The sequence below is a fragment of the Eucalyptus grandis genome, chromosome 6 (genome assembly GCF_016545825.1).
Source record: "Eucalyptus grandis isolate ANBG69807.140 chromosome 6, ASM1654582v1, whole genome shotgun sequence".
Taxonomy (NCBI): Eukaryota; Viridiplantae; Streptophyta; class Magnoliopsida; order Myrtales; family Myrtaceae; genus Eucalyptus; species Eucalyptus grandis.
The window spans coordinates 51,032,321-51,095,064 of NC_052617.1; the positions used below are offsets into that span (position 1 = coordinate 51,032,321).

The 62,744-nt window shown below is 38.4% G+C and overlaps 5 protein-coding genes and 1 pseudogene across 5 annotated transcripts; 3 read left to right on the forward strand and 3 right to left on the reverse strand.

The window, feature by feature from the left end:
• The first annotated feature begins 1,884 nt into the window (after positions 1 to 1,884).
• On the forward strand, positions 1,885 to 20,434 carry LOC120294805 (PX domain-containing protein EREX-like). The gene is given in 9 exon segments (XM_039315373.1): positions 1,885 to 1,944; positions 2,112 to 2,198; positions 2,546 to 2,654; positions 2,762 to 3,509; positions 4,056 to 4,220; positions 4,303 to 4,407; positions 4,409 to 4,546; positions 19,414 to 19,632; positions 19,989 to 20,434. Coding segments are annotated over 6 exon segments (1,215 nt in total). The 5' UTR covers positions 1,885 to 1,944; positions 2,112 to 2,198; positions 2,546 to 2,654; positions 2,762 to 3,188; the 3' UTR covers positions 20,256 to 20,434.
• A 3,686-nt stretch (positions 20,435 to 24,120) lies between these two features.
• LOC104450579 (TMV resistance protein N-like) lies at positions 24,121 to 29,448 on the reverse strand. The gene is made up of 3 exons (XM_039315372.1): positions 28,693 to 29,448; positions 26,133 to 27,282; positions 24,121 to 24,959 (listed from the first exon to the last, which is right to left on the reverse strand). The coding sequence occupies exons 1-3, from the start codon at positions 29,175 to 29,177 to the stop codon at positions 24,570 to 24,572; spliced, it is 2,025 nt and encodes a 674-aa protein (XP_039171306.1). The 5' UTR covers positions 29,178 to 29,448; the 3' UTR covers positions 24,121 to 24,569.
• Positions 29,449 to 31,476: 2,028 nt separating this feature from the next.
• Positions 31,477 to 33,075, forward strand: LOC104452217 (PX domain-containing protein EREX). Its single transcript, XM_039314664.1, has 4 exons — positions 31,477 to 31,518; positions 31,649 to 31,843; positions 32,094 to 32,312; positions 32,667 to 33,075. The coding sequence occupies exons 1-4, from the start codon at positions 31,477 to 31,479 to the stop codon at positions 32,940 to 32,942; spliced, it is 732 nt and encodes a 243-aa protein (XP_039170598.1). The 3' UTR covers positions 32,943 to 33,075.
• Positions 33,076 to 35,708: 2,633 nt separating this feature from the next.
• On the reverse strand, positions 35,709 to 41,177 carry LOC104452219 (TMV resistance protein N-like). The gene is made up of 5 exons (XM_039314665.1): positions 40,657 to 41,177; positions 38,827 to 39,964; positions 37,360 to 37,638; positions 37,079 to 37,253; positions 35,709 to 36,301 (listed from the first exon to the last, which is right to left on the reverse strand). Exons 1-5 carry the CDS (start codon positions 41,175 to 41,177, stop codon positions 35,709 to 35,711), a joined length of 2,706 nt encoding a protein of 901 aa, XP_039170599.1.
• Positions 41,178 to 48,859: 7,682 nt separating this feature from the next.
• Positions 48,860 to 54,312, forward strand: LOC104452220 (annotated as a pseudogene).
• A 5,686-nt stretch (positions 54,313 to 59,998) lies between these two features.
• Positions 59,999 to 60,337, reverse strand: LOC104452221 (toll/interleukin-1 receptor-like protein). The gene has a single exon (XM_010066722.2). The coding sequence runs from the start codon at positions 60,335 to 60,337 to the stop codon at positions 59,999 to 60,001; it is 339 nt and encodes a 112-aa protein (XP_010065024.2).
• Between the last annotated feature and the right edge of the window lie 2,407 nt (positions 60,338 to 62,744).

Consider the following 62,744-nt stretch of genomic DNA (forward strand, 5'->3'; position numbering starts at 1 on the left):
ATCCACATTTTGGGTGGAGATCCATATAGAAGTATTCTAGGACTTTCTTTTTTTTTTTTTTTTTTTGGGGAAAAAAGGATCATTCTTAAAAAAATTTAACCATAGCTTTAACTCACTATATTATGGCTAACATATTTTGGAAAGTTTATAAGAAAACTTCAAATTATTGTATGATTAGCAACTCCACATCACATTGATTGTAAAGACTTGCATATGATGTTTCAATTAGTCTGGTGTTTCGTTTAGTCATTCAATTAGATTGGGCAAACTTGTAGATGAGTTACAAATTAATACTTGGTTTTAATTCAACATTTCGATAAGATTTTGGATTGAGATGCTGTGAAAGAAATTAAGTTTTTGTTGAAAAATAATATGAGGACTATTTTTGTAACTAAAACAAAGTATAAGGACTAGAGTTGAACATTTCCTAAAGCAAGTGGACAGAAAGTGTAATTCTTTTAGAAACTTGTACATGTAGGCGCTGCAACTTAGCATACATTGTCCACATTTTGATAGAAAATTTAATTTTGTCATTCAATTTCGAAGATTAGTTGGGGACTAAAGTATAATGAAATATAGTATAACAATCAAAACTGAATTAGGTAAATAGTGTGGGACGATTTTTGTAATTTCTGCTAAATACTTTTATGAACATCAACATGATTTTAGATTCTTAACTTCGGATACACGGCTCAGCTAGTCCCTTTTCTGTTTCTTACATGAAATCAATGTTGCAGGATTGGGACCCTAAGCTGGGTTGTTTTGAGATCTTCAAGGGATGATCATGGATTGTTCCTACAGTTTTAAACATATTTAGGCAAAACTGTTAATTGTAACTACCTATTAAATAAAGTGCATTTTGAACTTTGTTTACACTCCCATGCATATCAAGTTTAAGAAGAATGAATAAATCTTGGAACCCTCCTATCAAGGTCAAGTGCTTCATATCTTAGTCCATTGTCCATGCAATTCTTGCCAAAACAAATTATAAAGAGTGAGATATAAAAGGAGAGTAAACTATTGTACAGAGAAAGCAAACCCAAAGAGAGAAAGGAAAGCAAAATAAAGATACAGTGTGGTATTGTGGAGTGCTCAAGCGCGGTGAAATGTTGGGCAGATTAAGCCGTGCTATGGTGATTGTACAGCAATGTCATGTTATTTTGAACAAAGGAAAATGTTGGTTCCAACTATCACAGAGGTATGAAGAAAAATATATGCAAAGAAAAAAGAAGAATAAAGACCCAATGGAGAACAATATTTTGTAGCGACTAGTGAAGTGGACATAAGAGTAGTCTCTATACCGACTGAAGAAGAGGGAGGATGGAATGGCATCTTCTCATTCCCAGAGCTCTGCCTCTACTTCATGTTTCTTTCTACTTTCAGGCTTCAGGAGTGTCAAAAGAAGCTTTTTATATAAATTTCTATGCCCTAGTAGGAAAGCATGGGTGCTTTCCATTAATTGCGATTGGCAAAGAGGACTAAGAGCTGAATTAAAACCATAGACATTTCTATATAGGTATAGTACCATTGCCACTTGTTTGTTAGACCATGGCCTTTTTTTTTTTTTCACTTCATGGTGCTGATCTCAATGTAGTAGTTCTCAAACGTTAATTTTTGGTCTTGAGTTTGTATATTATTGATCTTGATGGTGATATCACTCTGTCACTTTGTATTTCATGCTGGTGATCTGTTATTTTCTTTTTCTTTGTTATTCTCTGCTGTCCATGACGGGATTGGATGACTAGTTTGTATTCTGGAAGATGAATATGCTCATAACAATATCTAGTTACAGCGATTCGCCACCGATACTCAAAGTCATTTTCTGTTTTAACATTCATTTAGAACAGTTTTACAGGGTTCAAGTTGGCATACAATCGCCAGAAGGATCACAACAACACGAGGAATATTGCGAAGATTTCGTGATTTTTGAAGCTTTCAAAGGAGGTGAGTTGTCTGTTTGCCTCATGATTGCAAAGTTACTCTAGATGGGCATTTACAAATATATGAATGCATTATGCTCATAAGCTTCTAGATCCTCTTGCATAGTTAGATGGTTAATCATTAAATTAAACTATTCCAGTAACTGGATACCTTTCTACATGTTTTTGCAGCTGAAAGAGGATTTTCCAGTAAAAATGCTGCCTCCAGCTCCTCCAAAGAAAATTCTGAGATTGAAAAGCAGGATACTTTTGGATGAGGTATGCTCTTCCCCCTCCCGCACTTTCTCTCTCTCTGTGGCACGGCCTAGCATTCATTTTTGACACGCCTTTTATATTTACTATGCAGTTTCGCAATCAAGTAGATACTTCTATTTTAGGCAGATTTAAGAGTTCTTTTTTCACTGATCTTTTATATTTTCTTTTGGTGTTTATTCCTGATATAGCAATATGCTCAAACTTTACATTCTTCACATTAAGGGCTTATTTCTTTATTGTTCCAAGATCTACTGTTAAATAAATCTCTCTGTTTGCTACTATTTTCTTAATAATGGATTCATTCTCATGAATGGTTATAGTAATGTGCTCAAACATTTAGTTCACTGCAGAGAAGGTGTTCTCTGGAGGATTGGATGGATAAACTCTTATCTGATATTGATATATCACGATCTGCTGTGGTAGCAAACTTTCTTGAGCTTGAAGCTGCTGCGAGGTCATGTAGGTGCTTGTTTGATAAATCCTCATCAGTTTGTAATTTCTCTTCACTTGAACCAGGATTGTTGCATGAAATATATATAAGGGCAATGTTTTCCTATATTTTGCAGATTTTGATGAGGTACATGTGCAGAGCTCAGATGCAAATTCGATTGCCACTGATGCGGCTCCACTCTATCCACAACCTGTAGCTGATGTTTTCAATAGTGTTGTTGTAAGTCTATCTGTATTGTCAGATCAGGGCAATGATTCATCCTATGAGATATCTGAACTGGGATCACCAAGAGTTGGGCATAGTGATTCTGCTGATCTTGGCATTGACAACTCTGAACATGAGTTTACCCATGCGGATGCAAATTTGAAGTATGGACTTTTAATAGAAAGTTCATCTTGGACAATATAGAAAGATTTTCCTGGCTTAAAGTTCGCAATAGAGGTGTTAACAGCATTTTGAGTGGCAGAGGGGTTCCTTATGATAATGTTGCCATCGTAAAAGATCAGTATGACAAGGACTTTCCTTCTGAAACAGAAAGTCACATGGTTCATGCTCGAAGAATATCATCAGAAAGTGTTGGTAGCGACTTAAGCTCCGGAAAAGCGAGTGAAGGAGTTGCATTTAATCCCACTGCAAACAATACTATGTGCAATCCTGAATTTCCTGAAATGCAAAATTCTACCATCGCAAGGTTACAGTTTCCAAGGGACTTGGCTGTCGCTCTTCCATCAGAAGAGCGGCATAAGTTGAACAGAGTTCTTACAACTGTGCAACAAAGGTTATCGACAGCAAAGACCGACATGGAAGATCTCATCGCCAGATTGAATCAAGAGACTGCTGTGAGACAATTCTTAACAACAAAGGTACGTTCTGGCCTCTTGGAAAATTTGTTGAGTCTTTTGTCTGCTCATCATCTCCAGTCAAGAGAAATGGTTTTGCTGCCTCTCCACCATTTTGTCTTTTGAGATAATAGTTCTGATTCGTGTCATTAAAATTTTAGCTTGTATGCAGTAAATTATGGTTTTTCTTTGCTCAGCTGGTCACTCCGAACTTCTTTCTTTAGTTTGAATATATGCCTGTAGTCATATTGATAGTTTCCGCTGCATTCGACTCAATGGTTGAGAGGTGCTAACGATCTATTTGATGAATACATTACATGTTTAGCCCTTGAAAGCTTGCAGTATTCCAATCTGTTATATTTTTGTGTTGTTGAGCTTTATATGGACACTCAATCTGTTATGGATTATTCTGTTTGCAATATCCCCATCCTGAGACACCATCACATGGTTAAGAGGCTGTTATTACCTAGTTGCACGTCGACTTTTCTGAATGCTTCTATGTTCTTGTGTTTATTCACATGTCATTGTTTTGGATGATGCAACTAAATATATGAAGACTCTGTCTTGAAGGTCAAAGATCTGGAAGTGGAACTTGAAACCACGAGATATAATTGCAGAGAAAACGTGCAGCAAGCAACTTTAATTGAGAAAGAAAGGTTTACTCAAATGCAATGGGACATGGAGGAGCTTCGTAGCAAATGTTTGGAGGTGGAAATGAACTTGAAGGCCGAACAGGTTCCTATCACTATCTATTTTCTGTGACTTCTATTTTATTGCCTGTATCAATAGGCATTTTCAAATGTTGTAAAATTCTCAGGAAGAAAAGGCTCGTGTTGAATCAGCAAAAGTACTGGTGATTCAAGAGAGAGACTTGTTGCTTAATGAGTTGGATGTTGCTAGAGAACACCTCAGTAAACTGCACAAAGCGTAATGAGGAGTTGGAAGCAAAATCAAAAGCTGATGTGAAGCTTCTTGTTAAAGAGGTTAAATCTCTTCGTAGTTCTCAGTCAGAATTAAAGCAGGAGCTTGGCCGCCTCATGAAAGAGAAAATAGAAGTAGAGGTAATCCGCCCTTTTTTGTAATAATTTTTTTTCTCCATAAATTGAGAATATCTTTACGTGCACGAACAAGTGATGCACCATCACAAGCAGTTCCTGTTCTATATATTACATCCATGATCCATTTTTGAAGTCTGAAAACTGGCAATTTAGTTTAAGTCTACTGCAGTAATCACCTTTTGGTTGAGTTTTGGAGTCTCAAGGCTGCTCTCTGAGCCTTAACTTACTGTTGAATTTGTCTTGTTCAGCGAACTCTACAGAAAGAAAAAACAGAGGGCAGAGTCTGCAAGTGCTGCTAATTCAAAGCTGCTGCATGAATGTGAAATTCTAAGAAATCGGCTTCAAGAATGTAGCGTTAATTTCCTTAGTGAAGAAGAAGATATGTTGATTGTGGATACCTCTTCACCGTCTGATGCAATAGATCTACTGATGACCTCTGACAATCGAATTGGCCTTCTTCTTGCAGAGGTATCGTTTGCATATCAGAATTTTAACTTCTTATTTGCCTATATTCTATTTCAATCTTAATTTTGATATCTTTACAAATTGGCCTCAGCTCCTCCATATAGGCCTCTTCTTCTTGTTATAGATTCAAATATGCCATCCCTTGTATCACCTCTTGTAATTCATCTTTCTCCAATTTAATAAAAACCTGAACCTTATATAATCATTGGAGCGCTGTTTAACTTATGTTGTGAATTGGATGGGCGTTCTCTAATTCATGAAGTCAAGGATGTCAAGTACTTGAAGTTTTTCTGCATTATGTGGTCTTGTCTGCATCAGTTACCTGGCAGTCATCATGCTGACCTGTGTGCATTATCAGGCCCAACTCCTTGCTCAAGATGTAGAAAATGCCGTTGTAAAAATGGATGAGACTCGGAATGCTAATGATGGCAATGGGGAGGACCAGTGATGATGAATTGAGGAAGATGCTGACGGACATGTTCATTGACAATGCGACATTGAGGAAGCAAGCGAATTCAGTAATCCGTTGTGCTTTAAATATGTATGTCCAAGCCGAAGAAAAGGACGAAGAAGATGAAGAAGTCCCTTTGCGAAAAACAGTTTTAAGCAAATTTTTAGAGAGATGATGGGAATTATGGTGACTATTGATGGTGGGTCATTTATCCTAGTAGAATTAGCAGCAGCTGCTTGTACATTTGTGCTGGCAATAAATGAGATTGCCTCTGCTGCAGGATGGTTCCCTTTTCTCGCGTAAGGTGATCATAATTCACTGTATCTCTTCCCTTTCTAAATTTATTCTTTGATTAACATTTCCTCCAGAATTAGAACGGTTTGCTCATATCAAATAGCAACACTCCACAATTCAAGAAGTGGTTGTTTTGGATGTACATACTTCTAAGATGGTATATGATACATAGGAAATGAACTTTTGTTAATTGATTTTAACTTTATAATTTCCTTACGGTATAGTAATCCCTAAAGTGCATGATTATTTTCTTTTGCTGGAATAAGGAAGCTTAGAATGACATCACTGAGAATCTAGGATATGGACCATGGTTCTTTTTAGGTCTTAAAAAGGGCAATTGAAAACAAGAGCGCTCTGGTCTATATCGAGTCTTTAAGCTCCATATGCTCAATATCTTCCCTTATTGTCGTCTTTGCGACTCTTTTGTCCTGAGTTTTGATCTCTTGATTACACCTCTCATTGGATCATCCCGAAGCTTATATCCGACTTGAGCAATAGAAGCCTTTAGAAAATGCCAGAATTGCCAATTCCAGTGCAAGCTTATGGATGAAGATGCACATCAAAATGCGAAAATATTGCCTCTGTTGACATTTTAAAGAAAAAATAGAGAAGACGATCGTGTTGCTCTCTCTCGTACTTCTCGAATAATATTCTCGAATAATATCGACTCGCTTATACCTCTTAAGTCATATCAATGTCCTGTGCAATGACGGCATTATTTTGCCATTGAAGAGAAGAATTGTTTTCCTTTCGTAGAAATTCAAGAGAAGAAACTATAACAATCACATGCACAAACATGACTTCAAAATAACATTTTCGCTAGTCCTCACAAAGAGCATAAAAAAAGAGTACTATGCCAATTAAGATGGCCAATGGACCCCTGTCCTGGCTGGGTACCCTGAACTGCGATTATCCTGCGCAGGAGCTGCAAAATAGAATTCTCCAAGTCATATATACATACATACTCGACAAGTTCATGCAGAAGCAGCTCACATTAATCAACGGTGTTTCATTTTTCTTGATGCCTCATGACCTCAAAATTACGAGACCCGTTTCGAATTCGAGTGCTTTTTTGTATTCCACAATATCTCCTTTGCACAGATAAGAATGAAGAGGAAGCGAAAAGAACGGCAACAGATCAACATTGTGAACCAAGAGAGCGGACCTCAAACTTTGCGCAGGTTTTCGCTCTATATTTATGGCGATTACATAACACTATCACCTAATTATTGCAGTTAATCTATTTCAAGCATGCATATGGTGGAATCCGTATATATAAATCATATAGAGTCCGACAGGATCAAAATGAGGACGCGACTTGTTTATGTTTACCTCCTTGGTGGTGTCCCAAGTGCGGACGGAACATCTCGTACTTCTGATTGATACGAACCACTGCCATGCTACCACTGCACAATGAGCATATCCATGAGAAGTCATTCAACTTCACGCTGCCAAGATACAGAACAGTAAGTGAGCATATGCTGATGCTGGCTGCTGCAGGGAGTAGTCACTTGGCAAGGCGCGTTCCTTTCCTAATGCCTACTGCCTTGACTTTCCTATTGGAATTACCGCCCGAAATGGCCAGTTTAGTCAATTTTGTTATTATGTTTCAGGCCGGGCCAGAATTTCGAGCTTCACATGGTGAAAGATGTTAGTAGCGAAAGACATTTATTCTTCAACGAAATGATGTTGGGGTCAACGGGTCAAGTTCAAAAAAATTGCTCAAAGCATGTCAAAAAAGTGAATTTTATAAGGGAAAAAATGATCTCAAACGCCGTAGGAAATCGTATATGACGAAATACACCTTTCGATCAGATCTCTAGGACTGATGAAATAGAAGAATATCCAAACCTTTTAACTGGAAATCTTGTTTTGTAACACTAGTGAAAAAAGTATATGTACTATATTCGCTATCCAAAGGACAAGGATTGACTCTTGTTGTCATAGAAGAGCATTTCTTATCCAAGTGATAACCTGGTATCAAACTTTCTAAGATGAAATCTAGTTAAAATTGTGGCTAGATTGATTTTGATCATAGTAATTTTATCAGCTCGCAATCTTAACTTCACATTATAAGCATAGAACTCAGTCCGATCTATAAGAAAGGCGATAGTAAACTGTCACGTAAACTGTCATACTATCAAATGCGCTTCCATAGCGACTGATGGTATAACACACATCTCCGTAATGCTAAAAGAAGACAAAAGAACCCTATGATAACAGAAGCATACGATTTTCGATATGCTCGTACTTTTATCCGTGCAATCAAGTCCTCCAAGAGCACTCAGATGGTCTTCACTTTTCAAGTAAATTCGGCCTTCTGTTACCCATTTTGTCTATAGCAAACATGGAGTCCGTCCATGATTTTTTTTTTTTTTTAAATAAAGAATGTGAATAACCATCATTCCGTCCAACTGGTATTTCTATAGTCATCAATTCAGTTATGAACATCAATATAATACCCCAATAACGTAAATATTAATCACGAACTACGAATAAGACTTTTCTTTTCTTTTTCTTTCGATCTTCACTTATATTGCAATTAGCGATTGCTGCTTTAATTATTTTAAAACTTAAGGTGAACATGCATGCATGGCGTGTATTAATTCTAAGAGGAACAAATTGAAAATTGCTTGGGAGGAAAAAGAAAAATAAAAAATAGTGGAAGAAGGAACTAAGGAAATGTTACCAATCTCTTATCATTGACACGTGTTTGAAGAGGTAGATCGGGCAAATCTAGCGATGGACAACCATACAAGTCTAATCCCCGCAGCTTCTTTAATTCTGATAGACCAGAGAACCTTTTTAGGGATTTACAACTCACAATACGGATATACTCTAGCGATTCCAATTTCTCCACCCCTTGAATCTCCTTTAGGCTCGGGCAACGAGTCACTCCCAATTCTTTGAGCCCCTTTAATATCGGAAAACCCGATAGCCTCTCAGGCAATTTACCGGAGCTCCTAAACAAAATACCGAGATTCTCGCAATTCTGTCCAAGAGTTAATGCACTAAGATTGGATGGAAGCGCTATCGATGATTGGTGGTCAATCCAAGTCACTGTAAGACTTCGAAGCGGAGAAGGAATAGCCAAATCGATAAGCAAAGACGTGATGTTTCCCATGTCAAGCGTCAAATATTCCAGTTTTGATAATCGCTTGATCCACTTTGTATATGGAGCCCTGTCACCAAATTTTGACGGTTCTGACGGTTGAAGAGTGTCTTCGTCTATAATAAGTTTGACTAAATTAGTTAGGTATGAGAGGTCAATGGCCGTCCACAATAAATGAGATGGGAAATGTAAATATTCCAAACTCATGGGGAGATCCGGAATTTGTTCAAGTTTATCACACCCATATAAAATGAGTTTTTGGAGATGGGAAAGCCGATTCATAGTTGTCGGCAATCTCCTAATCTTGCTCGACCCTAGATTTATCATCCTTAAAAAGGATAGCGCCCCAATTTCATTTGGAATTTCCCCCTCCAGATTTATACACATGGAGGCATTCAATTTCCTAAGATTCTCCAACATCCCTATGGTCTCCGGTAGCTCTCTTATTGTACTCCCTTGTAGAGATAAACTCTCCAATTTTTTGAGATTACCAATACTGGTAGGTAATTCTGTGATATCCAAATCCTCCAAATCTAGCTCAATTAAGGACTCTAACCCTCCTATTGAGTTCGGTAGCTTTTTTATCAGAGTCCCACGAAGACTCAATTTTGTCAACTTTTTAAGATCTTCGATACAATGTGGCAATTCTGTGATTTCCGTTCCATGCAAGTTCAATTCAACCAATAGTTTCAATTTTCCAATGGAGTCTGGAACTTTTCTAAGCAAACAATTACCAAAAGACAAATGCTTCAAATGCATCATCTCTCCAATGGAATGATGAATTTCTTCAACATTCACACTTTCTATGTCTATCGTTGATAGGGATCTTAGACCATCAGACGTGGAAGGTAAGAAGTTGCATTGTTTGCTTTTGAACAAAAAAAAACCTTTGATTTCCAAGTGCTCCAGTTTAGAGAGAGAGCCATCAATCACCGGTATGGTTGAATTACATTGAAGAACCAATCTTTTCAAATTCTTGCATTTCGAGAGGTCGAGAGGCCTTTTGGGTTTCACGCCAAGAATGATGTGTATAACTTTCAAGTTATTGCTCACCTAAAAATAACAAACCAATGATCAGACAAGTCAAGAATGGTAAATGAGTAAGTTTGGTTAGAGCGACAAATGCCAAATAAAGTAAACCGCTTGCTGTAATGTTGTACCATGCATTGCTCCCATCCCATCCAATCTCCGAAGACAGTTGTTGAAAGCTCAAGCACGACTAGTTTCTCAGGACATAAGTTCTTTGCTTCTAATCTCGAGGGGCAATTTCTCCAAGAGAACCATGTTAATTTGGAGAGAAGATTCTTAAAGTCCCCTATCATGTTCCCGCCATGTAAATCCATGAATCTTAAGTTGGGTAGCTTTGAAAATTCTTCACTTGTGAAATTCTGTACTTTGAAGAGTCCTGTTGTTAGTCTGAGGGCTACGATTTTCTCTGATGCCTGATAATAGGAAAAGCATAAATGAACATTGAAGTAGATGACAACCAATGTATTATAAGTCTGAGGAGCTTGATTATGTTCAATAATGAAACATACATTATTGTTTCGTACACACCTAAATCCAGAAAATTTTGAAAACAGAGAGGATATAATCCCCCGTTAATCTGACTTATTCATACAATGGAGAAAAATTCTTTATATTGTATAAAGCATAATAATACTTTTAATCCATCAAATTTGAGAGAATTTCTGCCGCAAGATTATAATAGAATAATGTTAGTATTATGTGTAGAATCCTTTCATAGAAAATACTACCTACATATTTAATTATTACGAAAATAAAAACCAGCAATGGTTTTTCAATTAAGAAAAAAATTATCAGACCAATTTCTAACTTTCTTAAGGCAATTGCGGCTCTCTGGCTCGAAACCTGCTCGGTCTTGAGCGTGTGGTAGCCCGGGTTACCTAAAGGCGCCTCATTATTTGGTTTGCTGTGAGTTTTATCACGAGATGTGGACTTTTAGGAGTACTTCTGAATTCTACCGAATGTAGGATTTATGTTTAGAAAGATTTTTTCCATAACAGTAGAGAAAGAGTCAACCAAGTCTCCCATATATAGTTGGAAATGTTAGAGATGGACCGTCAATTACCAAATCCACATTTTATAGGAAGGGTCTACCGGACGATGAAAAGACAATTGCACGCCACAATTAATCACTAAATCAATTGCCAAATATTTTCGACCAAAAAAAAAAAAAATACCAAATTTCAAGTGAGTGGTGCTGATGATGTCTCATTGAACAGTAATGTTGCTAATGATTGCCAACTTAGCATAAAATAAACAAAGTCAGCCTTGAAGAACTTTGATGAGCAGTTTTCAATCTGGATCTGTTTTCATATACTTTGCTGAACAGTTTTCGTATTCAAACGTAGTCCTTGAAGTGTTTGTTGCTAGTTACTTTCACGTTGTGAGTATAATCTATGAAACACTTTTAGATATAATATGCAGTGATATTACTGTCAACGAAGTCATATAGAAACCTTTTCATTTTTCTTTGCCAGAAGAAAATTTGAACAAAAAAATTTAATTGCAAGAATTCAATTACACAACCGCGGTAAATGCATGTTGATTTTTTTCCCAATGAAAATAGCAAAGGTGACTATAGCTTACCTGTTTCCGCTGAACCACATTCAAGGCATCGTTGAGCATCCACAACCTGCTACGCTTTCCGGGATCATTGTCTTCAAGTCGAATAATTTCTCTTCCAAAATCTCTAAGTTGGTCATGCATCCATAGCGTATCATCTTCCTCTATCTTTATCAAAGACATACGAGAAAGCAAAAGTAGACCAATCTTTGGGAAATAGCCAGAAGCTTTCCACATATAGTATGGGAGGAGTTTTTTATGTCCAATGAAGTAGCACGTGATGTCAAGAAAGATCTCTTTTTGAGCATCTTCTAACATGTCATAACTAATCTTTAGTCTAACAAAGACTTCTTTCTCGGGCACTAAATCTAATTTCTTCAATGTCTCTTTCCAAATCACTCTACTTTTGCCAAAAAGTGAGGAACCAATAACCTCCAGAGCTAACGGAAGTCCACCTGTTTTGTCGGTAATTTTGCGTGAGATATATTCATAGTGAGGTGGTGGGAAATTCATCCCTAAAGCATGTTGGCTAAAAAGCTCAAGAGCATAAGAAGAATCCATTTCTTTCATTTGATAGATTTCAAATTCTTTAGAATGTGCTTGGAAACTACCCTCCTCCTCCTCCTCCTCCTCCTCCTCCTCCTCTTTGATTGGCAAAAAGTTGATGTCCCTTGTTGTAATGATGATTTTGCTTCCTACACCGAACCAATCACTCTTTCCTGCTAGTTTAGTGAGTTGGTCCCATTTATCCACGTCATCAATGACAATTAGAACTTTCTTACGACGAAATCTTTCTCTAATTATGTTAATCCCAACATCAATAGAATTGAGGATCTCCGGAGATTGGCCTTGGAGAATATCTGACAACAATTGCTTTTGCAAGTCAATAGTTTTACCATGCCGCATAGATTCGCGAACATTTGAGAGGAAGCTGTAGCCTTCAAATTGATTGGAGATTTGATTAAAGATGACACTTGCGAGAGTTGTCTTACCGATACCGCCCATTCCATGGATGACTAGGTAACGGATATCATGAGAACCTTCGTTTAACAAGTCCATGATAGCTTCCACTTGATCATGAATCCCAACTAGATAATCAGGTAGAGTTCTCCTTCTTTTCATTAGCTTGGTCATAACCTTGTTTACGATAGCGTTGATGATTTCGCCATGGCTGCCATATAGACTAAGAATTTTAGGATGAAACAAATGCTAATAAACTCTCCAGTTGATGAATATTGTAAACTCAAAACTAGTCAGATTTCTAAACGGACGAGGTTTCGCCAAAAAGAAGATCACTTTCTTAAGTAAAATGAAATCTTGACTTATGGAAGACAACACTATTTGGATGAGTGGTTTGGGAAAGGAATACAATAATTGCAAGGAGAAAAGAAATAAAAATAAAACTGGATTAATTAATATACAGTGCTTGGTAAGTAGTAAGTAAAAGAGGAAAAAATGGGAGAAAATTCTATTCCTTATAATCATCTCACTTTTGTAGAGATCTAGAAAAAAAATTAATCAGAAAGAATCCGAACGGATTAGTTCGGAAATTTTTTTTTTTTTTTTTTTTGTGGAGGAACCGCTTGCCGGGCCGACAGCCGCCCCGTAAACCCCGCGCGACGCTAGCGAGAAAACCACCACCCCGACGTCACGCTTTAGTCACCATGTAGTAGCTAGGACGACTCCCCTCGCTTCGCAGGATTCGAACCTTTGGCCTCCACCGGAGAGGTCCAAAGCCCTACCATCTATGCCACCTTGGTCGGTGGTGGAAAATTTTCTTCTCATCCTTGCTTTTCTCTCCATTAGAAAAAGTAACTAACTTATCTCTTTCGTTTCTCATTCCTTCTCTTTCAGTCTTTTCGATCCCACATCGAGAAAAGAAGGAAAAAAATTTTCTGAAAAAAGAGGCAGCCTAGCACTTTTTTAATTTTTTGGAGGAGTAAGCAGTATAATAATACACAAAGTAAAGCATGATGAGCACGTCTTATCATCTCAATCCACAATGTACTTCTCCGCTGAATTTATATAATCATGCTTTTAATTGCCCGGAAAAGAAGAGGAAGAAGAAGAAGCGGATTTCAAACCCACACGCTCACCCTTTGTTCTTCAAGTCCGATCCGCTTATCTTTGCGACCTCAGTCAGAGCCTCCTTCCACCGCGGAACATCGTGGCCGAACTTCTCCTCGTGCTTCCCAAGAGCATCGCGGTACAATTGAGTTCGGAGCTTCACATCCTCGGGATCCACATCATAGAAAATAGGTAGGATCATTTTATCTTTCGCTTTGCTCGAGCAATCCACCATGTGGGTGAGCTCGCGAAGACACCACCTACTGGATGCATAGTCCCTAGAGAAGATGGGCACGTATATTTTGGAGGATTTGATGGCATGCGAAAGCTCATCTCCAATCTTTTCACCTTGTCGGATGTCTTCATCATCTTTGAAAACACGAACCCCGGCTTTAACTAGGGCGTGATAGAGGCAATCGGTGAAGTTGAGGCGGGTGTCGGGGCCTCTGAAATTCAAGAACACCTCGAATTCGGCCCCTGAGGACGAATCACCGTCGTCGACAGAGGCAGACACCGTCGATGGGCCAGGTGAGTCCCACTTTCTCTTCATCCTCCTTTAGGAGCTCAAAGTCTTGACCGGATGTGATCTGAGCGAGATGTAGAGTCTTCTTTCTGAATCTGATCTGGGATTCCTCGAGAGGAAATAGCGAATCGCCAGAGGCAGGAGAATGGCAATGGGCTTTCGCCTGTAATTTCGCGGATATGTCCGCTTTTGTCTCGGCACAGAAAGGGAAAATGAAGAGCGACGACTTGGACGAGTCAAGCCAATGAAAGTCTTCCGGAATGGCGGGGCGCAGCTTTATCAACTCGAGCGGTGTGTTCGCTGTCGAGGTGTACGTGGAGAGGATTGGACGAAGCAGCTCTGATCCGGGGTTTATCTGTGTCGATCAGTAATTTGAAAGGAAAATAACATAAATAGTATCTGAACATTAGTTTGAACATTAGCTCTGAAATATTAGCAAGTGTTCTATGTAATCCCAAAATTATATGAAAACATTTAATGTTATATTATAATTAATTCAACTAGATGGAACATGTTGATATGACTTTTAATTCGTTAAGTTTGAATGATGGATAATGAAAAAAGTTAACTTGTGAATTCTCCAATTAAGATATTCATCTTAAATAAGGATATAACAATCAAACTCAGTCATCAAATAAGGATAAACATGTTAACACCTCATCTTTTTTCCTTTTTAAAGTAGGTAGATAAAAATTGTAGCTCATCATTTTTAAAAATCCAACTTAGTGTTCTATGTCATCAACTAATGTTTGCTTTGTCTCGAGCAAACATAAGGATTATATTGAATATTTAAATATAATTCAGGGATCGTATTGAAAATATTAACAATTCAGGGACAATGGGATCTATTGTATCATTCTCCCGAGTTTAAAATGAGGAAAGGATCATTAAAATTGTTATAAGTTTCTAAAGCTCATTTCATTGCCAAAACTTTTCAAGTGATCACTCTAATAATGTTTTGGTTAAAAAAAAAGAAATTATTTACATGCCATCGCCGATTTGGGATGTTAGAAATTCAACATGGCAATTAACATTCTTTAGATCGGTGTGCCTCGTTAGCAATTAAATGCCCAAAACAAGGTCGCGATATGAGTTTACCCCAAATCCAAATCCTAATTCGGACAAATTTAGCTACTTCCCAAGGCAATTGGGGCCAAAATTAAGAGCAGGAGCCTCGTATCAACAACGCCCGAAAGGTTGTCGATTGAAAACATGAGTAAAGCGAGGTTTTCATCACCGCACCATGCTGCTTAGCTCAATGCGATGCTTAACTACTATTGTCCTGAACGAAGAGTTGTTTGAATTCTCGGCATAAGCTCCAACAGACCAAACAACCACCGCACTGGACCGAGAAAATAATTAAAAGAATTTTAACCAATTGTAATTGTCCCGATCAAGTCCTAAATCATTTTTTTTTTTTGTCAATCAAGTCCTAAATCTTTTGTATTTGCACAAATTCAGTCCATTTGTTCAATTTTGACCGGTGACGTTAATGTAGATAATTTTTAATAATATTTTAAATTTTTAAATTTTTAAATTTTTTTCTTTCTCCTTTTTCTTCCTTCCCTTTATTTTGTGGCCGGTGATGTTGACCTCGTAGGCCATTGTTGAGGCCCCTTGCCCAGCCATGGCGAGGGCAAGCCTTGTCGTTGTTGGGTGAGGTTGAGCTTCACAAAGCAAATAAAGAAAAAAACAAATAAAAAATTGAAAAAAATTAAAATATTACTAAACATTGTTCACATTTGTGCTAATTGTGCCGTGTTGACACTTGCTGGCCAAAATTAGTTGGATAGACTAAATTGACACAAATCGAAAAATTTTGGACTCAAATGATAAAATAAAAGATTTGTGATTAATTTGATAATATTGTAATAGGTTGATGACTTTTTTGGTAATTCTTCCCATTGGAGGTAGTGACAGGACCATTGGAAATACTTCCTATGTCGACATTTATCATAAGAGGCTTTATCTCAAGTGACTGGCTTAAAAGGCTAAAACCATTTCAAAAATTGCCTATTTTAGTTCGCTACAAAGTCATGAATGGACATGTAGGCCATTGGAAATACTTCCTGTCGCGACCTAGTGTTTTCGGGTTCACCACCTAAAACTAGGTTAATAGACTACTAAGCTTTTAAACTTAGCTCGTGCTCTCCCAAGCCCATACTAATTCGCAACTTAAGATTCAAACATTTAACATTCAAGATGTTACTAATTAGAGTCGCAACTAATCGGTTTATGGTAGGTCGATTAGATACCTAAGTAAAATAAATGGAGATTTATTTTACTCCTACAAACCAGACTAAGGGTACTTTTACTCTGGCTACACTGAATTTTTCTAATGCCCTTTTGATACCATTTCTTCTTAATTTTTCAAAATGTTTTTGCAAGCGGTGATTTATTTTAACCTAAGTTACTATCATGCAAATGTGGTGACCACACTGGTGCTCATCAATTATTTAAAATATTCAAGTAAATAAACCGCATCACATAAAGCAAGCTGTCATTTTTTTGGATTTTCTCAAAAATTAGAATTCTTTTATAAAATGCATTTTAATACTAAATGACTTAATCTTATTAATGTGGAAATTCTAATTAAATGGGTCTATTATGCGAACTAGTTATTATGCACCTTATGACCTAACTTTACTAATAAATTCTAATTAAATGATCATATTATGCAACTAATTAACATGCACCTAAATTTTGTATTTTCGTATTTTTTATTGAAATTCAAAACTAATAAAAACTCTACTCAAGCTATCTAAAGTAATTTTCTAATCCATTTTTGGGATTAATTTGACTTAAACCCTATTCCGTCTTAAAAAACTATTTTTTTTAAACAAGAATATGAAAATGTGCCAATTATATCTAAGACTCTAAAAGGCTATTTAAGTCTAATCCTAACTTATTTCTTTTCAAATATCTAAAAATGCAGTCCTAAAAATATTATCTAAAATTGCAATCCTAGAAATATAATCCTAAAAATTTGATTAATTAAACTACGTATCTATTATATTAAACCCTAATGTCCTATATGCTTATGCAATTTTTAAATATTTTGATTTTCTTTAGTTTCTTTTAGTTTTTTTTTAGGTTGAATAATTATTAAATTAGGGTTAAATCTAAACAATTAATATAGCCACTAGATAAAGGATCAAAATAATGGAAAAAATAACCTGTCGTCTCACATGTTAAATTAACAATTATTTCAACCCTAATCATCACAACAACTCAAAATAATTAAATAATCTAGTCCGAAGTCTTACGAACCAAATTAAATAATTATTGTAATTTGACAATTAAAATTTCACCAAGAAGTCCAAAATTAATGTAATTAAAAAATGATCCGATGTCTCTCGGATCAAACTAATTATTACAAAAATCTTGGATAAAGCCTTAAGGATAATGTCTAAACAATACAAATAATTAACATACAATACTACAATTCAAATAATGAGACTTAAAAATAAGCTAACGTATCATGAAATAAATATAAAATAAACTACCTAAGGCCCTGCAACAGAAACAGGGGAGGCAACAGGTAGGTCGAGAGCACGGCAGCAGGCTCGGATTAGGAGCGGCGGCAGCAGGAGCTCGAGGCGGTGGCGTCGGGTGTCGCCCGGGAGGGCAGCACGGCGAGAAACCCGGCGGCTGGGTCGGAGGGCAGCACGGCAACCTGCAAAAGGGGCAGAGGCGTGCGGTAATGGGCACTGCAGATCACGGCAGGTCACAGTCGTCGGTCCGGAGGAGGGTGCAGCGTCGGGTCGTCGCGGCGATGGTGGCTCGGGATAGGGAGCAATGGCGGAGCTATCACCGGCGGCAGACGGAAAGCGGGGGAGGACGTCGGCGCTGCAGGCTGGCGTCACGGGAGGAGACTTGCGGCAGTGGTCGTTGCAGCAGGCGTCGGGACGAGCTCGCTGGTGCAGAGGTGCGGTTGTCGGGCGTCAGGCACCGGGTGGTCGCGGACGCAGCAACAGCGGAGGTGTGGGCCGGTTCGGAATCGGCAGTGTTGCGGGTTGCAGAAGCGCGGTGGTGTCGCTGGGCGTCGGCGCTTGGGTCGTCGTGAGTCGGCGCGACGATGGCTGGTGGAGACCGGCGATGCGAGCGCAGCGCGGGCGAAGAGAAACTCACGATTGGGCAGCAAATGTGGGGAAGAAGATGAACAGTAAATGTCCCATCACTTCTTCCCCTCTACTTTGGCTTTTTCCTTTCCTTTTCACTTTTTCCTTTTGCAGCCGCACACTCTCCTCTGCTTTCGTACTCTCTCTTTCTCCTCTTTTTTATTTTCTTCACTTTTCAATTTTTGACGAAAAGTAACCTTTGCTTTCCCCCGAAAGGTGAAGAAGAACCCCTCTATTTATAAAGCGAAAATTCGAGTTTGTTTCGCCGGTGGAGATTTTTGCTCAACCTCTCGCCGGTGGAGATTTTCGCTCAACTTCTCCAACAAAGAAATGGCTCCAAAATCCGGCTGTTAAATTATTTTGAATTCAAAATTTCTTTTCAAAATTTCCCTCTAATATTTTATTTTCTAAAAATAAATTAAATTTTAAAATAGGTGTCAACACTTCCTATGTTGAAGACTGTGTTTTGAATGATGCAACTAAATATATGAAGACTGTGTTTTGAAGGTCAAAGATCTGGAAGTGGAACTTGAAACCACGAGATATAATTGCAAAGAAAACATGCAGCAAGCAACTTTAATCGAGAAAGAAAGGTTTACTCATATGCAATGGGACATGGAGGAGCTTCGTAGCAAATGTTTGGAGGTGGAAATGAACTTGAAGGCCGAACAGGTTCCTATTACCGTCTATTTTCTGTGACTTCTATTTTATTGCCTGTACCAATAGGCATTTTCAATTGTTGTAAAATTCTCAGGAAGAAAAGGCCCGTGTTGAATTGGCAAAACTATTGGTGATTCAAGAGAGAGACTTGTTTCTGAATGAGTTGGATGTTGCTAGAGAACACCTCAGTAAACTGCACAAACGTAATGAGGAGTTGGAAGCAAAATCAAAAGCTGATGTGAAGCTTCTTGTTAAAGAGGTTAAATCTCTTCGTAGTTCTTAGTCAGAAATTAAAGCAGGAACTTGGCCGCCTCATGAAAGAGAAAATAGAAGTAGAGGTAATCCGCCTTTTTTACGTAATACTTTTTTTTTCTCTCCATAAATTGAGAATATCTTTACGTGCACGAACAAGTGATGCACCATCACAAGCAGTTCCTGTTCTATATATTACATCCGTGATCCATTTTTGAAGTCTGAAAAACTGGCAATTTAGTTTAAGTCTACTGCAGTAATCACCTTTTGGTTGAGTTTTGGAGTCTCAAGGCTGCTCTCTGAGCCTTAACTTACTGTTGAATTTGTCTTGTTCAGCGAACTCTACAGAAAGAAAAACAGAGGGCAGAGTCTGCAAGTGCTGCTAATTCAAAGCTGCTGCATGAATGTGAAATTCTAAGAAATCGGCTTCAAGAATGTAGCGTTAATTTCCTTAGTGAAGAAGAAGATATGTTGATTGTGGATACCTCTTCACCGTCTGATGCAATAGATCTACTGATGACCTCTGACAATCGAATTGGCCTTCTTCTTGCAGAGGTATCGTTTGCATATCAGAATTTTAACTTCTTATTTGCCTATATTCTATTTCAATCTTAATTTTTGATATCTTTACAAATTGGCCTCAGCTCCTCCATATAGGCCTCTTCTTCTTGTTATAGATTCAAATATGCCATCCCTTGTATCACCTCTTGTAATTCATCTTTCTCCAATTTAATAAAAACCTGAACCTTATATAATCATTGGAGCGCTGTTTAACTTATGTTGTGAATTGGATGGGCGTTCTCTAATTCATGAAGTCAAGGATGTCAAGTACTTGAAGTTTTTCTGCATTATGTGGTCTTGTCTGCATCAGTTACCTGGCAGTCATCATGCTGACCTGTGTGCATTATCAGGCCCAACTCCTTGCTCAAGATGTAGAAAATGCCGTTGTAAAAATGGATGAGACTCGGAATGCTAATGATGGCAATGGGAGGACCAGTGATGATGAATTGAGGAAGATGCTGACGGACATGTTCATTGACAATGCGACATTGAGGAAGCAAGCGAATTCAGTAATCCGTTGTGCTTTAAATATGTATGTCCAAGCCGAAGAAAAGGACGAAGAAGATGAAGAAGTCCCTTTGCGAAAAACAGTTTTAAGCAAATTTTTAGAGAGATGATGGGAATTATGGTGACTATTGATGGTGGGTCATTTATCCTAGTAGAATTAGCAGCAGCTGCTTGTACATTTGTGCTGGCAATAAATGAGATTGCCTCTGCTGCAGGATGGTTCCCTTTCTCGCGTAAGGTGATCATAATTCGCACTGTATCTCTTCCCTTTCTAAATTTATTCTTTGATCAACATTTCCTCCAGAATTAGAACGGTTTGCTCATATCAAATAGCAACACTCCACAATTCAAGAAGTGGTCGTTTTTGATGTACATACTTCTAAGATGGTATATGATACATAGGAAATGAACTTTTGTTAATTGATTTTTAACTTTATAATTTCCTTTTGGTATAGTAATCCCTAAATTGCATGATTATTTTCTTTTGCTGGAATAAGGAACCTTAGAATGACATCACTGAGAATCTAGGATATGGACCATGGTTCTTTTTAGGTCTTCAAAAGGGCAATTGAAAACAAGAGCGCTCTGGTCTATATCGAGTCTTTAAGCTCCATATGTTCAATATCTTCCCTTATTGTCGTCTTTGCGACTCTTTTGTCCTGAGTTTTGATCTCTTGATTATACCTCTCATTGGATCATCCCGAAGCTTATATCCGACTTGAGCAATAGAAGCCTTTAGAAAATGCCAGAATTGCCAATTCCAGTGCAAGCTTCTGGATGAAGATGCACATCAAAATGCGAAAATATCGCCTCTGTTGACATTTTAAAGAAAAAATAGAGAAGACGATCGTGTTGCTCTCTCTCGTACTTCTCGAATAATATCGACTCGCTTATACCTGTTAAGTCATATCAATGTCCTGTGCAATGACGGCACTATTTTGCCATTGAAGAGAAGAATTGTTTTCCTTTCGTAGAAATTCAAGAGAAGAATCTATAACAATCACATGCACGAACATGACTTCAAAATAACATTTTCGCTAGTCCTCACAAAGAGCATAAAAAAAGAGTACTATGCCAATTAAGATGGCCAATGGACCCCTGTCCTGGTTGGGTACCCTGAACTGCGATTATCCTGCGCAGGAGCTGCAAAATAGAATTCTCCAAGTCATATATACATACATACTGACAAGTTCATGCAGAAGCAGCTCACATTAATCAACGGTGTTTCATTTTTCTTGATGCCTCAAGACCTCAAAATTACGAGACCCGTTTCAATTCGAGTGCTTTTTTATTCCACAATATCTCCTTTGCACAGATAAGAATGAAGAGGAAGCGAAAAGAACAGCAACAGATCAACATTGTGAACCAAGAGAGCGGACCTCAAACTTTGCGCAGGTTTTCGCTCTATATTTATGGCGATTACATAACATTATCACCTAATTATTGCAGTTAATCTATTTCAAGCATGCATATGGTGGAATCCGTATATATAAATCATATAGAGTCCGACAGGATCAAAATGAGGACGCGACTTGTTTATGTTTACCTCCTTGGTGGTGTCCCAAGTGCGGACGGAACATCTCGTACTTCTGTTTGATACGAACCACTGCCATGCTACCTCTGCAATGAGCATATCCATGAGAAGTCATTCACCTCTGCCATCCATATTCACGCTGCCAAGATACAGAACAGTAAGTGAGCATATGCTGATGCTGGCTGCTGCAGGGAGTAGTCACTTGGCAAAGCGCGTTCCTTTCCTAATTCCTACCGCCTTGACTTTCCTATTGGAATTACCGCCCCAAATGGCCAGTTTAGTCAATTTTGTTACTATGTTTGAGGCCGGGCCAGAATTTCGAGCTTCACATGGTGAAAACTGTTAGTAGCGAAAGACATTTATTCTTCAATGAAATGATGTTGGGGTCAACGGGTCAAGCTCAAAAAAATTGCTCAAAGCATGTCAAAAAAGTGAATTTTATAAGGGAAAAAAATGATCTCAAACGCCGTAGGAAATCGTATATGACGAAATACACCTTTCGATCAGATCTCTAGGACTGATGAAATAGAAGAATATCCAAACCTTTAACTGGAAATCTTGTTTTGTAACACTAGTGAAAAAGTATATGTACTATATTCGCTATCCAAAGAACAAGGATTGACTCTTGTTGTCATAGAAGAGCATTTCTTATCCAAGTGATAACCTGGTATCAAACTTTCTAAGATGAAATCTAGTTAAAATTGTGGCTAGATTGATTCTGATCATAGTAATTTTATCAGCTCGCAATCTTAACTTCACATTATAAGCATAGAACTCAGTCCGATCTATAAGAAAGACGATAGTAAACTGTCACGTAAACTGTCATACTATCAAATGCACTTCCATAGCGACTGATGGTATAACACACATCTCTGTAATGCTAAAAGAAGACAAAAGAACCCTATGATCACAGAAGCACACGATTTTCGATATGCTCGTACTTTTATCTGCGCAATCAAGTCCTCCAAGAGCACTCAGATGGCCTTCATTTTTCAAGTAAATTCGGCCTTCTATTACCCATTTTTTCTATAGCAAACATGAAGTCGGTCTATGTATTTTTTTTTTTTAAAATAAAGAATGTGAATAACCATCATTCCATTCAATTGATATTTCTATAGTCAGCAATTCAGTTATAAACATCAATATAATACCCCCAATAACGTAGATATTAATCACGAATTACGAATAAGACTTTCCTTTCTTTGTCTTTCGATCTTCACGTATATTGCAATTAGCGATTGCTGCTTTAATTATTTTAAAACTTAAGGTGAACATGCATGCATGGCGTGTATTATTTCTAAGAGGAACAAATTGAAAATTGCTTGGGAGGAAAAAGAAAAAGAAAATATAGTGGAAGAAGAAACTAAAGGAAATGTTACCAATCCATTATTATCGGAACTTCTCTGAAGAGGAGGTAGATCGGGCAAATCTACCGATGGACAACAAAACAAGGTTAATCGCCGCAGCTTCTTTAATTCTGATAGACCAGAGAACCTTTTTAGGGAATTGCAGGCAAAGATATGTATATACTCTAGCGATTCCAATTTCTCCACGCCTTGAATCTCCTTTAGCCTCCTGCATTGAGACACTGTCAATTCTTTGAGCCCCTTTAATATCGGAAAACCCGATAGCCTCTCAAGCAATTCACTGTAGCTCACTTCCAAACTACGGAGTTTCTCCAACTGCTGTCCAAGCACATAGTCTAATTTCACCTCCGGTGACCTGAGATTGACTAGAGTTAATGCACTAAGATTGGACGGACACGCTATCAATGATTGGTGGTCAATCCAAGTCACTGAAAGACTTCGAAGCCGAGAAAGAGTAGCCAAATCGATAAGAAAAGACGTGACGTCTTCCATGTCAAGCGACAAATATTCCAGTTTTGATAATTCCTTGATCCACTCCGTATTTGGAGCCCCATAACCAGATTTTGACAGTTGAGGAGTGCCATTACTTATAGTAAGTTTGACTAAATTAGTTAGGTATGAGAGGTTAATGGGCGTCCACAATAAATTAGATGGGAAACCCAAATCTTCCAAACTCACGGGAAGATCCGAAATTTGTTCAAGTTCATAACACCCATCTAACATGAGTCGTTGGAGATGGGAAAGCCGACTCATAGATATCGGCAGTCTCCTCATCTTCTTGTTCCCTAGACATAGGATCTCTAAAAAGGATAGAGCCCCAATTTCATTTGGAATTCCCCCTTCCAGATTTCTACACATCGAGGCATTCAATTTCTTAAGATTCTCCAACATACCTATGGTCTTCGGTAGCTCTCTTATTGCACTCCCTTGTAGAGATAAACTCTCCAATTTTTTGAGATTACCAATCTCGGTAGGTAATTCTACAATACGCGAATTCACCAAATCTAGCTCAATTAAGGACTCCAGCCCTCCTATTGAGTCAGGTAGGCTTTCTATCCAAGTCCCACGAAGACTCAACTTTGTCAACTTTTTAAGATCTCCGATACAATGTGGCAATTCTGTGATTTTCATTCCACACAAGTTCAATTCAACCAATAATTTCAATTTTCCAATGGAGTCTGGAACTTTTCTAAACACACACTGACTCAAAGACAAATACTTCAAATGCATCATCTCTCCAATGGAATGATGAATTTCTTCAACATTCAAACCTTCTATGTCTAGCGTTGATAGGGAACTTAGACCACCAAATGTGGAAGGTAAGAAGTTGCATTTTTCGCTTTTCGACAAACCTTTGATTTCCAAGTGCTTTAGGTGCTTCAGTTTAGAGAGAGAGCCATCAATCATTGGCATGGTTGGACAATTTCGAAGAACCAATCTTTTCAAATTCTCGCATTTCGAGAGGTCAGGAATCCTTTCAAATTTCATGCTAGGAATGATGTGTATAACTTTCAAGTTATTGCTCACCTAAAAATAACAAACCAATGATCAGACAAGTCAAGAAAGGTAAATGAATAAGTTTGGTTAGAGCGACAAATGCCAAATAAAGTAAACCGCTTGCTGTAATGTTGTACCGTGCATTGCTCCCATCCCACCCAATCTCCGGAGCCAATTGTTGAAAGCTCGAGCACGGCTAGTTTCTCAAGACATAAGTTCTTTGCTTCTAATTTCGAGGGGCAACTGCTCCAAGAGAACCATGTTAATTTGGAGAGAAGATTTTTAAAGTCCCCTGTCAAGTTCCCACCATCTAGTTCCATGAATCTTAAGTTGGGTAGCTTTGAAAATTCTTCACTCGTGAAATTCTGTACTTCGGAGAGTATTGTTAGTCTGAGGGCTACGATTTTCTCTGATGCCTGGGGATAGGAAAAGCATAAGTGAACATTGAAGTAGATGACAACCATGGTATTGTAAGTCTGAGGAGCTTGATTATGTTCAATAATGAAACATACATTATTGTTCGTACACATCTAAATCCAGACAATTGTGAAAAAGAGAGAGAGGATATAATCCCCTTTTGATCTGACTTATTCATACAATGGAGAAAAATTCTTTATATTGTATAAAGCATAATAATACTTATAATCCATCAAATTTGAGAGAATTTCTGCCGCAAGATTATAATAGAATAATGTCAGTATTATGTGCAGAACCCTTTCATAGAAAATACTGCCTACATATTTAATTATTACGAAAATAAAAAACGTTTTTCTTCAATTAAGAAAAAAAATTAGCAGACCAATTTCTAACTTTCTTAAGGCAATTGCGGCTCTCTGGGTCGAAACTTGCATGGTCTAGAGCGTGTGGTAGCCTGGGTTACCTAAAGGCGCCTCATTACTAGGTTTGCTGTGAGTTTTATCACGAGACGTGGACTTTTAGGAGTACTTCTGGATTCTACGGAACGAAGAATCAATGTTTAGAAAGATTTCTTCAATAACAGTAGAGAAAGAGTCAACCAAGTCTCCCATATATAGTTGGGAATGTTAGAGATGGACCATCAATTACCAAATCCACATTTTATAGGAAGGGTCTACGGGACAATACAAAGACAATTGCACGCCACAATTAATCACTAAATCAAGTACCAAATATTTTTGACCAAAAAAAAAAAATTCACAAATTTCAACTGAGTGGTGCTGATGATGTCTCATTGAACAGTAATGTTGCTAATGATTGCCAACTTAGCATAAAAGGAACAAAATCAGCCTTGAAGAACTTTGATGGCCTAGGAAGTTGCAATCTGGAACCGTTTTCATATACTTTGCTGAACAGTTTTCGTATTCAAACGTATTCCTTGAAGGGTTTGCTGCTAGTTACTTTCACGTTGTGAGTATAATCTATAAAACACTTTTTAGATATAAAATGTGATGATATTACCGTCAACGAAATCTTATAGAAACCTTTTCATTTTTCTTTGCCAAAAGGAAATTTGAACAAAAAAATTTACTTGCAAAAATTCAATTACACAACCGTGGTAAATGCACGTTGATTTTTTCCCAATGAAAATAGAAAAGGTGACTATAGCTTACCTCTTTCCGCTGAACCACATTCAAGGCATTGTCAGGCATCCACAACCTGCTACGCTTTCCGGGATCTTTGTCTTCAAGTCGAATGATTTCTCTTCCAAAATCTCTAAGTTGGTCATGCATCCATAGCGTATCATCTTCATCTATCTTTATCAAAGACATACGAGAAAGGAAAAGTAGACCACTCTTTGGGAAATAGCCAGAAGCTTTCCACATATAGTATGGGAGGAGTCTTTTATGTCCAATGAAGTAACATGCGATGTCAAGAAAGATCTCTTTTTGAGCATCTTCTAACATGTCATAACTAATCTTTAGTCTAACGAAGACTTCCTGCTTGGGCACTGAATCTAATTTCTTCAATGTCTCTTTCCAAATCGCTCTACTTTTGCCAAAAAGTGAGGAACCAACAATCTCCAAAGCTAACGGAAGTCCACTTGTTTTGTTGGTAATTTTGCGTGAGATATCTTCATAGTGAGGTGGTGGGAAATTCATCCCTAAAGCATGTTGGCTAAAAAGCTCAAGAGCATAAGAAGAATCCATTTCTTTCATTTCATAGATTTCAAATTCTTTAGAATGTGCTTGGAAACTACTCTCCTCCTCATTCTCTTTGATTGGCAAAAACTCCTTCTCTTTTATTGGCAAAAAGTTGATGTCCCTTGTTGTAATGATGATTTTGCTCTTTGGACCGAAGCAATTACTGTTTCCCGCTAGTGTAGAGAGCTGGTTCTTCTCATCCACGTCATCAAGAACAAGCAGGACGTTCTTCTGCCAACACCTTTTTTTAATTATCTCAATCCCTGCATCAATGGAATGGATCTCTGGAGATTGACCTTGGAAAATTTCTGACAACAACTGCTTTTGCAAGTCAATAATTCTACCACGCTGTGCAGATTCGCGAACATCCGAGAGGAAGCTATAGCCATCAAATTGATCGGAGATTCGATTAAAGATGGCACTTGCGAGTGTTGTTTTACCGATACCGCCCATTCCATGGATGACTAGGTAACGGATATCATGAGAACCTTCGTTTAACAAGCCCATAATAGCTTCCACTTGATCATGAATTCCGACTAAATAATCAGGTAAATTTCTCCTTCTTTTCATTAGCTTGGTCATAACCTTGTTTACGATAGCGTTGATGATTTCACCGTGGCTGCCATATAGACTAAGAATTTTAGGATGAAATAGATGCTAATAAACTCTCCAGTTGAGGAATATTGTAAACTCAAAACTAGTCAGATTTCTGAATGGACGAGGTTTCGCCAAAAAGAAGATCACTTTCTTAAGTAAAATGAAATCTTGATTTATGGAAGACAACACTATATTTGGATGAGTGGTTTGGGAAAGGAATACAATAATTACAAGGAGAAAAGAAATAAAAATAAGGGGAGAAAATTCTATTCCTTATAATCATCTCACTTTTGTAGAGATCTGGAAAAAAAAAAATTAACTATGAAAGGATCCGAAGGGATTAGTTCGAAAATTTTCTTTTCATCCTTGCTTTTCTCCCCATTAGAAAAAGTAACTAAGGGTGCGTTTGTTTGCGTTTGTTTAAAAAAAATTGTTCCGAGAACATAAATAGAAAAAAGTGTTTATGTTCCCGAACAATTTCGAACAAAACGCGTTTGGTAAACTTGTTTCGGGAACAAAAAAATAAATAGAAACACGTTTGGTAAATTTGTATAATTTTTTTATTTTTCTTATTTTTTATTTTTTCTTTTTCTTCTTTTGGGGTCGCCGGCCTCGGCCATGGCCGGCGACCGGCCGACGAGGGGCCGGCGGCTCGCCTAGGCACGGCGAGGCTCGCCGGCCCCGGCGAGGCCGAGCCTCGCCGTAGCCGGGCGAGGGTTGGCCTCGCCTTGGCCGGGCGAGCTCGGCGAGGCTCGGCCTCGCCGGATCCGGGCGAGATCGAGCTCGCCCGGCCCGACGCCGACATCTCGCCGGCCGGGCGAGCTCGAGCTCGCCCGGCCCAAGGCGAGGCCGACTGCCCGGCCTACGGCGAGGCTCGGCCTCGCCGGGGGCCGGGCGAGCCTCGCCGTGCCCGGGCGAGGCCGCCGCCCTCGTCGGCGGCCGCCGCCATGGCCGAGGCAAAGCGACCGACGAAAGAAAAAGAAAGAAAATAAGAAGAAAAAGAAGAAAAATTTCAAAAGTGTTTCTGATTTGTGTTTGAAACAAGAAACACAAATTTCATGCTTTTCTTGTTTTCTTTTTGTTCTAAACAAAAGAACAAAAACAGAAAAAGTGTTTAAAAAAAAAAAGAAATACAAACAAACGCAGCCTAACTTATCTCTTTGATTTCTCATTCCTTCTCTTTCAATCTTTTCAATCTTTTCAATCCTACATCATGTAAAAGAGTGAAAAAATTTTCTGGAAAAAGAGGCAGCCTAGCATTTTTTTTTTTTTGGAGGAGTAAGCAGTACAATATTACACAAAGGAAAGCATCATAGTACGTCTTATCATCTTAATCCAAAATGTACTTCTCCCCTGAATTTATATAATTATGCTTTTAATTGCCCGGAAAACAGAAAAGCAAGCGGATTTCAAACCCACACAACACTCTTACCCTCTGTTCTTCAAGCCCAATCCCCTGATTTTTGCGACCTCGATCAGAGCCTCCTTCCACTGCGGAACCTCGTGGCCGAACTGCTCCTCGTGCTCCCCCAGAGCATCGAGGTACAATTTAGTTTCGAGCTTCACATCCTCGGGATCCACATCAAAGAAAATAGGTAGGATCATTTTATCTTTCGCTTTGCTCTGGCAATCCACCACGTGGGTGAGCTCACGAAGACACCACCTACTGGATGCGTAGTTCTTAGAGAAGATGGGCACGTATATTTTGGAGGATTTGATGGCATGCAAAAGCTTGTCTCCAATCTTTTCGCCCTGTCGGATCTCTTCGTTGTCTCTGAAAACATGAATCCCAGCTTTAACTAGGATGTGATAGAGGGAATCGGTGAAGGTGAGGCGGGTGTCGGGGCCTCTGAAATTCAAGAACACCTCGAATTCAGCCCCCGAGGACGAATCACCGTCATCGACAGAGGCAGACATCGTCGATGGGCCAGGTGAGTCCCACTTTCACTTCATCCTCCTTTAGGAGCTCAAAATCTTGACCGGATGTGATCTGAGCGAGATGTAGTAGTCTTCTTTCTGAATCTGATCTGGGAGTCCTCGAGAGGAAATAGCGAATCGCCAGAGGCAGGAGAATGGCAATGCGCTTTCGCCTGTAATTTCGCGGATATGTCCGCTTTTGTGTCGGCACAGAAAGGGAAAAAGAAGAGCGACGACTTGGACGAGTCAAGCCAATGAAAGTCTTCCGGAGTGGCGGGGCCCAACTTTATCAGCTCGAGCGGTGTGTTCGCTGTCGAGGTGTACGTGGAGAGGATTGGACGACGCAGCTCTGATCCGGGGTTTATCTGTGTCGATCAGTAATTTGAAAGGAAAATAACATAAATAGTATCTGAACATTAGTTTGAACATTAGCTCTGAAATATTAGCAAGTGTTCTATGTAATCCCAAAATTATATGAAAATATTTAATGTTATATTTTAATTAATTAAACTAAATGGAACATGTTGATGGGGCTTTTAATTCGTTAAGTTTGAATGATGGATAATGAAAAAGTTAACATATGAATTCTCCAATTAAGATATTCATCTTAAATAAAGGTATAACAATCAAACTCAGTCATCAAATAATGATAAACATGTTAACAACTCATCCTTTTTCCTTTTTAAAGTAGATAGATAAAAATTGTAGCTCATCATTTTTAAAAATCCAACTTAGTGTTCTACATCATCAACTAATGTTTGCTTTGTCTCGAGCAAATAAAAGGATTATATTGAATATTTAAATATAATTCAGGGATCGTATTGAAAATATTAAAAATTCAAGGACGATGGGATCTATTGTATCATTCTCCCGAGTTTAAAATGAGGAAAGGATCATTAAAACTGTTATAAGTTTCTAAAGCTCATTTCATTGCCAAAACTTTTCAAGTGATCACTCTAATACTGTTTTGGTTAAAAAAAAGAAATTATTTACATGCCATCGCCGATTTGGGATGTTAGAAATTCAACATGGCAATTAACATTCTTTAGATCGGTGTGCGTCGTTAGCACTTAAATGCCCAAAACAAGGTCGCGATATGAGTTTACCCCAAATCCAAATCCTAATTCGGACAAATTTAGCTACTTCCCCTCCTCTTCAAACCCTATTTCCGACGAAGGCAATTGGGGCCAAAATTAAGAGCAGGAGCCTCGTATCAACAACGCCCGAAAGGTTGTCGATTGAAAACATGAGTAAAGCGAGGTTTTCATCACCGCACCATGCTGCTTAGCTCAATGCAATGCTCAACTACTATTGTCCTGAACGAAGAGTTGTTTGAATTCTCGGCATAAGCTCCAACAGACCAAACAACCACCGCACTGGACCGAGAAAATAATTAAAAGAATTTTAACCAATTGTAATTGTACCGATCAAGTCCTAAATCATATTTTTTTTTTTTTTTTTTTTGTCAATCAAGTTCTAAATCTTTTGTATTTGCACATATTCAGTCCATTTGTCCAATTTTGACCGGTGATGTTGATGTAGATAATTTTTAATAATTTTTTAATATTTTAAAATTTTAATTTTTTTTCTTTCTCCTTTTTTTCCCTTCCCTTTTTTGTGGCCGGCGATGTTGATCTCATAGGCCATTGTTGAGGCCCCTTGCCCAGCCATGGCGAGGGCAAGGCTTGCCGTTGTTGGGTGAGGTCAAGCCTCACAAAGCGAAAAGAAAAAAAGAAAAAAAGAAAAAAGAAATAAAAAAATTAAAATATTACTAAACATTATCCACGTTTGTGCTAATTGTGCCGTGTCGACATTTGCTGACCAAAATTAGTTGGATAGACTAAATTGACACAAATACAAAAAATTTTGGACTCAAATGATAAAATAAAAGATTTGTGATTAATTTGAAATATTGTAATAGGTTGAGGACTTTTTTAGTAATTCTTCCCATTGGAGATAATGGCAGGACCATTGGAAATACTTCCTACATTTTATCATAAGAGGCTTTATCTCAAGTGACTGGCTTAAAAGGCTAAAACCATTTCAGAAAATTGCCTATTTTAGTTCGCTACAAAGTCATGAATGGACATGTAGGCCATTGGAAATACTTCCTATGTTGAAGACTGTGTTTTGAATGATGCAACTAAATATATGAAGACTGTGTTTTGAAGGTCAAAGATCTGGAAGTGGAACTTGAAACCAAGAGATATAATTGCAAAGAAAACATGCAGCAAGCAACTTTAATTGAGAAAGAAAGGTTTACTCAAATGCAATGGGACATGGAGGAGCTTCGTAGCAAATGTTTGGAGGTGGAAATGAAATGAACTTGAAGGCCGAGCAGGTTCCTATTACCATCTATTTTCTGTGACTTCTATTTTATTGCCTGTACCAATAGGAATTTTCAATTGTTGTAAAATTCTCAGGAAGAAAAGGCTCGTGTTGAATCAGCAAAACTATTGGTGATTTAAGAGAGAGACTTGTTGCTTAATGAGTTGGATGTTGCTAGAGAACACCTCAGTAAACTACACAAACGTAATGAGGAGTTGGAAGCAAAATCAAAAGCTGATGTGAAGCTTCTTGTTAAAGAGGTTAAATCTCTTCGTAGTTCTCAGTCAGAATTAAAGCAGGAACTTGGCCGCCTCATGAAAGAGAAAATAGAAGTAGAGGTAATCCGCCTTTTTACGTAATACTTTTTTTTTCTCTCCATAAATTGAGAATATCTTTACGTGCATGAACAAGTGTTGCACCATCACAAGCAGTTCCTGTTCTATATATTACATCCATGATCCATTATTTGAAGTCTGAAAAACTGGCAATTTAGTTTAAGTCTACTGCAGTAATCACCTTTCTCTTGAGTTTTGGAGTCTCAAGGCTGCTCCCTGAGCCTTAACTTACTGTTGAATTTGTCTTGTTCAGCGAACTCTACAGAAAGAAAAACAGAGGGCGGAGTCTGCAAGTGCTGCTAATTCAAAGCTGCTGCATGAATGTGAAATTCTAAGAAATCGGCTTCAAGAATGTAGCGTTAATTTCCTTAGTGAAGAAGAAGATAAGTTGATTGTGGATACCTCTTCACCGTCTGATGCAATAGATCTACTGATGACCTCTGACAATCGAATTGGCCTTCTTCTTGCAGAGGTATCGTTTGAATATCAGAATTTTAACTTCCTATCTGCTTATATTCTATTCAATATTAATTTTTGATATCTTTACAAATTGGCCTCAGCTCCCCCATATATACCTCTTCTTCTCGTTGTTGATTCAAATATGCCATCCCTTATATCACCTCTTGTAATTCATCTTTCTTTAATTCAATAAAACCTGAACCTTATATAATGATTGGAGCGCTGTTTAACTTATGTTGTGAATTGGATAGGCGTTCTCTAATTCATGAAGTCAAGGATGTCAAGTTCTTGAAGTTTTCCTGCATTATGTGGTCTTGACTGCATAAGTTACCTGGCAATTATCATGCTGACCTGTGTGCATTATCAGGCCCAACTCCTTGCTCAAGATGTAGAAAATGCTGTTGTAAAAATGGATGAGACTCGGAATGCTAATGATGGCAATGGGAGGACCAGTGATGATGAATTGAGGAAGATGCTGACGGACATGTTCATTGACAATGCAACATTGAGGAAGCAAGCGAATTCAGTAATCCGTTGTGCTTTAAATATGTATGTCCAAGCCGAAGAAACGGATGAAGAAGATGAAGAAGATGAAGAAGTCCCTTTGCGAAAAACAGTTTTAAGCAAATTTTTAGAGAGATGATGGGAATTATGGTGACTATTGATGGTGGGTCTTTTATCCTATTAGAATTAGCAGCAGCTGCTTGTACATTTGTGCTGGCAATAAATGAGATTGCCTCTGCTGCAGGATGGTTCCCTTTCTCGCGTAAGGTGATCATAATTTGCACTGTATCTCTTCCCTTTCGAAATTTATTCTTTGATTGACATTTCCTCCAGAATTAGAACGGTTGCTCATATCAAATAGCAACGCTCCACAATTCAAGAATTGGTAGTTTTGGATGTACATACTTCTAAGATGGTATATGATACATAGGAAATGAACTTTTGTTAATTGATTTTAACTTTATAATTTCCTTTTGGTAGAGTAATCCTTCAGTTGCATAATTATTTTCTTTTGCTGGAATAAAGAACCTTCGATTGTCATCGACATCTACCCCGGTTCTTTTTAGGTCTTTGAATTCTGCTGTTTGGGTTGCGAGGCTGCAGATTCAAAAGGGCAATTGAAAACAAGAGCTAAAAAGAAATGATCTTTTGTAAGAATTCTCTTCCGTCATTGCGTTCAAGTCTATATCGAGTCTTTGATCTCTATATGCTCAATATTTTTCCTTATCGTCCTTTTTGTGACTTTTGTCCTGAGTTGAAATTTTTTGATTACATCTCTCTTGGATCATCCCAAAGCTTATACACGACTTGAGGAATAGGAGTCTTCAGAAGATGCTTGAATTGCCAATTCCAATGCAAGCTTCTGATTGAAGATGCACATCTGCGAAAATATTGCCTATGATGACATTTTAATGAGAAATGGAGAATACGATCGTGTCACTCTCTCTTATACTTCTTAAATAATATCGACTTGTTCATACCTGTTAAATCATATTAATGGTCCCGGAGCATTGACGGCATTAGTCTGCCATCATTCATGATGCATTTTGTGGATCACTTTAGCGATAACTATATATCACTGATTTATAATTACGAAAGTCTATCCTCACACATCCACTCTTACATCAGTTAGCAATCAAACCACGCATCATTCAAGACAAGAATCAATTTTTTTTTTTTTTGGCTAGAAATTCAATAGAAGAATTTATAATAAACACGAGTGTAATCATGGCTTCAAAATAACGTCTTCGCTGGTCCTCACAAAGAGCATAATAAATGAGTACCACGCCAATTAAGATGGCCAATGGACCTCTGTCCTGGATGGGTACCCTGAAATGCGATTACCCTACGCATGACCTGCGAAAATAGAATTCTCCAAGTCATACATATAATATATACACAAGTTCATGCAGAAGCAGCATACATTAAGTCACCAGTCGGCAAAGAAAAGAATAAGCGAAAAGAACAGTAACAGATCAACATTGTGAACCAAGAGAGCGGACCTCAAATTTTGCGCAGGGTTTCGCTCTATTTATGGCGACTTTGTAACGTTATCACGTAATTATTGCAGTGAATCTCTTTCAAGCATGCACATGGTGGAATCCATATATAAATCATATAGAGTCCGACAGGATTGAAACAGGGACGCAACTTGTTTATGTTTACCTCCTTGGTGGTGTCCAAGTGCGGACGCAACATCTCGTACTCCTGTTTGATGCAAGCCGCTACAGTGCTATCTGCGCAATGAGTGTATCCATGGGAAGTCATTCAACTTCACGGTGTCAAGATACAGAACAGTAAGTTAGCATATGCCGATGCTCGCTGCTGCCGGAATTAGTCACTTGGCAAAGGGCGTTCCTTTCCTAATCCCTACTGCCTTAACTTTGCTAATGGAATTACTGCCGAGATGGCCAGTTTAGTCATTTTTGTTTTTATATGTCAGGCCGGGCCAAAATTTTGAGCTTCACATGGGGAAAATGTTGGTAGAGAAGGACATTTATTCTTCAACAAAATGGTGTTGGGGTCAACCGGTCAAGTTCAAAAAAATTGCTCAAATAAAGTGATTTTTATGAAGGAAAAAAATGATCTCAAACTGGAAATCTTTGTTTTGTAACACTACCGAGTATTAATGCTATTATTGCTATCCAAAGATCAAGAATTGACTCTTTTATTTTCATAGACGAGCGTTTCTTATCCAAGTGATAACCTTGTGTTGAATTTCTAAGATTAAATTTTAGTTAAAATTTTGGGTAGATTGATTCTGATCATAGTAGCTTCATCAGCTTATAATCTTAACTTCACATTATAAGTCTGAGACCCGATTCAGTCCATGGGAAAAGTGATAATAAAAATGTTGCATAGGCTGTCATATTATCAAGTATTTTTCCATAACGATTGACGGTACAACACAAAATCTCTGTAATGCTAAAAGAAAAGAAAAGAAGCCTATGATCATAGAAACACACGATTTTCAATATGCTTATACTTTTATCTATGCAATCAAGTCCTCCAAGAGCTCTTCACTTTTTAAGTACATTCGACTTTCTGTAAAAATGTCATTACCATTAAGTAATTGTAACAATTTTGTCTTTAGCAAACATGAAGTCGGTCTATGTTTTTATTTTTAAAGAGTATGAATAATCATTATTCCATCAACTAGTACTTCTATAGTCATCAATTCAGTTATGAACCACAATATAATTCCCACAATAATGTAAATATTAATCACAAATCATGAATATGACCTTCCTTTTTCCTTCCTTTCGATCTTCACGTATATTACAGTTAGCGATTGCTGCAACTTAAGGTGAATATGCATTTATGGTATAAACTATTTCTAACGGGAACACATCGGAAATTGCTTGGGAGGAAAAAGAAAAATAATAAAAAATAGTGGAAGAAGGATCTAAAGGAAACTTTGCCAACCGAAGTCAATGTGAGACGGTAGATCGGGCAAATTTAGCGATGGACAATATACCGAGGTTAACGACCGCAGCTTCTTTAATTCTGACAGACCAGGCAACCTTTTTAGGGATCTGCAACTATGAAGATGTATTCTCTTTAGCGATTCCAATTTCTCCACACCTTGAATCTCCAAAAGCCTCGGGCAAGATTCCACTGTCAAGCCTTCGAGCCCCTTTAAACTCGATAAACCCGACAGCCGCTCAAGCAATTCACTTCCGCCCACATGCAACCAATGGAGTCTCTCCAACTGCTGTCCAAACACATCGTCTAATTTGACCTCCGGCGACCTGAGATCGTAGAGCCTCAATACACTAAGACCGGACGGAAGCGCTATCCACGATCTGTGGTCGATCCAAGTCATTTCAAGACAACGAAGCCGAGAAAGAGTAGTCAAATCGTTTAGAGAAAATGTGACATCTTTCACACGAAACGACAAATATTCCAGTTTTGATAACCCCTTGATCCACTCTATATTTGGAGCCCCATCACCAAATTCTGATAGTTGAGGAGTGCCTCTGCTTATATGAAGGTCTTCTATACAAAGTGAGTCTAAGTTAGTTAGGTGTGAGAGGTTAGTGGCGGTCCACAATAAATGAGATGGGAAGTCCAAATATTTCAAACTCATGGGGAGCTCCGAAATTTGTTCAAGTTTATGACACTGATTTAAATAGAGTTCTTGGAGATGGGAAAGCCGATTCATAGATGTTGGCAATCTCCTAATCCAGCTATAGCTAAGATTTAGCATCCTCAAAAAGGATAGAGCCCCAATTTCTTTTGGAATTTCCCCCTCTAGATTGTTGCAATTTGAGGCATTCAATTCTTTAAGATTCTCCAACATCCCTATGGTATATGGTAGCTCTTTTATTTTACTCCCATGTAGATTTAAGCACTCCAATTTTTTGAGATTACCAAAACAAGTTGGTAATTCTGTGATATCCAAATCTGTCAAATCTAGCTCAATCAAGGACTCTAGCCCTCCTATTGAGTTCGGTAGCTTTTCTATCGAAGTCCCATGAAGACTCAACTTTGTCAACTTTTTAAGATCTCCGATACAATGGGGCAACTCTGTGATTTCCGTCATAGACAAGTTCAATTCAACCAATGATTTCAATTTTTCAATTGAGTCTGGAACTTTTCTAAGGAAACAATTATGGAAAGACAAATACTTCAAATGCATCATCTCTCCAATGGAATGATGAATTTCTTCAACATTCATATTTTCTATAAATAACATTGACAGGGATCTTAGACCACCTAATGTGAAAGGTACCACAAAGAGTTTGCATTCATCGCTTCCCCAAATATATTTACCTTTGATTTCCAAGTGCTTTAGGTGCTCTAGTTTAAAGAGAGAGCCATCAACCACTGGTATGGTTGAACAATCTCGACAAATGAATCTTTTCAAATTCTCACATTTTGAGAAGTCAGGAGTTCGATGTAAGTTTTTGCCATCATTGATGTGTATAACTTTCAAGTTATTGCTCACCTGAAAAAACAAACCAATGATCAAATAAGTCAAGAAATGCAAATGGGGAAGTTTGGTTAGGGCGAGAAATGCCAAATAAAGTAAACTGTTTGGTGTAATTTTGTACCATGCATTGCTCCCATTCGGCCCAATCTCCTAAGTCACCTTTTGAAAGCTCGAGCACGACTAGTTTCTCAAGACATAAGTTCTTCACTTCCAATTTTGAAGGGAAATGACTCCAAGAGAACCATGTTAACTTGGAAAGAAGATTCTTAAAGTCCCCTACCAAGTTCCCACCCTCTAGTTCCAAGAATCTTAAGTTGGGCAACTTTGAAAATTCTTCACTCGTGAAATTCCGCCCTTTGGAGTCTCCCGTCAGTGTAAGGGCTACAATTTTATTTGATGCCTGGTGATACGAAAAGCATAAGTGAACATTGAAGCGGATGACAACCATGATGATGTAAGTCTGTGGAGCTTGATTATGTTCAATAATGGAACATACATTATTGTTTCATACACATCTAAATCAAGAAAATTTAAACAAAAAAGGAGATAATCCCCCGTTAAACTGACTTGTTCATACAATTGAGAAAAATTCTTTATACTGTATAAAGCATAATAATACTTTTAATCCATCAAATTTGAGAGAATTTCTGCCGCAAGATTATAATAGAATAATGTTAGTATTACTGTGTAGAACCCTTTCATAGAAAAAACTGCCTACATATTTAATTATTACGAAAATAAAAAACCTGCAATGGTTTTTCAATTAAGAAAAATATTGTCAGACCAATTTCTAACTTTCTTAAGGCAATTGCGACTCTCTGGATCGAAAACTGCTTGGTCTAGAGCGTGTGGCAGCTCGGGTTACCTGAAAGCACCTCGTTATTAGGTTTGCTGTGAGTTTTATCACGAGACGTTGACAGGAAATAAAAAAGTCATGCTAATTTTAGGAGTCATTCTGGGTTCTACAAAACGAGGGATCGATGTTTAGAAAGATTTCTTCCATAATAGTAGAGAAAGAGTCAACCAAGTCTCCCATATATAGTTCAAAATGTTAGAGATGGACCATCAATTACCAAATCCACATTTTGTAGGAAGGCTCTACCGGACAATACGAAGACAATTGCACGCCACAATTAATCACTAAATCAATTACCAAATATTTTCGACCATAAAAAAAATAATACCAAATTTCAACTGAGTGGCGCTGATGATGTCTCATTAAATAGTAATGATTGCCAACTTAGCATAAAAGGAACAAAGTCGGCCTCGAAGAACTTTGATGGCCTAGGAAGTTGAAATCTGGATCTGTTTTCATATAATTTGCCGAACAGTTTTCGTATTCAAATTTATTCCTTGAAGTGTTTGCTGCTAGTTACTTTCACGTCGTGAGTATAATCTATAAAACACTTTTTAGATATAATATGCGATGATATTACCGTCAACGAAGTCTTATAGAAACCTTTTCATTTTTCTTTGCTAGAAGAAAACTTGAATAAAAAAATTTAATTGCAAGAATTCAATTACACAACCGTGGTAAATGCATGTTGATTTTTTCCCAATGAAAATAGCAAAGGTGACTATAACTTACCAGTTTCTGCTGAACCACATTCAAGGCAATGTCAGGCATCCACAACCTGCTACGCTTTCCGGGATCATTGTCTTCAAGTCGAATAATTTCTCTTCCAAGATCTCTAAGTTGGTCATGCATCCATAGCGTATCATCTTCCTCTATCTTTACTAAAGACATACGAGTAAGGACAAGTAGATCAGTCTTTGGGAAATAGCCGAAAGCTTTCCACATATAGAACGGGTGGAGTCTGTCTTTTCCAATGAAGTAACATGCAATGTCAAGAAAGATCTCTCTCTGAGCATCATCTAACATGTCATAACTAATCTTTAATTTAACGAAGACTTCCTGCTTGGGCATCGAATGTAATTTCTTCAATGTGTCTTTCCAAATTGTTTTGTTTTTACCGAAAAGTGAGGAACCAATAACTTCAAGAGCTAATGGAAGTCCACCTGTTTTGTAGGTAATTTTGCGTGAGATATCTACATAGTGAGGTGGTGGGAAATCCATCCCTAAGGCATGTTGACTAAAAAGCTCAAGAGCATCAAAAGAATCCATTTCTTTCATGTCGTAGATTTCAAATTCTTTAGCATGTGCTTGGAAACTACCCTCCTCCTCCTCCTCCTCCTCCTCTTTGATTGGCAAAAAGTTGATGTCCCTCGTTGTAATGATGATTTTGCTCCCTGGACCGAACCGGTCGCTCTTTCCTGCTAGTTTAGAGAGTTGGTCCCATTTATCCACATCATCAATAACAATTAGGACTTTCTTATGACAAAACCTTTCTCTAATTGTGTTAATCCCTACATCAACGGAATTGTGGATCTCTAGAGATCGGACTTGGAGAATTTCTACCAACAACTGCTTTTGCAAGTCAATAATTCTACCATGCTGTGCAGATTCGCGAACATCCAAGAGGAAGCTATAGCCTTCAAATTGATTGGAGATTCGATTAAAGACGGCACTTGCAAGTGTTGTTTTACCGATACCGCCCATTCCATGGATGACCAGGTAACGGAAATCACAAGAACCTTTGTTTAACAAGTCCACGATAGCTTCCACTTGATCATGAATCCCAACTAAATGATTAGGCAGATTTCTCCTTCTTTTCATTAGCTTGGTCACAACCTTGTCCATGATAGCGTTGATGATTTCACCATGACTGTCATATTGATATAAGAATTTTAGCGTGAAACAGATGATGAATAAACTCTCCAGTTGAGGAATATTATGGACACAAAACTAGTCAGATTTCTAAATACCAAAAAGAAGATCACTTTCTTAAGTAAAATAAATTCTTGACTTATGGAGGACAATACTATGTTTGAATAAGTGGTTTGGAAATTTGGGAAAGGAAGACAATAATTACAAGGAGAAAAGAAATTAAAAAAAAAGGATTAGCTAATAGACAATGCTTGGTAGTAGTAAGTAAAAGAGAATAAAAAATGGGAGAAAATTCTATTCCTTATTATCATCTTACTTTTGTAGAGATTTAAAAAAAAAAGAATTAACTATGGAAGGATCCAAAGGGATTAGTTAGGAAATTTTTTTTCTCCTCTTTGCTCTTCTCCCCATTAGTAAAAATTACTAGGTTATCTCTTTGATTTCCCATTCCTTCTCTTTCAATCTTTTCAATCCTACATCGACTGAAAGAGTGAAAAAATTTTCTGGAAAAAAAGAGGCAGCCTAGCATTTTTTTTTTCGGAGGAGTAAGCAGTATAATATTACACAAAGGAAAGCATCATGAGTACGTGTTATCATCTTAATCGAAAATGTACATCTCCACTGAATTTATATAATGATGCTATTAACCCGGAAAACTGAAAAGAAAGCGGATTTTAAACCCACTCTTACCCTCTGTTCTTCAAGTCCAATCCTCTGATTTTTGCGACCTCGGTCAGAGCCTCCTTCCACTGCAGAACATCGCAGCCGAACTTCCCTTCGTGCTTCTCCAGAGAATCGAGGTACAATCGAGTTCTGAGCTTCACATCATCGGGATCGACATCATAGAAAATAGGTAGGATCATTTTATCTTTCGCTTTGCCCCAACACTCCACCATATGCGCGAGCTCGCGAAGACACCACGCACTGGATGCGTAGTTCCTAGAGAAGATAGGCACGTATATTTTAGAGGATTTGATGGCATGCAAAAGCTCATCTCTGATCTTTTCGCCCTGTCGGATCTTTTCATTGTCTCTGAAAACGCGAATCCCAGCTTTAACTAGAGTGTGATAGAGAGAATCAGTGAAGTTGAGGCGGGTGTCCGGGCCTCTGAAATTCAAAAACACCTCGAATTCAGCCCCTGAGGATGAATCGCCGTCATTGACAGAAGCAGACGTCGTCGATGGGCCGGGTGAGTCCCACTTTCTCTTCATCCTCCTTCAGGAGCTCAAAATCTTCACCGGATGTGATCACGGCGAGATGTGGAGTCCTTTCTGGATCTGATATGGGATTCCTCGAAAGGAAGTAACGAATCGCCGAAGGCAGGAGAACAGCAATGCGCTTTCACTGTATTTTCTCGGAGTTGTCTATTTTTTTGCCTCAGCACGGAAAGGAAAAAGAAGAGCGACGACTTGGATAAAAATTCCCGAATTTATTTATTTTATCTTATTTTATTTCTTTCTTTTCCCTTTTTTTTTTTTTACAGGCCGGCCGTTGGTCATTGGTTGAGAGTCGGCGACCTCCAATGGCCAATGAGCAAGAGCCGGCAGGTGAGGGTAGCAGCCCTTGCTGGATCTAGCAAGGGTTGCTGGCTCTTTGTGGTTGGCCATGTGTAATAAAAGGAGAAAAAAGAAAGAAAAGAAAAAGAAAAAATTATTAAAAAATTTGGAAAAGTTTAGAATTTTTTTATAAATTGTTCACATCAGCGCCGCCACACCACGTAGGACGGCCGACGTTGATTTCACTGGAAGGGCTATATTGGCAATTCATTAAAAAGTTTAGGAGCAATTTGATGAATCGTTTAAAGGTTTAAAACTATATTGGCATAAGCGAAATGTTTATAACTAAATTGACAAGTCATCGAAAGACTTACGATTAAATTAGTAAAATTGAAAATTTAGGAATGAATTGTTTATCATATAATAAATTTAAGATTTCTTAGATAATTTTCCTAAATATATAATGATTGTTGATGGTCGCTAGTATGCCTCGGGTTCAAATATCACGTGGCCAGCTCACAAAGAGGAGCAGGCACGAAAAAGTAGGGACCGCGCCCATCTTAGATGGGAGTCGGGTTTTGAAAATCCAATCTAGTCTCTATTCTATTGTGTTTCGACGTGTTTTTACGTACGTGTTTTTACGTAAAATATTAAAGATTTAAGATTCCATAATGGTATGTCCCCCTCTTTTGCTAGCATAAGTTAGCAATCCATCAGATTCCCGCAGGATAGCCTCATTTATCCTCCATGTGCTCCCATTTTTATATGTTCATACTTTCCAGTGCATTCGTAAAGGCGTCTTCTATGGATGCTGTACAATATTTTTCTTTCTTTTGTGGTGATTTGCTGCTAATATAGATCTTTTTTTTTTGGGATAATCCCCACTAATGTAGATAAGTTGATTTTATTGCGGAAAATGCCAAGGACAACATTACTAACGCAATAAAGATACAAGGATAAAGGTGTCTGCTTGTCTCTTTCTTTTTGTCTTCCTTTCCGAGACAGATGAAAATATGACTCGATTGGAGGAATTTTCATCCAATCATATGTTTGATTGATACACAAGACATTAACATCATCCACCTGCAAATAAATTAAACACAAACGTGGGTGACGTCCATGTTTGTAAACTCATCACATTCATCAATCATACGATTGGTTTCCTCTAATCAAGGATAGAAGAAATCATGACCCATTATATGATACTTCGTCAAATTCTTTTTTTTTTTTGGGCGAAATAAACGACTACTATTAAGTTACTTGGCTAAGTTCGGGGTAAATACATCAAAAGCATCAGCGCATAATAGATCAAATTTTACAGATATTATCCCACTCATGAACCACAATGTAATTTCCACTATAATGCGAATACTAATTCATGAGTCATGAATTCTTTCTTCTTTCCTTTTCCCTTTCTTTGGAAAATCCCGAACATTACAAAGAGATTGGTGCTGCAATCATTTTTCGAACCTAAGGTGCATGAGCATGATGTAAACCTGAAAAAACAGAAAATTTCTCGGAGGAAAAAAAGAAAGCAAATTTACCAACAGTAAGAAAATGAGATAATTCTCCCTTTCTAGAGTTGGCGGTTGATATCTTCCACATTATGACTGTAAGTATTCTTCCAATCTTTGCTATGGCCATTAAGGACATGGAACCTCCCGCAAATTTGCGGTGTTGAGATGACACGCATCTAGTAGATGTAAATCATGTTAATTTTGCAGTGGTATAGTAGTGTGAGATTCAAAAGCAGCAGCTTCTGTAATGTTTGATAGACTCGGTAACTTTTCTAAAGAACTACATTTGTGAATGAACAAATGCTCCAACAATTCCAACTGCTCCTAACCTCAAGTCTTAATTAGTCGCTGGCAACTCTGCACACTCAAATGATGGAGCCCCTTTAATCTCGATAGACATGATAACCTCGCAGGCATTTGGCAAATGCGCATTTCCAAATAATGCAGATTCTCTAGCTTCTGTCCAAGCGCATCATCGAACTCGACCATTCTTAGCCAGCATTCTTAGAGGGACGATTCAATCAAATTCGTCAAGTTGGGAAAGAGTGGTCATTCTATTGGAAGCTTGAGATCTCCCGAGGTCACCACAGGACAAGGGTGTTGGAAGATATGCTCGAGAATCCAGAAGATATATTCGAGAATCCATTTTGATCATAATTGTGTGCTAAATCAATTAGGGATTAGAATATTTCATTGCCATTTATTGTGTACATCTTGTACTGTAATTACAGACCATTGTGCGTTGGGGAGAATTGAAGAAATACAAAAAGACTTTTTCCCCTAAACTACCTTCCTTCAGATGCGATCTATTCTGTTTTTCCGCTTCTTCTTGCTTCCTTTCAAAGGGTATTTTGATTCCCAAAGCTAACAATGCATCGACGCTCCACTCTCCATGCACCAGATTAATGAATCCCTCTCCGATTTCGACTATTTGTCCTAATAATAATAATGATGATGGGTGCACGGGACAAATTTGGCATCGGGGAGTACATATTATATACTTGAGGTAGGAAGGCACAGCTTACAAGACAGTTTCTTGAATCAATCGAGAAAATGAGCGATGGAACGAGAGAACTTGTTTGTGCTATAAAACTAGATGGACGATCACCTTGATGGGGCCTAAAGGACCCAGAACATCCGGAATTGGAAATTAATTTTATCAAAGGGATCGCATTCTTCCTGCATAGGCTCTTTTACAGGTCTAAAAGGCCCAAAATCCTTTGTATCTTTTACCAAAGTGGATGGATTGCTCTAGTTCGCACTTCGAAAATTCAGGATTCCTTTTTAAGCTTGGTCAAGTGGTGATTTGTATAGCTTTCAAATTTTGCTCCCGGAAAAAAAACAAACCAAGCATCAGCTAAAATAAGATAATGTAAATGCACAAGTTTTGTTAGTGAGACAAATGCCCACAAAAGTTAAACTGTGCGGCATGATGTTGTATCGGGCATGGTCCCCATCCCACCTAATTGTCAGTGATTCTACTACTTGAAAACTCGAGCGTAGCTGATTTCTCGAGACATAAATCTGTCATGTATAATTTCAAAGGGCAATGATTCCAAGAGAGTTACGTTAACTTGGAGAGAAGATTCTTAAAGTCCCCTACCAAATTCTGGTCCTCTAATTTCAAGAATCTTAAATTGGGTAGTTTTGAAAATTCCTTACTTGTGAAATTGTGCACTCTGGAGAGTCCCTTAATCTAAGTATCCTGACTTTGTCTGTCACCTGGTGATGAGAAAAGCATAAGTGAATATTTGAAGTGGATGACAAAGACGGTGTTATGCGAGTTTAAGGCACTTTATCATTCAGTAATGAAACACATATCATAAAAAGGCATAAGGAAGGAAAAATTACTCAAGTAAATCTGACTCATTCATACATTTGAAAAGAATTCTTTATACCATATAAAGCATGTCTAGTCCATCATTTTTAGAGAATTCCGTCCGAAGACTATAAGTAAGAATATTACTATCACAATAAAATCGTTCGATAAAACATATTCACTACATATTTCCTTTTTTTTTTTAAAATAGAAAACTACAACGGTTTTGCAATTTAGAAACAAATTATCAGACCAATTTCTAAAAGTTGGGTCTAAATCGACTTAAGGTGAAATTTGACAATTAGGCGATTGAGAAAACCAACAAAAAGCTTGTTCTTTGGTTCTAGTCGCGGGTCTTTTTAGGTCTTTGAATTCCGCTGTTTGGGCAGTGAGATTGCACATTCAAAAGGGCAATTGAAAGCAAGAGTTAACAAGAAATTATGGTTTATAAGAATCCTCTTCCGTCATTGCACTCGAGTCTATATCGAGTGTTTAAGCTCTATATGCTCAATCTTCCTCCTGATCGTCCTTTTTGTGACTCTTTTGCCGAGAGTTTCGATCTCTTGATTACATCTCTCACTGGATCATCTCAAAGCTTGTATTTGACTCGAGCAATACAAGTCTTTTGAAGATGCTGGAATTGCCAATTCTAATGCAAGCTTATGAATGAAGATGTACATAAAAGTGCGAAAATATTACTTTTGTTGACATTTTAATGAAAAATAGAGAATACGATCGTGTTGCTCTCTCTTATACTTCTTGAATCACATCGACTTGTTTATACCTATTAAATCATAACAATGGCCCATGTGCATTGATGGCATTAGTTTGCCGTCATACCTGATTCATTTAGTGGATCGCTTTAGTGATAACTGCTTATTGGTAATTTATAATTATGAAAGTCTATTCTCATGCATCTGCTCTTGTATCAGTGTTGACACCCAAAGTCGTCTGTACCATCACGTGCCGATCACGAGGATAGCAACATCTTGACAAATCACGTGCTTGTCGTGAGAACCAGGAAAAAAGTCAAGATGCATAGGGATGTTTGACCGAATCTCAATGAGCCTGTGGATGGAAACATGTAGTTCGACGATAAAGGAAGGAATGACCGCGTGTCTGGGTATCAGAATAATGCCGCGAGTACAGAATTAGAGAAGTATTGACACTGAAATTTGAGTAGATATCATTAATGTGCAAACAACTGCTCGAAATTAAGGAATGGTTACTGATGGATGACCGAGTCATGCAATCGTTGTCAACGAATCAGAAGCAGTACCGCATTATCAAGGCAGTTGCGAGAAAAAGATGAGAAGACAGAGGAACATCTGAAAAGGTTAGAGACGGTTACCAAGGGAGGAGTAATTGTTTGAAGGTTACCAAATTATTCTATAAATACTGCTAGTCATCCAACGAAAAGGTCCCCAAGCAACACATCAAATATTTTTACTTTACATTTATTTTATGGCACTTTAGTTTCATAGCTGTAGTCTCTAGATTTCTGTCATTGATTAGATTTCAGCGAATATCTACATCTTGGTGCAGCATCGTCGATTAAATTCCACTGTTGTACCACAAGCTCAACGTTGTCGATTAAATTTTGATGTTGTGTTTCTATCCACGGGCATTGTTGTTGATTAGATTCCAACTTTGCACCGAATTATCCATAAACTATGCCGTCGATTAAATTCTGGCATAGTTTAGAACTAGAGGTGAAAGTTAGTGGGTTGTTGGTTGTTAATATTGTAATGTGAAGATTGGAAATAACATATGCATTTTGATATCCTCTGTCCAAATTCAACATGGAACCTGAGTCTCTTCTAATAAAATCGAAACCTATCGTTGGGTGAAAGATATTTCCTTGAACAAAACTGGCAAAAAAATCAGCTAGCAATCAAATTATGCATAATTTAAAAGAAGAGTCGCTGTTCTTTTCTTTCTTTCTTTTTTTCCTCGGGAAATTCAAGAGAAGAATCTATAACAATCACAAGTGTAATCATGGCTTCAAAATAATGGTCTTCGCTGGTCCTCACAAAGAGCACAACAAAAACTACACCAATTAAGATGGCCCATGGACCTCTGTCGTGGCTGGGCACCCTGACCGCGATAACCCTGCGCATGAGCTGCAAAAATACAATTCTCCGAGTCATATATACACAACAAGTTCATGCAGAAGCACCTTACATTACGTCACCGGGCAGCAAAGAAAAGATAAGGTGAAAAGAACAGCGACAGATCAACACTGTGAACCAAGACAGCGGACCTCAAATTGTGCGCAGGGTTTCGCTCTATATATTCATGGCAATTTCGTAACATTATCACGTACTTATTGCAGTTAATCTCTTTCAACCATGCACATGGTGGAATCCATATATATAAATCATATAGAGTCCGATGGGATCGAAACAGGGACGTGACTTGTTTATGTTTACCTCCTTGATGGTGTCCCACGTGCGGACGCAACATCTTGTACTCCTGTTTGGTACAAGCCGCTGCCGTGCTACAACCTGCAAAATGAGCATATACATGGGAAGTCATTCAACTACATGGTGTGAAGATACAGAACCGAAGTGAGCATGCCGATGCTGGCTGCTGCAGGGATTAGTCACTTGACAAAGGGCGTTCCTTTCCTAATCCCTACTGCCTCAACTTTCCTGTTGGAATTACTGCCCGAAATGGCCACTTTAGTCAATTTTGTTTTTATATTTCAGGCCGGCCCAAAATTTTGAGCTTCACATGGCGAATAATGTTAGTAGCCCTTCATGGGAATCAAGGCCGGAGGACCAGAATTAAGGGTGGTCTGGACCCCGCGGTTATCATTACCCCATTTTACTGTTGGGACTCCGAGAACAGAAGCAGTTTAAGGACATGTTTAGGTCCAGAGAAAGACATCTTTTCTTCAACAAAATGATGTTGGGTTCAGCCGGTCAAGTTAAAAAAAATTGCTCAAAGCATGTCAACAAAGTGAATTTTATGAGGGAAAAAATGATCTCAAACACCATTGGAAATCGTATATGACGAAGTACACCTTTCGATCAAATCTCTAGGACTAATGAAACAGAAGAATATCCGGACTTTTTAACTAGAAATCTTGTTTTGTAACACTAGTGAAAGTATTAATACTATTATCGCCATCCAAAGATAAAGGATTGGCTCTTTCGTTTTCATAGACAAGCATTTATTACCAAAGTGATGACCTTGTATTAAATTTCTAAGATGAAATCTAGTTAAAATTTTGGGTAGATTGATTCTGATCATAGTAGCCTTATTAGCTCGTAACTTAACTTCACATTATAAATATAAGAACTCAATTCAGTCCATGGGAAAAGTGATAGTGAAAATGTCACATAAGCTGTTATATAATCAAATATGTTGCCATAACGATTGACGGTAGAACACACACATCTTCAAAGTGCTAAAAGAAAACAAAAGAAGCCTGTGATGACAAAAGCACGTGATTTCAATATGCTCATTCTTCCATCTATGCAGTCAAGTCCTCCAAGAGGACCCAGGTGGTCTTCACTTTTCAAGTACATTTGACTTTCTGTAAAAATGTCATTACCCTTAAGTAATTGTACCAATTTTGTCTTTAGCAAGTCGGTCTATGCATTTTTTTGGGAAAGAATGTGAAAACCATTATTCCATTCAACTAGTAATTCTATAGTCATCAATTCAGTTATAAACCACAACATAATTCTCACAATAACGTAAATATTAATCACAAATCATGAATAAGACTTTTCTTTTCCCTTTCTCTTAGTCTTCACGTATATTGCAAGTAGCGATTGCTGCTTTAGGTGAACATGCATGCATGTTATAAACTATTTCTAACAGGACCAAATTGGAAATTACTTGGGAGGAAAAAGAAAATTAAAATATAGTGGAAGAAGAAACTAAAGGAAATGTTACCAACAGTAATTGAACATGAGATGGTCCTTTCTATAACGACTGACATCCTTCCAGTGTTTGTAATCGCCATTAAAGGCGGGTGAAAACCCGCATCTAAGATTGTCTCCGACCAGTGACACGTGTCTGAAGAGGTAGATCGGGCAAAATTAGCGATGGACAACCATCCAAACGTAATCTCCGCAGCTTCTTCAATTCTGATAGCCCAGACAACCTTTTAAGGATCTGCAATCACAAATAAATATAAACTCTAGCGATTCCAATTTCTCCACACCTTGAATCTCCATTAGCCTCGGGCAATAAGCCACTCTCAACTCTTTCAGCCCTTTAATCTCGAGAAACCCGATAGCCTCTCAAGCAATTCGCTTGAGTTCACAAACAAAGTACCGAGTTTCTCCTGCTGCTGTTCAAGCACATCGTCAAATTCGACGTCTGGTGACTTGATATCGAATAGAGCCAATGTATTAAGACTGGATGGAAGCACTATCAATGATCGAGGGTCAATACAAGTTATTAAGAGATATCGAAGCCAAGAAAGAGTAGCCAAATTGTTAAGAGAAAACATGACATCTTCCATGCAGAGGATCAAACTTTCCAGTTTTGATAACCCCTTGATCCACTCTATATTTGGAGCCCCATCACCAAATCCTGATAGCCGAGGAGTGTCATTGCTTATATAAAGTTTGACTAGGTTAGTTAGGTATGAAAGATCAATAGCTGTCCACAATAAATGAGATGAGAAGTCCAAATTTTTCAAACTCATGGGGAGCTTTGGGATTTGTTCAAGTTTATCACACTGATTTAAATAGAGTTGTTGGAGATGAGAAAGCTGATTCATAGATGTGGGCAATTTCCTAATCTTGCTCCTGCTTAGATCTAGCATCCTCAGAAAGGATAGAGCCCCAATTTCATTTGGAATTTCCCCCTCCAGATATTTACACTCTTGAGGCATACAATTCTTTAAGATTCTCCAACATCTCTATGGTCTCTGGTAGCTCTCTTATCGCACTTCCATGTACGTATAAAATCTCCAATCTTTTTAGATTACTGACACAAGCAAGTAATTTTGTGATATCCAAATCCGTCAAATTTAGCTCAAGCAAGGACTCTAGCCCTCCTATTGAGTTCGGTAGCTTTTTTATTGGAGTCCCACAAAGACTCTACTTTGTCAACATTTTAAGATCTTCAATACAACGAGGCAACTCTGTGATTTTCATCCCTTTCAAGTCCAACTCAAGCAAGGACTCTAGCCCTCCTATTGAGTTTGGTAGCTTTTTTATCAGAGTCCCACAAAGGCTCAACTTCGTCAACTTTTTAAGATCTTTAATACAATGAGGCAACTCTGTGATTTGTTAGATCATGGCCATTTTTTTTTCACTGCATGGTGCTGATCTCAATATAGTAGTTCTCGCATTAATTTTTGGTCTTGAGTGTGTATATTATTGATCTTGATGGTGATGTCACTCTGTCACTTTGTATTTCATGCTGGTGACCTGTTATTTTCTTTTTCTTTGTTATTCTCTGCTGTCCATGACGGGATCGGAAGACTAGTTGTGTAGATACTTTTGTATTCTGGAAGATGATTATGGTCATAACAATATCTACTTAAAGCGATTCGCCACCGTTACTTAAAGTATAGTATCTCAGTCATTTTCTGTTTTAACATTCATTTAAAACAGTTTTACAGGGTTCAAGTTGGCATACAATCGCCAGAAGGGATCACAACAACACGAGGAATATTACGAAGATTTCGTGATTTTTTGAAGCTTTCAAAGGAGGTGAGTTGTCTGTTTGTCTCATGATTGCAAAGTTACTCTAGATGGGTATTTACAAATATATGTAATTCATGCATAATGCTCATAAGCTTCTAGATCCTCTTGCACAGTGAGATGGTTAATCATTAAATTAAATTATTCCAGTAACTGGACACCTTTCGACATGTTTTTGCAGCTGAAAGAGGATTTTCCAGTGAAAATGCTGCCTCCAGCTCCTCCAAAGAAAATTCTGAGATTGAAAAGCAGGATACTTTTGGAAGAGGTATGCTCTCCCCCTCCCCCTCCCCTCTCTCTGTGGCACGCCTGGCATTCATTTTTCTGACACACCTTTTATATTTGCTATGCAGTTTCACACTTGAGTAGATACTTGTATTTTAGGCAGATTAAGAGTGTTTTTTTCACTGATCTTTTATATTTTCTTTTGGTGTTTACTCCTGATTTAGCAATATGCTCAAACTTTACATTCTGCACATTAAGGGCTTATTTCTTTATTGTTCCAAGATCTACTGTTAAATAATTCTCTCTGTTTGCTACTACTTTCTTAATAATGGATTCATTCTAATGAATGATTATAGTAATGTGCTCAAACATTTAGTTCACTGCAGAGAAGGTGTTCTCTGGAGGATTGGATGGATAAACTCTTAATCTGATATTGATATATCACGATCAGCTGCGGTAGCAAACTTTCTTGAGCTTGAAGCTGCTGCGAGGTCATGTAGGTGTTCGTTTGATTCTAATTTCTCTTCACTTGAACCGAGATTGTTGCATGAAATACATATATAAATATAAGGGCAATGTTTTCCTATATTTTGCAGATTTTGATGGGGTACATTTGCAGAGCGCAGATGCAAATTCGATTGCCACTGACGTGGCTCCACTCTTTACTCCACAACCTGTAGCTGATGTTTTCAATAGTGCTGTAAGTCCATCTGTATTGTCAGATCAGGGCAATGATTCATCCTATGAGATATCTGAACTGGGATCACCAAGAGTTGGGCATAGTGATTCTGTTGATCTTGGCATTGACAACTCTGAACATGAGTTTACCCATGCGGAAGCAAATTTGAAGTATGGACTTTTTAATAGAAAGTTCATTTTGGACAATATAGAAAGATTTTCCTGGCTTAAAGTTCGCAATAGAGGTGTTAACAGCATTTTGAGTGGCCGAGGGGCCCCTTATGATAATGTTGCCATCGTCAAATATCAGTATGACAAGGACTTTCCTTCTGAAACAGAAAGTCGCATAGTCATGCTCGAAGACTATCATCAGAAAGTGTTGGTACCGACTTAAGCTCTGGAAAAGCGAGTGAAGGAGTTGCATTTAATCCCACTGCAAACAATACTATGTACAATCCCGAATTTCCTGAAATGCAAAATTCTACCACCACAAGGTTACAGTTTCCAAGGGACTTAGCTGTCGCTCTTCCATCAGAAGAGCGGCATAAGTTGAACAGAGTTCTTACAACTGTGCAACAAAGGTTATCGACAGCAAAGACAGACATGGAAGATCTCATCGCCAGATTGAATCAAGAGACTGCCGTGAGACAATTCTTAACAACAAAGGTACATTCTGGCTTCTTGGAAAATTTGTTGAGTCTTTTGTCTACTCATCATTTCCAGTCGAGAGAAATGGTTGCTGCCTCTTCACCATTTTGTCTTCTGAGAAAATAGTTGTGATTTGTGCCATTAAAATTTTAGCCCGTAGTCATATTGATATTTCCGCTGCACTCTACTCAATGGTTAAAAGGCGGTAACGATCTATTTGATGAATACATCACATGTTTAGCCCTTGAAAGCTTGCAGTATTCCAATCTGTTATATTTTCTGTAACATCCGGGTCCCACTTGTGTGATATTGTCCGCTTTGGACACTGAGTCCTCACGGTTTTAAAACGCGTCTCACAAGTTTAAGAGGGACCAAGCCTTATAAAGGCTTCCAGGAGCTCCTCCCTAAGCGATGTGGGACAAGAGGGAGAGGAATCCCTTCCCCTTCCCTTGCGCACGTCCGAGGACCGGAGGCGCGGACGCACCGCCATCCCTCCTCCCCGCGCACCGCCGCTCGGGTCATCACATTTTCTGTGTTGTTGAGCTTTTATATGGACACTCAATCTATTATGGATCATTCTGCTTGCAATATCCCCATCCTGAGACACCATCACATGGTTAAGAGGCTGTTATTACCTAGTTGCATGTCGACTTTTCTGAACGCTTCTATGTTCTCGTGTTTATTCACGTGTCATTGTTTTGGATGATGCAACTAAATATATGAAGACTGTGTCTTGAAGGTCAAAGATTTGGAAGTGGAACTTGAAACCACGAGATATAATTGCAAAGAAAACGTGCAGCAAGCAACTTTAATTGAGAAAGAAAGGTTTACTCAAATGCAATGGGACATGGAGGAGCTTCGTAGCAAATGTTTGGAGGTGGAAATGAACTTGAAGGCTGAACAGGTTCCTATTACCATCTATTTTCTGTGACTTCTATTTTATTGCCTGTAACAATAGGCATTTTCAAATGTTGTAAAATTCTCAGGAAGAAAAGGCTCGTGTTGAATCGGCAAAACTATTGGTGATTCAAGAGAGAGACTTGTTGCTTAATGAGTTGGATGTTGCTAGAGAACACCTCAGTAAACTGCACAAACGTAATGAGGAGTTGGAAGCAAAATCAAAGGCTGATGTGAAGCTTCTTGTTAAAGAGGTTAAATCTCTTCGTAGTTCTCAGTCTGAATTAAAGCAGGAGCTTGGCCGCCTCATGAAAGAGAAAATAGAAGTAGAGGTAATCCACCTTTTTTATGTAATAATTTTTTTTTTCTCCATACTTGAGAATATCTTTACGTGCACAAACAAGTGTTGCACCATCACAAGCAGTTCCTGTTCTATATATTACATCCATAATCCATTATTTGAAGTCTGAAAAACTGGCAATTTAGTTTAAGTCTACTGCGGTAATCACCTTTACATTGAGTTTTGGAGTCTCAAGGCTGTTCTCTGAGCCTTCACTTACTGTTGAATTTGTCTTGTTCAGCGAACTCTACAGAAAGAAAAACAGAGGGCGGAGTCTGCAAGTGCTGCTAATTCAAAGCTGCTGCATGAATGTGAAATTCTAAGAAATCGGCTTCAAGAATGTAGCGTTAATTTCCTTAGTGAAGAAGAAGATAAGTTGATTGTGGATACCTCTTCACCGTCTGATGCAATAGATCTACTGACGACCTCCGACAATCGATTTGGCCTTCTTCTTGCTGCGGTATCGTTTGCATATCAGAATTTTAACTTCCTATTTGCTTATATTCTATTTCAATATTAATTTTTGATATCTTTACAAATTGGCCTCAGCTTCCCCATATAGACCTCTTCTTCTCGTTATTGATTCAAATATGCCATCCCTTATATCACCGCTTGTCATTCATCTTTCTCCAATGAGTGCTGTTTAACTTATGTTGTGAATTGGATGGGCGTTCTCTAATTCATGAAGTCAAGGATGTCAAGTTCTTGAAGTTTTTCTGCATTATGTGGTCTTGACTGCGTCAGTTACCTGGCAATTATCATGCTGACCTGTCTGCATTATCAGGCCCAACTCCTTGCTCAAGATGTAGAAAATGCTGTTGTAAAAATGGATGAGACTCGGAATGCTAATGATGGCAATGGGAGGACCAGTGATGATGAATTGAGGAAGATGCTGACGGACATGTTCATTGACAATGCAACATTGAGGAAGCAAGCGAATTCAGTAATCCGTTGTGCTTTAAATATGTATGTGCAAGCCGATGAAAAGGATGAAGAAGATGAAGAAGTCCGTTTGCGAAAAACAGTTTTAAGCAAATTATTAGAGAGATGATGGGAATTATGGTGACTATTGATGGTGGGTCATTTATCCTAGTAGAATTAGCACCAGCTGCTTGTACATTTGTGCTGGCAATAAATGAGATTGCCTCTGCTGCAGGATGGTTCCCTTTCTCGCGTAAGGTGATCATAATTCGCACCGTATCTCTTCCCTTTCGAAATTTATTCTTTGATCGACATTTCCTCCAGAATTAGAACGGTTTGCTCATATCAAATAGCAACGCTCCACAATTCAAGAAGTGGCAGTTTTGGATAACATACTTCTAAGATGGTATACGATACATAGGAAATGAACTTTTGTTAATTGATTTTAACTTTATAATTTCCTTTTGGTATGGTAATCCTTCAGTTGCATAATTATTATTTTTTTGCTGGAATAAAGAACCTTAGATTGTCCTTACCAAAAAAAAAAAAAAAAAAAAAAAAAGAACCTTAGATTGACATCGACATGTACCCTTGTTCTTTTTAGGTCTTTGAATTCTGCTGTTTGGGTTGTGAGGTTGCAGATTCAAAAGGGCAATTGAAAACAAGAGCTAAAAAGAAATTATCGTTTGTAAGAATTCTCTTCCGTCATTGCGTTCAAGTCTATATCGAGTCTTCGATCTCTACATGCTCAATATTTTTCCTTATCGTCCTTTTTGTCACTTTTGTCCTGTGTTGAAATCTCTTGATTACATCTCTCGATGGATCATCCCAAGGCTTATACACGACTTGAGCAATAGAAGTCTTTAGAAGATGTTTGAATTGCCAATTCCAATGAAGATTATGATTGAAGACGCACATCAAAGTGCGCAAATATCGCCTCTGATGACATTTTAATGAGAAATAGAGAATATGATCATGTCGCTCTCTCTTATACTTCTTGAATCGTATCGCCTTGTTCATACCTCTTAAATCATATCAATGGTCCCGGAGCACTGATGGCATTAGTTTTTGGCGTCATACATGAGGCATTTCGTGAATCACTTTAGCGATAACTGCATATCAGTGATTTATAATTATGAAAGTCTATCTTCACGCATTCGTTCTTACATCAGTTAACAATCAAACTATGCATCATTCAAGAGAAGAATCGTTGTTGTATTTTTTTGCTAGAAATTATTAGAAGAATTTATAACAGACACGAGTGTAATCATGGCTTCAAAATAACGTCTTCGCTGGTCCTCACAAAGAGCATAATAAAAGAGCACCACGCCAATTAAGATGGCCAATGGACCTCTGTCCTGGCTGGGTACCGGACTGCGATAACCCCACGCATGACCTGTAAAAATAGAATTCTCCAAGTCATATATACATATATATACACACACACAAAACACACAAAAGTTCTTGCAGAAGGAGCTTACATTGAGTCACCGGTCAACAAAGAAAAGAATAAGCGGAAAAAACAGTAACACATCAACATTGTGAACCAAGAGAGCGGACCTCAATTTTGCGCAGGGTTTCGCTCTATATATTTATGGCGATTTTATAACGTTATCCTAATTATTGCAGTTAATCTCTTTCAAGAATGCACATGGTGGAATCCATAAATATAAATCATATAGAGTCCGACGGGATCGAAACAGGGACGCGACTTGTTTATGTTTACCTCCTTGGTGGTGTCCCAAGCGCGGACACAACATCTTGTACTCCTGTTTGATACGAGCCGCTGCCGTGCCACAACTGCGCAATGAGTATATCCACGAGAAGTCATTCAACTTCACGGTATTAAGGTACGGATCAGAAGCGAGCATGCCGATGCTTGCTGCTGCAGGGATTAGTCACTTGGCAAAGGGCGTTCCTTTCCTAATCCCTACTGCCTTGACTTTCCTATTGGAATTACTGCCCGAAATGGCCAGTCTAGTCAATTTTGTCTTTATATTTCAGGCCGGGCCAAAATTTCGAGCTTCACATGGTGAAAAATGTTAGTAGAGAAAGACATCTATTCTTCAACAAAATGGTGTTGGGGTCAATCGGCCAAGTTCAAAAGAATTGCTCAAAGCATGTCAAAAAGGTGAATTTTATGAGGGAAAAAATGATCTCAAACACCGGTTGGAAATCGTATATGACGAAGTACACCTTTCGATCAAATCTCAAGGACTCATGAAATAGAAAAATATCCACACTTTTTAACTGGAAATCTTGTTCTGTAACACTAGTGAAAATGGTATTAAAACTATTTTCGCTGTTCTAAGATCAACGACCCTTCTGTTTCCATAGACTTGCATTTCCTATCCAAGTGATAACCTTGTATCAAATTTCTAAGATGAAATCTAGTTAAAATTTTAAGTAGATTGGTTGTGATCACAGTAGTTTTATCAGCTTGTAATCTTAACTTCACATTATAAGCATAAGAACTCGGTCTAAGCTATAAGAAAAGCGATAGTAAAATGTCATGTAAGCTGTCATATAATCAAATGCGCTACCATAAACGATTGACGGTGTAACACACACATCTCCGTAATGCTAAAAGAGAACAAAAGAAGCCTATAATCGCAGAAGCACACGATTTCCAATATGCTCGTACTTTTATCCATGCAATCAAGTCCACCGAGAGCACTCAGGTGGTCTTCACTTTTCAATTACATTCGGCCCTTTGTAGAAATGTCATTACCCTTTAAGTAACCGTACCCATTTTGTCTTTGGCAAACATGGCGTCGGTCTAAGCAATTTTTTCCTTTTTCTAAAGAATGTGAATAACCATTATTCCATTCAACTAGTACTTCTATAGTCATCAATTCAGTTAGGAACCACAATATAATTCCCACAATAAACATAAATATTAATCGTGAATCATGAATATGCCCTTCCTTTTCCCTTTCTTTCGATCTTCACACATATTGCAATTAGCGATTATTGCTTTAATTATTTTAAAACTTAAGGTGAATGTGCATGCACGGTATAAACTATTTGTAACAGAAGCAGACTGGAAATTGCTTGGGAGGAAAAAGAAAAAGAAAACATGGTGGAAGAAGAAGCTAAAGGAAATGTTACCTGGTAAGTGAACATGAGATGGTTCTTTCTTTAGCGACTGACATGCTTCCAATCTTTGTAATCGCCATTTAAGGCAGGTCAAATCCCGCATCTAAGAATGTCTATGATCAACGACACGTGTCTGAGGAGGTGAATCGGGCAAATCTAGCAATGGAGAACGATACAACTCTAATAACAGCAGCTTCTTCAATTCCGATAGACCGGACAACGTTTGTAGGGATTCGCAACCACAAATTAGTATATGTTCTAGCGATTCCAATTTCTCCACACCCTGAATCTCCGTTAGCCTCGGGCAAAAATACACTACCAAATATCTGAGCTCCTTTAAACTCGAAAAACCCGATAGCCTCTCAAGCAATTTACTATAGCCGACTTCCAAATTACGGAGTTTCTCCAACTGCTGTCCAAGCACATCGGCAAATTTGACATCCAGTGACTTGAAATGGTGTAGATATAATGTATTTAGACTGGATGGAAGTGCTATCAATGATCGGGGATCAATACAAGTTATTTCAAGATGTTGAAGTTGAGAAAGAGTTCCAAATTATCAAGAGAAAACGCGGCATCTTCCATGTACAGGGTGAAACTCTCCAGTTTTAATAATCCTTTGATCCACTCTATATTTGGAGCCCTATTTGGAGCGCCATCACCAAATTCTGATAGCTGAGGAGTGCCCTTGCCTATATGAAGTGTGACTAAGTTAGTTAGGTATGAGAGATCAATGGCGGTCCACAACAAATGAAATGGGAAGTCCAATTCTTTCAAACTCATGGGAAGCTCTGGAATTTGTTCAAGTTCATCACACTGTGCTACACTGAGTTGATGGAAATGAGAAAGCTGATTCATAGATGTGGGCAATCTCCTAATCTTGCTCTTGCTTAGATCTAGTATCCTAAAAAAGGACAGAACCCCAACTCCATTTGGAATTCCCCCCCTCAGATTTTCACAGTCCGAGGCATCCAATTCTTCAAGATTCACCAATGTTTCTATGGTCTCTGGTAGCTCTCTTTTCTCACTCTCTTTTATATATAAAATCTTCAATCTTTTGAGATTACCAATAGAAGCAGGTAATTCAATTAAGAAAAAAAAAATCAGACCAATTTCTAACTTTCTTAAGGCAATTGCAGCTCTCTGGCTCGAAACTAGCTCGGTCTTGAGCGTGTGGTAGCCCGGGTTACCTAAAGGTGCCTCATTATTAGGTTTGTTGTGAGTTTTATCACGAGACATGGACTTTTAGGAGTACTTCTGGATTCTACAGAACGAAGGATCAATGTTTAGAAAGATTTCTTCCATAACAGTAGAGAAAGAGTCAAGCAAGTCTCCCATATATAGTTCCACCTTGGCTGCCATATTTACACAAGAGTGTGATAGCATGAAATAATTTACAAATAAACTCTCAAGTTGAGGAATATTGTAGACACGACATTAGTGGGATTTTTGAATGGGTGAAAGAATTACACTATATTTTGATGAGTGGTTTGGAAAAGGAAGACGAGGAAAAAAAAAACGGATTACCCGATTTACTGTGCTTGGTAGGAGTGATTAAAAGAATAAAAATGGGAGGAAATTTTTTTTCTGTATAATTATCTCCATCTCACTTTTGGGGTGGTATGCAAAAATGAATTGACTACGAAAGGATCCAAAGGTATAAGTAGGCAAAATAAAATAAAATCTGTGCCAGTCCTTGCTCTTAACTCCATCAGAAAATTATCCAAGTTATCTCGCTATATTGTCTTTCCTCCTTTTGAATCTGTTCAATCCCCAATCGTGTAAAAGGGTAAAAAAAGTTTCTAATACGATTTTCTGGAAAGTAAGGTAGTGTAGCATTCTTTTGGAGCAGTTAGCAGTATAATACAGAGAAAAGTATCATCATTACCCATCATCATCTCAATCCAAAATATACTTCTCTAGTCAATATAAGTAATTATGCTTTTAATGAGAAAATGTAGATTCAGAATCAACACTCTTACCCTTTGTCCTTCGTTGTCCATCCCTTGATTCTTGCGACCTCCATTAAAGCCTCATTCCATTGTTTAATATCATGGCTGATGGTTTTTATGATGGGCTTATGGCCCGTTCGCCCATGTTGGGCCTAAGAACCCGGCCCGTAAGATTAGGGCCCATGGATGAAAGAGTGCGTTAAGGGGTTGCGTCTTTTGGATGAGATGTTACGTTGAGGGGTTGCGTCTTGGAGGAGACGCTTTGAGAGAAAGGAATAAAAGGCACGTACCTTTTGATGTACGCACGAGAAGACACTCTCTCCCCCTCCAGACATCGTACAGTCTCTCTCTCCCTCAAAAAGAAAAAGAAGAAAACAAAAAAGAAGTATACGCTCTTTTCTCCCCCCAATATGCTCCTTATAGAACGGGATAGGAATTTCTTCCTCGATCGTCCCCAATATGCTCCTTATAGAATGGGATAGGAATTTCTTCCTCGATCGTCAGCATTGGTATTTAATCTGTGAACAATAAGGTACGCTCGATTTCGTAGTGTATCTTTAATCGGTGATACATATTCTTCCTGGGCTCGTCTTCCATATTCGTTTTAGGAGTTCGATTTGGTGTCGAATCCGATTTTGGGAATCCGATATTCCCTTCAATGGCCAAAGACCTGCTTCTCCAGAGCGTCGAGTACAATCGAGTTTTGAGGTTCACATCCTCGGGATCCACTTCAAAGAAAATGGGTAGGATCATTTTGTCATTTGCTTAGCTGGAGCACTCCACCATGAGCGTGAGCTCATGAAGACACCAGGTACTGGACGCGTAGTTCCTAGAGAAGATGGGCATGTATATTTTGGAGGATTCAATGGCACATAGAAGCTCGCCTCCAATTTTTTCACCTTTTCGGATCTCTTTGTCGTCTTTGAAAGCGCGAATCCCAGCTCTAACCAGGGAGTGATAGAGGTAGTCAGTGAAGCTGAGGCGAGTGTCGGGGCCTCTGAAACTCAGGAACATCTCGAATTCGGCCCCTGACATCGAATCGCTGTCAGCGACACAAGTGGACGTTGTCGCTGCTGCGTATGCGGAGTCCCTCTTTCTCTTCATACTCCTTGAGAAGCTCAAGATCCTCAGCTGGTATGATCACGGCGAGATGTGGAGTCCCTTCTGAATCCGATCTGGTATTTCTCGAGAGGAATCAGCGAATCGCCGGACGCAGGAGAACAGCAATGCGCTTTCGCTGGCTTTGCTCGGATTTGTTATTGTGTCTCAGCGCAGAAACAAAAAGAGTAGCGAACGGCTTTGACAAGTCAAGGGGTTAGTTCATCTAAGTTGGTTGTACATCTCGATCAGTAGTTTAAAAATGTATATACTTTTTGGCGCAGTGTATATTTTATTGTTTTATGATTTTGTATTTCAGTACGCTAACCATTTTCCTTCCTTATAGAAGTGAAGAACCTTTGACCTAGTATTACTTAGAATTCAGCATTGCCTTTCTTCGAACAAGGCTTTCTTCACCACGAGACGAGGCATCTTCTTTTTCCTTGTCACCCAAAGAAAAAAAAAAAAAAAAACAAAAGAAGAGCGACGACTTCGAGGTCGAGCCTATGGGATTTTTTTCCAAGGGTGGATGGAAAAAACTTTCCAGCTTTATCAATTAGGAGGAGGACCGACGCTTCGAGATTGTCATTTAAGAATGGGAACGACCATCGTTAGAGTAGCAGCTCCTTATAATCACTCATTTGGTAAAATACCTACAATGTTTGGCAAGATCCCATGTAACGAGGTTGTCCCCGACGAGGATTTTGTGCGAGTTTTTAGAGTCATGACCCATGTAACGTAAGTGAATCCGAGCAGTTTCCCTCCCATTCTACCTCTCGTCAGATTTCATTTCTGTGTCCTTTTGCAAGAGCTTTGTTCCTTCAGCTTTCACGAAGTAAAAAAGACGGAAGTTCCAATTAGACGGTTTGAACCAAACCCCGCTTAATAGTGTCTAATAGGTCCCTATGAATTTAACAATGATTATAATCATAATTAAGATGAATTTATGTTGTTCAAATTCGGCGTTGAGTCTGAGTCATGTTTTCACATAGCAACAAAGTCAAAATAAAATAAGGATGAGGAAGAAACGACAACGGAGGGAACATAATGTTAACAACAATAGAAAAGCCAAAGAAAAAAGAAGAAAAAATCCACAGCATATAAAAATGGGTAATAGCAGGAAAAAAGAGAGTACGGAAATGGTTAAAGATGTCTGAAATGCTGGAAAAGTGGTAACTGATTATTATGATATATATGTGCTAGTAACTGCAAAAGGCAAAGGAAGAAAAGAAATTAGAATAGAAAAAAGTGGGTGGGAGTAGATGAACGAAAGAGGGTGAGAGTAGGGAATGCATCGAATCTAAGCATGTGGAGAAGTTGGGTGTCCTAAGCACCAAAAGAAAAGAAGAGCAACGACATCAAGTAAAGCCGTCCGTGAACCCAGCTGGAGGAAGATGATCTATCCTCCAACTGTAGCACGATGGAAAACCATCCCCACAAGGAGTGCCAAGAGTGGCATTTGGGATGCGTTCGGCTTACGTTGTCGGGGTATTTCATCGACATAACATCTCAGATAAAGTGTCCGGGTTAAAAGTCTACAGGATCCGCCCCCCCGCCTTTTATCATAATCAGAAAAAAGGGCATGTCTACCATTATTGGGAATCCTATCCCCGCCGTGAGTAAACCATTCATTTAGACAGCTGACAATGTTGTTGGTCATCAGGACGGGTAGGTCTGTCAATTTTGCTGTGGTTTAAGTCCGTGGCATTGTAGAAAGGCCGAACATCATGAGGTACTCACGGTTTATCGAGGTCCATTGATTCCCATCTTTGCCAGCTTGCCCTCTTACGATGAAAGAGCTCTTAGTCACACCAAGAGCGTACCAATGACACAAGCCCCCCTTCTCCAAGCTCTAAGATCACAAGCTCGAAATTACAAAGCATGTGCAGAAAAATTAGAGAAACCTACCCTTGTGTCTTTATTTGGAACATAAGGTTATTTCAATGCGTAGTAGATCTTAACCCTTTTTCCTCTCTTCTTCTCATGCGTGTCACTGTGCGTTCACTCTCTTGCGTTCAAGACAACCCTCAAGATTAGCAAGAGACTCTCTTAGTAAGAGACGCACTTCAAGGCTATAGGCCTAAGTGATGACTAACGGGTCTAGCCATACAACAATTACACATTAGCACATGTCCACACACTAAACTCTCTGAAGATTTTGGTAGCTTGAGTTGATCTCCACATCTGCCCTCAACGCCTGGGCTGGGTCACGCATCTCCAAGTGGTCGGGCCTGTCCACTCTCCTGAGAGCAGCCGGGAGAATCTGTTCATGGAAAAGTTAGTGCTGAAAGCAATACATGATGCTCCAGCCATTAATCTAGACAGAAGAAGGTGTACACTCCCAAGCATCCTTGGACTTGCATTTTAGAGCAATCCTGTCTAGAGTTGGCCATCGGCATCTTTAGGACAATGA

Coding starts and splice junctions, on each gene's coding strand:
- LOC104450579 (XM_039315372.1), bottom strand. CDS start 29,177: ATGTCTGCCTCTGTCGATGACGGTGATTCGTCCTCGGGGGCTGAATTC. Junction 27,283..28,692: donor TTGGGCTTGAAGAACAGAGG/GTAAGAGTGTTG, acceptor TCTATATGGCAG/CCACGGTGAAATCATCAACG. Junction 24,960..26,132: donor ATGTGGTTCAGCGGAAAGAG/GTAAGCTATAGT, acceptor TCCTATCCCCAG/GCATCAGAGAAAATCGTAGC.
- LOC104452217 (XM_039314664.1), top strand. CDS start 31,477: ATGTTTGGAGGTGGAAATGAAATGAACTTGAAGGCCGAGCAG. Junction 31,844..32,093: donor AAGAGAAAATAGAAGTAGAG/GTAATCCGCCTT, acceptor TGTCTTGTTCAG/CGAACTCTACAGAAAGAAAA. Junction 32,313..32,666: donor TTGGCCTTCTTCTTGCAGAG/GTATCGTTTGAA, acceptor GTGCATTATCAG/GCCCAACTCCTTGCTCAAGA.
- LOC104452219 (XM_039314665.1), bottom strand. CDS start 41,177: ATGAAGAGAAAGTGGGACTCACCCGGCCCATCGACGACGTCTGCTTCT. Junction 39,965..40,656: donor TTGGACTTGAAGAACAGAGG/GTAAGAGTGGGT, acceptor TCAATATGACAG/TCATGGTGAAATCATCAACG. Junction 37,254..37,359: donor CCGAATGGGAGCAATGCATG/GTACAAAATTAC, acceptor TTGTTTTTTCAG/GTGAGCAATAACTTGAAAGT.
- LOC104452221 (XM_010066722.2), bottom strand. CDS start 60,337: ATGAAGAGAAAGAGGGACTCCGCATACGCAGCAGCGACAACGTCCACT.